The sequence below is a fragment of the Homo sapiens genome, chromosome 5, assembly GCF_000001405.40.
Source record: "Homo sapiens chromosome 5, GRCh38.p14 Primary Assembly".
Classification (NCBI taxonomy): Eukaryota; Metazoa; Chordata; class Mammalia; order Primates; family Hominidae; genus Homo; species Homo sapiens.
The window spans coordinates 174,782,024-174,854,112 of NC_000005.10; the positions used below are offsets into that span (position 1 = coordinate 174,782,024).

Genomic DNA, 72,089 nt, shown 5'->3' on the forward strand with positions numbered 1-72,089 from the left:
TCCTTGGTTAATTTATTTCTAAATATTTTATTCTTTTAGATGCTATTGTAAATAAAATTGCTTTCTTAATTTCATTTTCAAATTGTCATTACTAGTGTACAGAAATACAACTGATTATTGTGCATTGATCCTTTATCCTGCAACTTTGCTAAATTCTTTGCTTATGAGATATGAAAGTTTCTTTTTATGTGTATTCTTTGGTATTTTCTACATATAAGATTGTAGCTTTAGTAAATAGAGATAGTTTTACTTCTTTTTGTCCAACCTGGATGCCTTTTATTTCTTTTCATTGCTAATTGCCATGACTTGAATTTCCAGTACTATGTCGAAGAGAAGTGGCAAGTGTGGACATCTATGTCTTGTTTCTGATCTTACGGGGGAAACTTTCAGTCTTACCATAAAGTATAATGTTATCTGTGGGTTTTTCATAGATACCCTTTATCAGGTTGAGGAAATACTCTTCCATTCCTAGCTTATTGACTGTTTTCATTACGAAAGGGTGTTGGACGTTGTTAAATGGTTTTTAATCAACCGAGTTGATCCTGTGTAGTTGTTTTCCTTCATTCTACTAATATGGTGTATTTTAGTGATTGACTGTCCTATGTTGAACCACTCCTGAGATAAGTCCCTACCTTGTCATAGTGTATAATGTTTAGTATGCTGCTGGGATTCAGTTTGCTAGAATTTTGTTGAGTATTTTTGCATCTCTCTCTCTCTAGTAACTTCCCTGCTTTTGTTGCTGATTTTCATAATTTGAGTGCTCTTTTTTTTTCTGTCTAGCTGAAGGTTTGCAAATTTTGTTTTGTGGTCTTTTCAGAGTACCAACTTTTGGGTTCATTATTTTCCATTTTTATATTCTCTTTTATTTCTCTCTGCTGTAATCATTATTTTTCTTTTCTGCTTTATTTTTTTTTCTTTTTCTAGCTCTTTAACATGGAAAGTTAGGCTACTAATTTGAAATCTTTCGGCCAGGTGCAGTGGCTCACGCCTTTAATCTCAGCACTTTGGGAGGCCGAGGTGAGAGAATCACGAGGTCAGGAGTTCAAGACCTCCCTGGCCAACATGGTGAAACCCCATGTCTACTAAAAATACAAAAAATTAGCTGGGCGTAGTGGCAAGTGCCTGTAATCCCAGCTACTTGGGAGGCTGAGGCAGGAGAATTGCTTGAACCCAGGAGGCAGAGGTTGCAATGAGCTGAGATCACACCACTATACTCCAACCTGAGCAACATTGTGAGACTCTGTCTCAAAAAAAAAAAAAAAGAAATCTTTCCTCTTTTCAAGTGTAGGCATTTATAGCTATAAATATCTTTCTGTGCATTGTTTTCACTGCATCCCATAATATTTGAAGTGTTTTGTTTTCATTTTTATTATTCTTAAAGGAGTTCCTATTTTCCTTTGTGATTTACTTTTGGTCCGTTGGTTGTATAACAGTGTGTTGTTTAATTTCTACATATTTGTGAATTTACCATACAGATTTATTTCTGTTATTTATTTCTAATCTCATTTCATAGTGATCAGATAATATACTTCATATGACTGCAAAATTTTAAATTTATTGAGACTTCTTTTGTGGCCTAAAGTAATTTATTCTGAAGAATATTCCCTGTGTATTTTAGAAGAATGTCTACTTAGCAGTTGTTGGAGGAAGTATTTATATATGTCTGTGAGGTCTAGTTGGTTTACAGTGTTTTTCAAGTCTTTTATTTCCTTGTTTATTTTTTCTGTTGTTCCATTCATTATTAGAAGTGGGGGTGTTGAAGTGTCCAACTATTATTGTTGAACTGTCTATTTCTCCCATTCAATTCTGTCGTGTTTACTGGATATATTTTGGAGATTCTGTTTTTAAGTGTGTATATGTTTATAATTTTTATATATACTTGACAGATTGGCCTTTTTATTATTGTAATGTCCTTTTTGTCTCATAACGATTTTTGTCTCTGTCTGATACTAATATAGCCATTCTAGGTCTCTTTTACTTGTTTTCATAGAATACATTTTTCTGTCCTTTCACTTTAAACCTATTAGTGTCATTGGTATTAGAGTGTTTTATAGGAAGCAAATGTTGGATCATATTTTTTAAAAAGTCAATTCTTGCTAAGCTATGCAATCTATGCAGTCTCTAAGCTTGATTGGAAAATTTAATCCATTTACATTTAGAATAATTACTGATAGGAAGGTAGTTATTTTTTGCACTTTGCTATTTGCTTTCTACATGTCATATACTTTTTGTTTCTCAGTTACTCCACTGCTACCTTCATTTGTGTTAGATGGATATTTTCTAGTTTGTGATTTTGATTTCCTTCTTGTTTACTTCATGATGTATACTTTTAGTTATTATCTTAGTGGTTACCTTGGAAATTACAGTTAACATCTTAATTTACTACAATATAGTTTGAATTAATACCAAATTATTTTCAGTAATATGCAAAACTTTGATTCTATATAGCTCTGACCCCTCCACCTTATGTTTGTTATTGTCACAAATTGCATGTATGTACATTATGGTCCCATCAATATAGATTTATAATGAGTGTTTTATGAAGTTTTCTTCTAAATCTTATAGAAAAATGAGTTACAAATACAAATACATTAATATTAAATTTTATATTTATCTCCATAGTTACTTCTACCAACTTTATTTGTGTGTTTATGCCCTTTCATATCAACATGAAGGACTCTTTTTATCATTACTAGTAGAGCAGTTCTACTAGTGACAATCAGTTTTTGTTTATATGGGTTTATATGGAATTATCTTCACTTCTTTATTTTGATTTTTTTCTTTTACTTTCCTTTTTTTTTTTTTTTTTGAGACAGAATCTCACTCTGTCACCCAGCTGGAGTGCAGTGGTGTGATCTTGGCTCACTGCAACCTCTGCTTTTTGGGTTCAAGCAATTTTTATGCCTCAGCCTCCCAAGTAGCTGGGATTACAGGCATGCACCACCACACCCAGCTAATTTTGTTATATTTTTGGTAGAGACAGGGTTTCATCATATTGGCCAGGCTGATCTTGAACTCCTGACCTCATTTGATCCTTCTGTCTGGGCCTCTCAAAATGCTGGGATTACAGGCATGAACCTCCACAAATGCTGGTATTACAGGCGTGAGCCACCACGCTTGGCCTGCTTTCATTTTTAAAGAATAATTTTGCCAGTTATAAAATTTTTGTTTGACAAGACTTCTTTTGGGAGGGAGTTTGTTTGTTTGATTTTTCTTGAAACACTTTAAATATGTCATCCACTGTCTTCTGACTTCCACGGTTTCTGGTTAAAAACAAATCAGCTGCTAATCTTATCGAGGTTCCCTGTACATTATGATGAACCACTTCTCTTTTGCTGCATTCAGAATTTTCTGTTTGTTTTTGGCTTCAATAGTTTGGTTAGAATGTGTCTCAGTGATATCTTTGAGTTTATACTTCTTGGGAAGCTTCGAGCTTCCTGGATGTGTAGATTCATGTCTTTCATAAATTTTGGTGAAGTTTTGGCCATTATTTCTTTAACTGTTCTTTCTTTCCCTTTATCTTTCTTCTTTTGTTCTGGGATTCCTGTTGTACATACATTGCTATGCTTGTTCCACAGGCTTCCAAAACACTGTTCATTTTTCTTTTTTACTTTTTTCTCTTTGCTCCTCCAACTGGATAATCTCAATTAACCTATCTTAGGGTTTGCTGATTCTTTCTTCTGACTACTCAAATCTGCTATTGAATTCTTCAAAGTGAATTTATCATTTGAGTAAGTGTCCTTTTCAACTCAAGAATTTCTATTTGGTTCCTTTTATAATTTGTATATCATTATTAATATGATCTGTCTGATGAGACATCATTATCATGGTTTCCTGCAGTTCTTTGTACTTAATTTGAGCATATTTAAAAGAATTAACTTAAAGTCCTTGTCTAGGTAGCTCCACTATCTCTACTTCCACCAGGCAGTTTCTATTAATTTCCTTTTTTTTTCCTTTGCCTGGGCCATACTTTCTTGTTTCTTTGCATCTTTTATAACTTTTTGTTGAACACTTGACATTTTGAATACTTTAATATGGCAACTCTGGAAATCAGAGTATCCATTTTCCTGAGGGCTTCTTGTTTCTGCTTGTTGTTGCTGTCTGTTTGTTTAGCAAATTTTCTGATTTAATTTTGTAAAGTCTTTTTTGTGTGTGGCCACTGAAGTCTCTGTTCCATTAACTTAGTGGTCAGCTAATGATTCAACAGAGATTTCTTTAAATGTCCAGAACAAAAAATCCAGAATTCTCAGTATTCACTGATAGGGTGTGTGTGTGTGTGTGTGTTTTGGTGCATGCTTTTTTTAACACTTAGCAAGGCAGTTTGCAACTCTACCTTAGCTTTCATTTCTTGTTTGTGAAGAGTCTGAAAGCCAGTCAATGGTGAGAGCTCAGAGCCTTCTCTGGTCTTTTCTATGCATCCAGCTCTGGGCATACATATGACTGGGAAAAGAAGTTATCTGAGGAATAAGGACTTTGAAACACTCCTACGTATTGCTTGTAGGTCCCAACCAGGATATTGACATCAATTCAGTCAAGATATAGATCAGTTCCATCATTACAAGGATCCCTTGTGTTGCCCTTTTATAGCCATGCCTGTCTCCTCCAAAATCCTTCAGCCCAACCCTAGGTAACCACCAATCTGTTCTCTATGTCTGCAATTTTGTCATTCCAAGAGTGTTATAAAAATGGAATCATGTGGTGTGTGGCCACTTGGGATTGGCTGGCTTCACTTAGCATGATTTCCTGGAGATTCATCTAAGTTGTGTGTATCAACAATTTGTTCCTTTTTATTGATAAGGAGAATTTCAGCATATATAACTTTCATAGTTAAAACATGCAGGAAAACTTTATTTTCTTAAAACCACCTAAGTTCACCTTTATAATGTTTTAGAAGCTTGACCACTAGCTAAGGGTTATGGTAACACACAGTTAAGGGATAATGCCTGTCCTTAGGTTGCTTATGGACTAGAGGTAGAGACAGACACATGAAAAAATAGCTACAAGGCTACAAGGTGATAAGTCCCTTAGTTCTTAGATAAACAATGTTCTTTGGAGACCCAGAGGAAGAAGACATAGTTTACTGGGGTGAGGGAGGTAGACAAAGACCAAGGAATAGTAGTATTTTCCAAGTGGACAGTGATTTCCAAAATAAAAAAGACCATGTTTGCCAAGGCAGTTTGAAGTGATGACTGAAGGGCCAGTGCTGGGGTACCCTTAGGACATTTAAAAACCTTTGTTCCACTTTATATTATATTAATGTGTAATCTTGGGCAACTTACTAAACAATGTTAAGCCTCAATTCCTTCTGCATGTATAAAATGAGGATGATGGTTTTACATGCATCCCAGGATTAAACAAGATGGGAGGATTACATATATATGAGAGGCCTAGCACATAGTATGCACTTCATAAAAGTGATCTGCAATTATTATCATTATTACTTTTAGTTTATCATTGCCCCACCATCTACTATTCTGGCCTCTTGACTTCTTTCTTAGTTATTTTGGGCTGCTATAACAAAATACCGTAGACTGGGTGGCTTAAACAACGTAAACTTATTTCTCACAGTCTTACAGACTAGAAGTCCAAGATTTAAGGCACCAGCAGATCTGGTGTCTCATGACAGCCTTCTTCCTGGTTTGCAGATGGTCAACTTCTCTTTGTATTCTCACTTGGTGGAGAGCAGAGAAGGAGAGCAAGTTCTCACATCTCTCTCTTTTTTTTTGAGATGGAGTTTTGCTCTTGTTGCCCAGGCTGGAGTGCAATGGGGCGATCTCGGCTCACTGCAACCTCTGCCTCCTGGGTTCAAGTGTTTCTCTTGTCTCAGCCTCCTAAGCAGCTGGGATTACAGGCGTGTACCACCACACTTGGCTAATTTTTGTATTTTTTTGTAGAGATGGGGTTTCACCATGTTGGCCAGGCTGATCTTGAACTCCTGACCTCAGGTGATCTGCCCACCTCGGCCTCCCAAAGTGCTGAGATTACAGGCGTGAGCTACTGCACCTGGCCCCTCACATCTCTTCTTATAAGAGCACTGTCTTAGTTCATTTTGTCCTGCTATGGCAGATACCAGAGACTGGGTAATTTATAAGGAACTGAGATTTATTTCTAACAGTTCTGGAGGCTGGAAAGTCCAAGAGTAAGGGGCTGCCTCTGGTGGGTGATTTCTTGCGGTGTCATCCCATGACAGAAAGCAGAAGGGCCAGAGAGTACTCACACGTGAGAGAGCAGAAGGGGTCACATTCATCCTTTCTTTAGGAACTCACTCCTGAGATAACAGCATTAATACATTTATGAGGACAGAGCCCTCCTGATCTAATCACCTCTAAAAGGTTCCACCTCTTAAAGTTTCCAACACATAAACTTTGGGGGAAGTTTTAAACCATAGCAGGCGTGAATCCCATTTATGAGGATTTCGCCCTTATTAGGGTCCCCTTTCCTAATACTATCACATTGGGGGCTGGGATTTCAACATGTGAATTTGCAGGAAGGATGCAAACATGCAGTCCAAAACAACTTCCTTGTATCAGGAATCTTGAAGAGTTATCAAGACTTCTTGCCTGAAATTTCTCCAAGGTTCAATGTTTAAGGTCACATTTTTCTGCCATAACCATCCCACAGTGGAGTTTTGCTTGGTCTTACAATTCTTGTTTCTCTTGGTGAGTTGCACAAGTGGATTCAGGCATCAGAGGATGACCCTGAAGAAATAAATGCCTGTGATGGAGTGGCTCCTAATAAGGGATGCCATCTGTGGTTGACATGAGAGGGCTTGTCTCACAGCTTTGTGTTGTGTGTTGTCAGGAAGCCTGTCCAGCATCTACACACACTGGGTGTTTACCGGACCTCTCTGGATCTGCGCTACCTAACTGCTACACAACTACATTCATAACTCCCCATGACCTGTAATCATGGCTGCCCTCAAAAAAGGTCAAGGGTGGCCGGGCTCGGTGGCTCACGCCTGTGATCCTAGCACTTCGGGAGGCTGAGGCGGGTGGATTGCCTGAGCTCAGGAATTCGAGACCAGCCTGGGAAACACGGTGAAACCCCATCTCTACTAAAATACAAAAAATTAGCCGGGCATGGTGGCATGTGCCTGTAGTCCCAGCTCCTCGGGAGGCTGAGGCAGGAGAATTGCTAGAACCCAGGAGGCAGAGGCTGCAGTGAGCTGAGATTGCGCCACTGCACTCCAGCCTGGGTGACAGAGTGAGACTGTCTCACCCAAAAAAAAAAAGAAGTCAAGGGCAAAGCCAAGGCCACACCAACTGTCTGGTGCCGTGAAAACAGGAACCCGGATTTCTAGTGTCCACGGTCTTCCTGGCTCACAGTCATTTCTGTCTGAGCGCATTGGCTAAGAACAGGGCTGGGGAAACTACTGTCGTGGGGCTCACTGGACCTACCACCAGCTTTTGTATGGTCCGTAAAAGCCAAGAACGGGGTTTACATTTTTAAACTGTTGGAAAAAAAATCAAAACAAGAATAATTTTTCCTAATACCAAAAATTGATATGAAATTGTAATTTTAGTTTCCATATAAAGTTTTACTGCTGGGCTCACTCGTTTTCACAATACTGACAGCCACTTTTGTGCTATGACAGCAGAGACAGAGACTGGCATGCAAAGCCTAAAATATTTACTACTGGGCTCTTTGCAGAAAAAGTTTGTTAAGCTCTGGTTTACAGCATGGGCCCTGGAGCCAGACTGACCTAGGTTTGAGTGCTGTCTAGCTACACCTTGGGCGAGTGACTTACCTCACTGAGCCTCACCATCCTTGTGTGTATAGGAGGAATGAGAATGGCATGAGTCTCCTAGGGCTGTCGTGAGGATTAAGGAAGATAGTACAGTGCTGGAACCTAATCAGGACCTGGTAAGTTGTCATTACTAGTGTAATGACAATGACTTTTTTTTTTTTTTTTTTTGAGACAGAGTTTCGCTGTGTCGCCCAGGTTGGAATGCAGTGGTGCAATCTCAGCTCATTGCAACCTCCACCCCCGCCCCCCCGGTTCAAGCGATTCTCCTGCCTCAGCCTCCCGAGCAGCTGGGACTACAGGCACATGCCACCATGCCTGGCCAATTTTTATATTTTTAGTAGAGACGGGGTTTCACTATATTTGCCAGGCTGGTCTCAAACTCCTGACCTTATGGTCTGCCCACCTCAGCCTCCCAAAGTGCTGGGATTACAGGCATGAGCCACTGCGTCCAACTGACAATTATCATTGTTAACTGTGTGATAGGTACCACGGACACACACAAGAATGAAACGCCATCTGTACCCTTGAGTTGCCCACAGTCTTGGGAAGGAGGCAACAAAAATGTAAGACAGTTATAACACAGTCTGTTAAATGTCAACAGAGGAGGAAACCTGGCCCGGCATGGTGGCTCATGCCTGTAATCCCAGCACTTTGGGAGGCCAAGGCAGGTGGATCACTTGAGGTCAGGAATTCGAGACCAGCCTGGCCAACATGGTGAAACCCCATCTCTACTAAAAATACAAAAATTAGCTGGGCGTGGTGGTAGGCGCCTGTAATCTCAGCTACTCAGGAGGCTGAGGCAGGAGAATCGCTTGAACCCTGGAGGCAGAGGTTGCAGTGAGCCAAGATCACGACATTGCACTGTAGCCTGGGCGACAACAGTGAGACACCATCTGAAAAAAAAAAAAAAAGAGAGAGAGAAGAAGAAACCTAACTGCAGGAAGAGATGGATGGATGCATTAAAGATGACAAAGGGGCAGGAGGGAAGCCTGGAGTGATGAGTTCGGGTAAATATTGAATATTCTTGAAGAACAATTTCTATATTCTAGGCACTGGCTAAATGCTTTCCATGAATCTTTCTTATAATTTAGTCCTTATAATAATCCATTGATTCTCAGCCGGGGGGAGAAGAAAGGAGGTTTGATCCCCAGGGAATATTTGGCAATGTCTGGAAACATTTTTGGTTGTCATGCTGGGAGTGGGGCTGCTGCTGGCATCCAGTGGGTGGAGCCCAGTGATGCTGCTAACACCCCGCAATGCACAGGACAGCCCCCACCACAAACAGCTGTCCTGTCCAAAATGTCAATAGTTCTGGGGTTGAGAAGCTTAGTAATAACCCTGAGGAACGCTTCCTGTCTACGGTTTACTGAGATTTAGAGTCTAACTTGCTTCCCCCTAGGCCCCAGAGCTTAGCAGCCATGCCACAGACACTATTCTCACAGCTTCCTTTGGCCAGCCACGGAGGAGCTCTGAATGGCTTCAGTGGGGAAGTAACAGGGACAGATTTCTGCTTTACAAAAGATTATTTTGGCATCTCAAGTGGAGGAAGTACTAGAGGCCTGAGCTGGAGGGTGGGACCTGGAAGCAGGTTAGAGAGTAAGATGGGGTGGGGTGGGCCCGGGGGCGGGGGTCTATTGCCAAAGGGCAGCGTCTATTGCCACCCTCAGATTGAGAAGAGCAGGGATGCTTGTTAAAGTAGACACCCCTCCTTCTCCAGCCCTACAGAATCAGCATTTCTCAGGATGAAACAGCACTTGTGTTTTAGTGAGTGACCCACATTGATTTTTTAAAAAACTTTTATTTAAGGTTCAGGGGCACGTGTGCAGGTTTGTTATATAGGTAAGTTGCATGTCATGAGGGTTTGATGTACAGATTATTTTGTCATGCAGGTAATTAGCATAGTACCCAATAGGTGCCATCAGTTAAAACTGGTAGATACTGTAGTATCTACTGGGTAGATTGAGAGAGATCTATACATTTTGTTCTTTTTTTTTTTTTTTGAGACAGAGTCTCGCTCTGTCGCTAGACTGGAGTGCAGTGGCATGATCTTTGCTCACTGTAATCTCCACCTTTCAGGTTCAAGCAAGTCCCCTGCCTTAGCCTCCCGAGTAGCTGGGACTACAGGCGCGCGTCACTACGCCTGGCTAATTTTTTGTATTTTAGTAGAGACAGGGTTTCACCATGTTGGCCAGGATGGTCTCAATCTCTTGACCTTGTGATCCACCTGCCTCGGCCTCCCAAAGTGCTGGGATTACAGGGGTGAGCCACCGTGCCTGGCTGAGACCTTTTTAAAAATTTTAAATTAAAAAATTTTTTAAATTTTACATTTTAAAAATTATTTATTTATTTATTTAATTTTTATTTTAAGTTCAGGGGTACATGTGCAGATTTGTTATATAGGTAAGCTTGTGTCATGGGGGTTTGTTGTATAGATTATTTAGTCACGAGGTGTTAAGCCTAGTACCCATCAGTTGTTTTTCTTGATCCCCTCCCCACTCCTACCCTCCACACTCTGATAGGCCCCAGTGTCTGTTGGTCCCCTGCATGTGTCCATGTGTTCTCATCATTTAGCTCCTACTTATAAGTGAGAACATGTGGCATTTGGTTTTCTGTTCCTGCCTTAGTTTGCTAAGGATAATGACCTCCAGCTTCATACATGTTCCTGCAAAGGACATGATTTTGTTCTTTTTTTATGGCTGCATAGTATTCCATGATGTATATATACCACCTTTTCTTTATCCAGTCTACCATTGATAGGGATTTAGACTGGTTCCATATCTTTGCTCTTGTGATTAGTGCTGCAATGAACATACACATGTGTGTGTCTTGATAACAGAATAATTTATATTCCTTTAGATATATACCCAGTAATGGGATTCCTGGGTCGAGTGGTATTTCTGTTTTTAGGTCTTTGAGGAATTGCCACACTGTCTTCCACAATGGCTGAACTAATTTACACTCCCACCAACAGTGTATAAGTGTTCCTTTTTCTCCACAACCTCACCAGCAGAGAGATCTTAAGCTGAGCTCAGAGGGCTGAGACTGAGAGCAATTTACAGAGTTTTTCCAGGAGCTGGAGACATAGACACGAAATAACAGACAAGAACTAAGTAAAACATATAGTGTGTTAGGCAATGACAGATGCCTTGGAGAAAAATAAAGCAAGGAGGATGGATAGAAGTGACGGGGTTTTCATTTTAAATAGGGAGGTAGAAAAGGTCTGTGATATATTCATGTTCAGAAAAAGAGCATCTTCACGAGAGCTGCTTTAGAGCTGCATTAGAACGCTGCTCCATAGTCAAGGAGAAACTCTTTATGAACTATCAGCCATTCAGCTGACGAACCCTTTAAGGGACTGGCCATTCTGTGAACGGGCTTGCAGTGGAGAGTAAGGGAGGAGAAGCAGGTGAACACCAGAGAGAGGTTAGTTCAGCCTTGCACCTGCTGACTGGGTGGCGTCCCCAGAAGTGGGATGAGACCAGGGGAGCTTTCCCAGGTGTCTTTGCTGGGTGAAGGGAGATAGAAGCTCATGCCCGTTGTTCTGACCCAGTTATCCAAGGGTCCCTGTCTCACTCTCGAGTGTCTGAGTTGGGATGTCAGATTGGTGGTCACTCTCGAGATGCCACCTGGAGCATTAGGGCCTGTGAGCAGGGGCTTAGAAAGGGGAAATAACTCTCTGGAAGGAAATGGACAGGCCTGCAGAACAAACTCTTTTCCAAATGAAGACCAGCCCTTGGCGACTGGCCCGGTACCCAGGGACAGCAAAGGAAGACAGCCTGTGAACAGCCCAGTGTCTGGCCTGGAAAACACGTATTTCCACGCCATTTTAAACGGGCAGTTGCTGAATTCATCACTCTGTGTTTCAACAATAGGGACTTAGTTAATGAAGCGGTTATGGGCAATCCCTGATGGAATCATATTTGTCTTTGCAATGCAGGAAACATGCGATAATGTGTTGAAGTGGGGCGGCGGCTCCTCCTCGCAGAAACCCTCCGCAGTCCCCTACCCCAGAAAGGTTTCCCTTCCCTCCCCTTCCCGCAGGCCCGGGGCTGGTTTGGGGCTCCAGTCTGAGCGCCTCCTCCGCGACGCGCCACATGGCTGGCACCGGCGCGCCCCCGCGCGGCCGCCTGCGAGAAGCTCACTCTCCGCGGAGGCGAAATCTGGTTTTGATTCAATTAGATTAAGTTCAGGGGCAGGGAGGGAGGCTTAGTCCCGGGCCCTGCAGGGACTATAAAAGAGAAGTTTGAGGCTCGTGGGGTGGGGGACGGGGGCACGTGGAGGCAGATAAATACAAACATGGGGTTAAGAGTTAACGATTGGAGCCAGACTGTCTAAGTTACTCCCGTGGCCACTGCTAGGGACTTGGATGACTTTGGGCAAGTCATTAAACTGAACAACGGTAGTGTGGACCTCCCCGGGATGCTGACAGCCTCAGAGAGATAGTATTCAAAGTTGTCCCAACACAGGTTTGGGAGCATAGAACATGCTCAGAAAGTGTTCCTTATTAATTTTTATTATTATTACAATCACCAGTGGTCTTTGTATGACATTTAAAAGATTCCAGAACGCACTCTCCCTTCTGTTACTCCATCCCTAACTACTAATGTTAAACTTAATGTCTTTGTAAAAGTAGGAGGGAGAGAAGAAAAAGCATATTAACACATATGTCTGCAAATAAATTATCTTCAGCTGCTACCGCACTTGTTTCCCCTTTTACCTAACCCAGACCCAGGAGGAATTGAGGGCACATTATGCCATGTAATTCACATTTAAGTTCATCATATATAAAACAAATCAATATTAACTACGCTAATTTCCCTCTGTATTTTCCCGGTGGTGTGGATCGTAAAATAGGCTGGCTTCACGTCCATACCAGCGACTTCATTAAAGCATCTGGGGAAAATACAACTTGTTATTATAAAGCGGGGCACGGAAGTGTAAATAAGTAAACGGTAATTTGATTTGAGCATAAAGCTCATCCATATAGAGCAGGGTTTCTCCACCTTGGCATTATCGACATTTTGGACTAGATATTTCTCTGCTGTGGTGGGGGTTGTTCTGCTGGCCTCTACCCACCTGATACCAGTAGCGATGCCGCCCCCACCTCTCCCCCACACCCCACCCCCCCCCGTCCCCCCTGCCCCCCGCTGACCCCGCAGTTGTGATCATCCAAAATGTCTCCAGACATCGACAAATATCTCCTGGGGGGCAGCATTGCCCCGAGGGAGAACCTCTAATATAACGTGTGGTTTTTTGTGTGAGGCCATCTAGTTACAGCCAACAAAACGAAGCGTCCAGCTTGCATAATTCTAAGACAGCCGTTCTGGAATGGTATGTAGGCCCTTCCTGCCACAAAAACAGGCCCGGCTATGATGCGGGAAAGGTCCCTAGGACCCCTACTGAGTTGGAATTTGAAGCAAAGGAAGTGGGAATTGAAAACTGTTCCCCGGGACCCACAGTTCTGCTGCCTGTAGAAATCCCCTGACAGTCCTTGGAATCTTATTAGAACATGGTTAGTTTAGTAAAAGATGCCTATGTTATTCACTGTAAAGGGGTCATTATAATATTAAATGAAAATTTTGTTTAAGTACCACAAAATCTCATCATCCTTGCAAACAGTAGCTTTCATTTTAGGCAGATTTCTTGTGGGTCTTATATATCAGGGGTTGGCAAACTACAGCTCATGGCCGCCTGTCTTTATAAATAAAGCTTTATTGGCACACAACCACATCCACTCATTTACATTATCACTGTGGCTGCTTTCACTCCGCTGTTGCAGATTTGTGACAGAGACTAGAATATTTACTGTCTAGCCCTTTACTGAAAAAGTTTGCCCACTGCTATTATATACAAACATTGTCCACAAAACTTCAATTGTCTTATGCTCTTTTGATATGGCACACAATTAATTTTATATCATTTGGGCAATAGTTTACAGGCTTTCCTGATGACAAAATCCCTTCACAGCCATACCCTCACCTGATTATAGAAATGGCTGCAGAAGGGAAGTAGTAGTATTTTTCTCAAGGATCAGAAGAGATCACTAAGGCAAAGAAGGGTGGCATGACTGGCCCAAAGTCACGATCAGTAAAAATCAGAGCTGAGACTCATGATCTTATCCCTTGTTCCATCATCACACTTCATGGATTTCTACCTGTCCTGAGCTGTGAGTTTGTCATATGTATGCTGTGATATGCAGATTCTCTTACAGCTGTTTTTTGGTTCTAAACATTCAGCAACTTAGTAACCAGTGCAGATAAAAAACACACTTTTGGTTTGATTGTTTCTTTGTATTCCTAGGATGGTGGCCTCATTTAGAAATTTCCCCAAACCAAGGTGACAGCTTATTCTCTCCTAGTAAATCAAGACAGATATATAATTTGCCCATTGTTTCGTAAATATGAACACCAAGTAAGTCATGCCAACCCAGAAGGAATAAACCACACTAACAGCATCTGAAGGTTAGATGGGATATATAGGACTTCCACAGCAGATTTATTGGTGAAGTTATTTGGTTTTGCCCTGGGGCAAAATTAACTCAAGATGGGATATTAGATATTTAGGCCGGCATTAAAGTGTTGTATGGGGAAAAAAGAAAAAAAACTTGATTCTGTGGTTAAATGTGGGAAACACTGTTTTAATAAAAAATAAAAAGGTTTCAGCTGCAGAACTTTTCAGAGCCTTTAATACATTAATATGCTTGTAACTTTCCAAGGGGGCCAAGGTGTGCAGCACTTTGCAACTTCTCTTGATGGTGGGCCCCCTTCTTTCCAGAAATATCCATTAGGGTCATTCCATGGATATGTTTTAGGGTCCGCGCAATGCTCCCCGCACACTGCAGCCCTATCTACACGGGGCATCCCATGTACCCCTTATGGTAACTGTAAAGAAGGGGTCCTTATTATCCCCACTTCATAGATGGAGAGTCAGGCTCAGACTCCCCAGCAACCTGGGGTGGTTGCAGGATTCAGCTGCAGGGCATCTGCCCCAAGCCTGCATTCCCAGCTACTGTGTCACCCCATTGCTTGGGTATATCTCCCTTGTTAATCAAATTAATTAGCCCATTCGGCTTCATAAAGGAATCTGGAGGTAAAATGGTTTAATTTTCTCATTGAATTTCTCAGCATCTTGACGAAGAGACTGACCTCCTCTGTGGGCTTTGGTGTTCTAACACAGCTTGAATTGACTAGCATATAGCAGTTGTCTTTCTGGCCACGGCAATGCTCGATAATGACGTCAGCTCAGGCTGGTGGCCCTGGCTCTTAGTTCTAAACCTTGAGTTGACCCTGCATGGACTGTCAGGAACGGAGGTGCCACTGAAGCCTCTCTTATCCTATGCCACACCCAATCTTTCAGTGGACTGGATCTGGCCCCCAGGGGAACGCCTCATATATTTATTAATTAGGACTCTTGGTTGCAAGTGTTAGAAACTCAACTCAAACTCGGATGAAGCTGGAAATCATCATTCTCAGCAAACTAACAAAGGAACAGAAAACCAAACACCACATGCTCTCACTCATAAGTGGGAGTTGAACAATGAGAACACGTGAACACAGGGAGGGGGACATCACACACCCGGGACTGTCGGGGGGCAAGGGGAGGGAGAGCATTAGGACAAATACCTAATGCACACGGGGCTTAAAACCTAGATGACAGGTTGAAAGGTGCAGCAAACCATCATGGCACATGTATACCTATGTAAGAAACCTGCACATTCTGCACATGTATCCCAGAACTTAAAACGAAAGGAAAAAAAAAAAAAAGGAAAAAAAAGAAACTCACTCAAACTCTTAAGTAAAAAGAGAACTTTACTGGTACATAAATCCAAGGAAGGGGGTGAAGAACTGGGCCTCAGGAAGGATAGCCGCTCAGCTGGGCTCAAGAACAACCAGAACCAGGACACGGCATGTTCTGAAACACTGTTTCTTGGCTTTTCTCTATAAGCAATTTTATATTCTCTTACTGTAGGCTGCCTCTTCTGAGGTAGGAAACATGGTGACATGGTCTGAGATTTGTAATGCCACCTTTTCAGCCACCAGAGAGTAACTGACTTGCGTGTTGTTTGATCCCAAGACCAAGCCTCAGGGAAGGGACCCATTGGCACAGCTGGGTCGGGTGACCAACATGGGATCCACCAGCTATGACCAGAGTGGGGGAAAGTAGCCATGGGAGAAAGGAAGTTTCTAGAACGGCAGACAGTCCCACCTATTCATGGAAGCAAATGACAGCCAGGTGGGTCAGTCAATTAAATTCTAACCCTGGTGTTTACTTTACCTATGAAAGTTCACCATTTAGGTTAAAAAATTCCTGTTTTGCTGAAGTTAAAAGTTGCCTTTCTCATTAAATGGAACAGTAAAGGGAAGTGGTTAAGTGGGGTGTTTAAGTGTATAATAGTATCACCTCCGAGAACTCTTGTGAGGATTAAATGCCATAATACAGGAAAAGTGCCCAGGACACAGTAAGCACTCAATCCATGCTAACTGTTGTTATTATAAACAAAGAGAATCCTTCAGAAGGCATTCATGACAAGCCTTTCACATGTGTATCCTTTCTCCTTAGTTTCCTGGGGGTGGAAGTCTGCAGCGTGGCCAGCCTCAGTGATAGCTGGCAAGAGTTGGGTGTCTGGTCGGGGTACAGTCTTGTTACTGCGTGTGCTTCTCTGGGGAACGGACAACAAAAGTGAAGCCTCAGCGGTGTTCACGGCAGGATCGGATTCTCTGCCCATCCTCTAAAACCTCCACCCCATGCTGACATTAAAGTGAATTTGTTTCCTGAGACAACCTAATTTCCTCTGAAAAGATCTAATCTTCCAGGAAGTGGTTCATTTCATCCAAACCCAAAATGATTTCAGCTGTCTGACGGAATAGGTGTTCCTTGTTCTTCGCCCCGACGTCTACATCTCTGTCACTTCCTGGAAATGCAGACAGACAACTGCACAGAGCATTGCGATCCTGTCCCAGGATTTTCCAGACCATAAAGGAAATGTGGATATTAGACCGGCTGTGCCCTTGAGCAACACCCAGTACCTAAAATCATTGGGTTTCCAAGAGGGACTATGTTGAGGAGGCATATGGTTTTTATAACTGACAAGACATTCTGATTCATTAGAACCACTGAAATTGTGTGCGAGGGAAAGCTACACAAAAGAAGACCCCTTAGCTTATAGCTGTGACCAGGCTAGTGGGCTGGGGGCCTTCAATCACCTCACCTCTCGGGCTAGTTCTCTCATCTCTAAAATGGAGATGAAATGGGTTTTGAGGTGTAAATGAGACAAAGACTGGGAAATGGCACCCATCGCACATTGCCTGACACACAGGGAACACTCCCCCTCCTCTGGGAGCACAGGAGAAGCAGAGAGGGGATCACCCACCCTCTGCCAACGGATATCAGTCGGCAGTCAAATTGTTCTTTAAGCACCACTTTCCTTTAATCAGGCTATTCTTCACCGGGGCTGTTTTAATTAAGGATCTGCTGTCAACACAAAACATATGTTCTGAAGTCTTGCTTTGGTTACTAATGATGCCCGGGATGATTAAGTCTGGAAGGAATTTCCAGCTCCGGCTTGCTTGGCCTCTTCTCCCTCCCCCCAGTCCCTCAAGCCCCCATTTCGTTCACATCTCAGCTTTCACCCACTTACACTCAGTCCTTGGCACTGTTACCCTTTTGGAAACTGACCTAGAAAAGCAATCTGTTCCAATCGATGTGCATGGTGTAATATCCCAAAACACGCTTCTGACCATCTTTTATTCCTGCTGATAATCATTCCATTGAGATCCAGGCTAATAATTTGTTATTTTTTCAAACTACATTATTCAAAAAAAGTTACATACACACACACACCACATATACCATATATGTGTATATACACAAACACTGACATATACTCATATGTGTATACACACACCACATATACTTTATGTATGTATACACACACACTACATATACTATAAACGTTACACACACTACCCACACTGTATATGTATACACATACCACATATGCTATATGTGTAGATATACACACACCACATATACTATGTATACACACATGCCACATATACTATATATGCATACATGCACACCACATATACTATCTGTGTATACACACATCATATATACTCTGTATGTATACACACATATACATGTATACACACACCACATATGTAAGTATACATGCACACCACATGTACTATATATGTATACACATACTATATATGCACACATGCATACCACATATACTATATATGTGTATACACACATCATATATACTATATACGTATACATACACCACATATATACATGTATACACACAACATATGTATGTATACACACCCACCACATATGTATGTATACACACACACCACATATACTATATATGTATACACATACTATATATGCATACATGCACACCACAAATATTATGTATGCATATACACATACCACATATATATATGCATACACATACTATATATGCATACATGCACACCACATATACTACATATGTGTATACACACACACCACATATACTATATATGTATACACACACACCACATAAACTATATATGTATACATACACCACACATACTATACATGTCTGTACACACACATCACATATATATTTGTATACACACACACTACATATGCTATATATATGTATACACATGGTGAACTGGAGAAGGGGCAGAGTGGTTGCCTATTGGCTGAGCTCAGGTGCTTCTCAATTGTCCTGGGTTTGGCAGGCAGCCTCCTACACTGGTCCCCACCTATGGGTATTTATACTCTGTGATCCCCTTCCCTTGAGCATGGGCAGGACCCAGTGACTTGTTTCCAACCAATAGAATGCAGCAAAAATGGTGATGTCATTTCCAAGATTAGGTTATAAAAGACCCTGCCTTCTGTCTCACTAGGACTGTCTCCTGGCCTCTTGATTGTGTGCTCTGATAAAGCCAGGTGCCTTGTGGAGGGGCCTGCCTGGCCAAGCACTAAGAGGGGCTGCAGCCTAATAGCCACTTAAAAGCCTGAAAATAAGTCCACCCCAGTTAAGCCTTGAGACAACCCCAGCCCTAACTGACACCTTGATTGCAGCTAAGTAAGACACCCTGAGTTGGCAGACTGAGGAGCTGTGCCCAGATTCCTGATCCACAGAAACTGGGAGACAGTAAATGTGTGCTATGTTAGGCTGCTAAGTCTGAGGTCATTTGCTGTGCAGCAACACATAACCCTAAGCAATTCAGTCCGGTCCCAAATTTACAAACTCCTGAGATTATGTGCCTGGTAAAGTGGAATAAGTCAGACTCTTGTGAAGAGGAAGATAGTGCCTAGCTCAGAGCGCTGGTGTATGAGATGAAATAGCATTTGCCCAGTGACAGCCCAGGCTTGGCTTATAGCAGGTTTCACATAAGCATTAGCTATTATCACTGATTCCTCAAGGCCTCTTTGTCTATTTCCCTCTCTGGAGACCTTTCTCAGTCCCTTTGCCTCTCTCACTAGGGAGCGCTCATCACTCACTGTACCAGGAACTCACACTAACCTATTGGAACCTTGCCACTCTATGCTATAGTCTTCTTATTTTATGTGAACCCCCTTCTCTCCACTATACTGTGAAATTCATCATTGTGTCTATAGCACCTATAGACCTATAGTTAAATAGGTCTATAGCAGCTATAGCACCTATAGTCAAATTTTAAAAATCACCTTTTCTACCTTTCTATTCTAGGCAAATATGGTACCATGTTGAGACGCCTGGGGGTGCAAATGAAAGAGCTTTTCTGAAGACTTTGTTGCCTTCAAAGGCAGGGAGAACCATCTCAACCATCACGGATGATTTAAGCGCAAATAAAACTCACTATTGAGGGAAATAGCAGGAGTTCAGAAAAGTCATGTAGAAGAAATGGGGCTTTGATTGTGAAATTCTTTGGTCCTCAAAGGCCAAGAACATTAAATTTCCTCTTCATTTTGCTCACGAAGAGATGGGAGTAAGAGTCAGGAGCTCTTGGAGATAGTCTAGTGCTGGTAGGTAACCGTATGTCCATTTCACAGATGAGGAAATGGAGGCAATTAAAGAAAAAAACAGGTCAGCCACATAGCTAAGTATAGGTCCAAAAGTGACTTTATTTTAAATGCTCATTTGCCTGACTAACCCTGAGTCTGGGAATGCCTCCAAAATGTCTAGTTGATGTATTATTTTTTATGTGGGACACCTATTCATTGTAGGTTTCCTCCAAAACAACCCTTGGTGCTGCTGCAGAACTCATAGGCTGTGATGCCTGCAGCATTCTCTCAGCCACCTACACATTCCTTCCAGAGCACGTATACTTTTGCCCCAAGATATAAGCCTTGGGTGGGGGGGTGGCGGTGCAGAGAGCTACCTGTCCTTCAGCTGCCCAAGACCATACTTCTGCTTGTAAGTTTCCCTTACTAAATCACCCCAGGCCAACAAACTGGATTTGTCCACCTCATTCTTTGGTTTCTCGGCACCTTTGGAATTTGGGGGTCATTTTGGATACAAGGCGCTTTTACGGAAAGGCCAGTTAGTATGGGAAAGAGAGGGTAGATCTGGGACTCAACCTTAAGCCTGCTTGTTGCAGGAGGTCACGCTCCTAGAGTCACCATATCCTTAAAGGTACCCTGCAGTTCTGGGTGGATAAATCTGCAAACTAGAGGGCCACTTATTTAAGATAAATACCAGGTTTCCCTTCTCCTCCCCTGGGCCAAGGAGGAGGAAGAGCAGCATGTATGTCTCCTTAAGGCTTCTTCCTTGTTCCTCCCATCTAAAATTTTATTTGTTTATTTTATGGCTTTTTTTTAAATTGTAAAAGTCATGAATGCTCACAGAAACAACCCAGGCATGTTTTAAATTTTTATTTTATTTATTTTTTTAATGAAGCAGGGTCTCACTCTGTCACCCAGGCAGGAGTGCAGTGGTGCAAACACAGCATATTGTAGCTTCGATCTCCAAGGCTTAAGGGATCCTCCTACCTCATTTTTAATTTTTTTTTTTTGTAGAGACAAGGTCTTGCTATGTTGTCCAGGCTTGTCTCAAACTCTTGGGCTCAAGCAATCTTCCCACCTTGGCCTCCCAAAGTGCTGAGTTTACAGGCATGAGCCACCACATCCAGCCAACACATGCATTTTTTAGAAAACAAAACCACAAGAGTTTTACGTGTGCACAGAAAAAAAAGTCTGTTTTGTTGACCGATGTGTCCACAATGCTTAGTTTGGAAGGAATTAGGTAATTAATAAATATTTATTTAAGACACAAACAAGTTATTGCCAAGGGGCTAGATTATGGGAGGCATTAATTTTTATTTTATACACTTCCGTGTTGTGATTGGTAATTTTATGTGTCAATTTGAGTGGGCTAAGGATGTCCATCCAGCTGGTAAAACATTACTCTTGGGTGTGTCTGTGAAGGTGTTTCTGGAAGAAATTAGCACCTGAATCAGTAGACCAAGTAAAGAAGATCTGCCCTCACCAGTGTGGGGGGGCATTGCCCATTTCACTGAGGGCCCAAATAGAACAAAAAGGCAGAGGCAGGGCAAATTCAGTCTCTCTCCTTGAGCTGGGACATCCATCTTCTTCTGCCCTTGGACACTGGAGATGCTGGTTCTCAAGGCTTTGGACTCCAGGACTTACACCAGCCCTCCTACTCCCTTTCTGTGTTCTCAGGCTTTTGGCATTGGACTGGGAGTTACACCATTGGGTTTTCTGGTGCCCAGGACTTCGGAAATAGACTAAATTAACCACAAGTTTTCATGGTTCTCCAGCTTACAAATGGCATTTTGTGGGATGATATGGTTTGGCTCTATGTCCCCACCCAAATCTCACCTTGAATTGTAGTTCCCATAATCCCTGCATATCATGGGAGTGTCCTGGTAGGAGATAATTTAATCATGGGAGTGGTTCCCTCATGCCGTTCTTGTAATAGTGAGTGAGTTCTCATGAAATCTGATTTTTCTTTTTTTTTTTTTTTTGAGAAAACAGTCTCGCTCTGTCACCAGGCTGGAGTGCAGTGGCGCAATCTTGGCTCACTGCAACCTCTGCCTCCTGGTTCAAGCGATTTTTCTGCCTCAGCCTCCCAAGTAGCTGAGACTACAGGCATGTGCCAGCATGCCCCGCTAATTTTTGTATTTTTAGTAGAGACAGGGTTTCACCGTGTTGGCCAGGATGGTCTCCATCTCTTGACCTCATGATCTGCCTGCTTTGGCCTCCCAAAGTGCTGGGATTACAGGCATGAGCCACTGTGCCTGGCCGATCTGATGGTTTTATAAGGGGCTTTTCCCCCTTTGGCTCAGCACTTCTGTCTCCCGCAGTCATGAGAAGGACATGTTTGCTTCCCCTTCCACCATGACTGTAAGTTTCCTGAGGCCATCCAGCCATATGGCACTGTAAGTCAATTAAACCTCTTTCCTTTATAAATTACCCAGTCTTGGGCAGTTTTTTATAGCAGCGTGAGAACGGACTAATATATGGGACTTCTTGGCCTCTGTAATCACGAGCTAATTCCCATAATAAATCACCTAATATCTATCATCTATTTGTCGATCCATCCATCCTATTGATTTTGCTACTCTAGAAAGCCTTGGTTAAAATATGTACTATTCGAATTTTTAAATAATCATCTGTGTGTGTGTGTGTGTGTGTGTGTATATATATATATATATATTTGAGACGGAGTTTTGCTCTTGTTACCCAGACTGGAGTGCAATGGCATGATCTTGGCCCTCACCACAGCCTCTGCCTCCCGGGTTCAAGTGATTCTCCTGCTTCAGCCTCCCGAGTAGCTGGGATTACAGTCACCTGCCACCACACCTGGCTAATTTTTGTATTGGTAGTAGAGACAGGGTTTCTTCATGTTGGTCAAGCTGGTCTTGAACTCCCGACCTCAGGTGATATGCCTGCCTCGACCTCCCAAAGTGCTGGGATTACAGGCATGAGCCACTGTGCCCGGTCCCCTGTGTATATATTTTTAAACACAAATAACTCATTGTTATACTTTAGCTGTAAAAATGCAGAAGGTATGGAGTAAATAATTATTTAAAAAATTAGAAAACAAAGTTGGCATGTGTATTAGTTTCCTAAGGCAGTGTAACAAAGTACCACAAACTCAGCAGCTTAAACAACAGAAGCCAATTGTCTCAGAGTTCTGGAAGCCAGAGGTCTGAAATCAAGATGTTGGTATGGCCACACACATTCTGGAATCTGTAGGGTAATCTTTACTTGCCTCTTCTAGCTTCTGATGGTTTGTTGGCAATTTTTGGTGTTCTTTGGCCTGCAGTTACATAACTCCAATTTCTGCCCTCATGACATCTTCCCTCCTGCATCTGTGTCTTCACATGGCTGTGCTGTCTTCCTATAAAGACATCAATCATATTGGATTAGGGCCCATCCTAATGACCTCCTTTTAACTTGATTACCTGTGTAAAAACCCAGGCTCTGAAGCCCAGAGGCAAAAGGACTACACCCAGGTCCACAGTGAGCTTGGATTTAAGCCAGGAATTCCTTTCAACTTTCAGCACATGTCTAGTTGAGAAGAAATAACTGGAGATAGAGTAGTTCCCCTTTATCCGCAGTGGATACATTCCAAGACCCCTAATGGATGCTTGAAACCTTGGATGGTGTCTGCCTTTGTTCATTTTCTGTTACTAGAATACCACAGACTGGAGAATTTATAAAGAACAGAAGTTTATTTGGCGCATGGTTCTGGAGGCTGGGAAGTCCAAAAGCATGGTGCAGGCATCTGGCAAGGATCACCTCATAGCAGGAAGCATCATATGGCAAGTGAGTGCAGGAGACACAGACAAGGGGCTCAAGTCCTTGGGTAACTAACCTACTCCTGAGATAATGGCAATCTATTTATGAGGGATCCACTGTCATGATCTAATCACTTCTCGTTTTTTCCCTTTTTGTGGAGAACAGGGTCTTGCTACATTGCCCAGACAGGTCTCCAACTTTTGGGCTCAAGCTGTCCTCTCACCACTGCCTCCCTAAGTGTTGGGATTATAGGCATGAGCCACTACACCCAGCTTCTTTCCAACTGTTTTTTTTTTTTCTCTCTGAGATGGAGCCTTGCTCTCTAGCCAGGCTGGAGTGCAGTGGTGCAATCTCACATCACTGCAACTTCCACCTCCCGGGTTCAAGCGATTCTCCTGCCTCAACCTCCCAAGCAGCCAGGACTACAGGTGCGCATCACCACACCCAGCTAATTTTTGCATTTTTAGTAGAGATGGGGTTTCACCATGTTGGCCAGGATGGTCTCGATCTCTTGACCTTGTGATCTGCCCACCTTGGCCTCCCAAAGTGTTGGGTTTACAGGTGTGAGCCACCACACCCAACCCAATTGTTTATTTTTCTAATCATTTCTTTAAGATCCCTCCTCTTAATACTGTAATAATGGCAATTACATTTCTTTTTAAAATTATTTTATTTTATTTATTGTTTTCTAATTTAATTTTAATTTTAGTCTTCTTTAGAGACAGGGTCTTGCTCTTTTACCTGGGCTGGACTGCAGTGGTATGATCATAGCTCACTGCAGCCCCAAACTCCTGGGGCTCAAGTGAGCCTCCTGCCTCAGCCTCCTGAGCTACTAGGACTACAGGCATGTGGCACCATGCCTGGCTAATTTTTGCATTTTTTTTTTGTAGAGAGGGGGTCTTACTATATTGCCCAGGCTGGCCAGGAACTCCTGGCCTCAAGCAATCCTCCTGCCTCAGCCTCCTAAAGCACTGGGATTGGAGGTGTGAGCTACCATGCCCAGCCATGGTAATTACATTTTGACATAAATTTGGTGGACATATTCAAATCATAGCAGTAACAAACCCTATATATATAGTACTATATATAAATTTCTCTATATACTTCTATATACATAATATATATGTCTTATACATATGTACCTATGATAAAGTTTAATTTATAAATCAGGTACTGTAAGAGATTAACAATAACAATAATTATAACAATGTACTGTCATAAAAGTATGTGAATGTGGTCTCTTTCCTCTCAAACTAGCTCGTCATACTGTACTCATCTATTTTCAGACAGCGGTTGACCGCTGATAAATATCTGAAACTGCAGAGTACAAAACTACTGAAAGTAAAACCGTGGTTAAGGGGGGAAACTGCCCACTGCCATAGCGGGCTGAATGAATTTTCAGGTTGTGGGGCTAAATCCCATGCTCACTGCTGCTTAGCTATGTAACATTGGGCCACCCAGGCCTCCCCTATGAGTCTCTGTTTTCTTGTGTGTAAAATGGGGAGTAATAGCACCCATATTGCAAGGTTATTTTGCAGCTCAAGGCAGTTGTAATGTAGCTGGCACTGAATAAATGGTAACTATGATTATTGTCATTATTGTGGTTATATTTACGGTCTTAACAAAAGACAAAAATTTTTTTTTTTTTCTTGTGCAATGGCACGATCTCGGCTCACCGCAACCTCTGCCTCCCAGGTTCAAGCGATTCTCCTGCTTCAGCCGTCCTAGTAGTTGGGATTACAAGCATGTACCATCATGCCCAGCTAGTTTTGTGTTTTTAGTAGAGACAGGGTTTCTCCACATTGGTCAGGCTGGTCTCGAACTCCCGACCTCAGGTGATCCGCCCTCCTCGGCCTCCCAAAGTGCTGGGATTACAGGCATGAGCCACCGTGCCTGGTCACAAAAGACAAATTTAAATCAATGAAAGAATTTTACTCTAACACTCTTTTTTTTGGGAGTGGCTGAATTCATAATCCGGGACTATATGAAGCTAACTTTTCTTTACATTGTTGGAATAATCAAGCATTCCTATGAAAGCCAGGGGAGCCAGTTTCATTAACCCATATTAGGCAGGGATATCTGGCTGGTGACAGCCATTCTTGAGTAATGGGTGATAAATACCACTTCCTTCTAAAGAGCTCTCAGGCAGCTCCCAGGCCTCATGCATTTTGAGAAGCAGTGTCCTCTATGTAATCGGCTGCGAGAAACATATTCCAAAGAGAAACATATGCTCCAGTAGTTACAGGGAAATTTTGCAATGCTGTCTTCTAAGAACAAATAAAGAGACAGATCTGAACCTGAGGGCCAGGCCACTTTGTTTGATGTGTTCAGATTTCATGCGACAAGAGGGAATAACTTCTAACAAAGTTACTTCTAACAAAGCATAAGTAACATGACCAGGAAACCTCAAATCCCTCTCCTGAGGTGTCCCAGAGGACTCAGAAAAAGTTAAAAGCAAGTTGTGTTCTTCGTATGGAAACACTCCTTTAATTGCCTCTGCAATTAATTAGTTCATTTCTTGCCAAATTGCAGTCAGACAAATGCCCACATCAGACTCTCCCCTCCCTGGTCTTGTTAGGTGTTTGGAGGAGGGAGGTTGCCCTGACAGCAAATGCGCCCCTCATTGTTAGTTTCAGCCACCATGTGAGTGGTTTTTACAGGTTTGTTTTTTTCTGTTTTTAGGAATATGGATGAGGCTGTCAATTTAAAAAGAAAAAGTCAGGCTCTAGCCCTCTGATTGGCTGTTGCTGTTCAAGCTGGCTATTTAGTTTTAGAGCTGATTCTCTGCTTCCTTAGATGGTGCATTCACAGGAAGCTTAGTTACATAATATGTAAGTTTCTAAAACAGGAGTCATCCCATTTACCAAGTGATGGAGAGGCCCAGGTTGGCCTTAGGTGGAGTCTCACTAGGCAGTTGCTACTTGGGATGACTTAAGAGGACCAGGGCCTTTATCCACTCCTCTCACCCCACTCATACCACCCCAGCAAGAAAAGTCTTTTTTTTTTTTTTTTAAATTAACTTGATCAACATGTTAGCAAGGACCATGGTAGTAAGGACCTTTCTCTCTAGGTACAAAAGAACTAAGAAGAGATACCTCTGTTCCTGTCACCCTCAGACTGTTCACTTCTTTGCTTTTCCTCCTCAAGGTCTCCACACTTGTGGATCTGGTTTCCTGCTCTGCTGGCTTTCAGTCTGGTGCACTCTAAGGAACAGCCTGAGGAGGCCCAACTGGTCTTCTTGCTTCCTCGAGTTGGTCATCCAAGTTTCTGGCGATAACTCTCGCTTCCCTGGTTCCCAGGACTGGGTTTCAGCTCCAGGGTCTCCAGGTCTCCCCACACAGTTGGAGTTTTCAAACTAGTCTCTTTGTTTCAAACTACTCTTTAGCCATACAGAAGTATGGGCTACATTATGGCTATCAAAAGGTTTTCCTCAAACATCACCATCACTGTCTTCATCATTTCCATCACAATTAACATTCATCATTATTTTGTGCCAGGTACTATAACACTCGCATTACATAGACAGTTACATTCAATACTCATAGCAATCCTGTGCAAGAGGTGCTTTTTCTTTCCTCATTTTGAAGATGAGAAAACAGAGGCTCAGAGAGGTTGCATTACACGATCAAAATCACACAGCAAGTAGGTGGTGAAGCTGATGCGTAAAGCCACACTCTCTGACTTCAGAACCTTTACCACTCCAATGTACTTTTCATATATTTTTCCACCTTACTCCCCTATTCAAAGATCCCTGGTTGGGCCTGTCACCTCCAGGATAAAGGGGCAGCTCCCCAGTGTGGCTGTCAATGGCAGTCTGAGCTGATGCAAGCCGTATGTTCCACCCAGGACAGGGGTAGGCCTCATGGCCTCCCTTGCTTTTCACGTTCTGACCATGTCCAAGGCCCAGCGTGCTGGTCATTTCCTCGGAAACACTATTTTCTGAATCTCCCACAAGTCATTTACAACACCCTCTTCCTTCCTGTAACTCTTCCGACCTCAACCTTTATCCCACGCTAGATTTGCTAAAAGCCATGTTTATTAAACAGGACACACTGTAAAGATTCTAATGGGAGGCACCTCTAGATTTTTTTAAGTTAAATTTTAATATTTTTCCAAATAAATATATGCAACTATTATTGTCTTTTAAAAGAGAAATATTGCTAAAAGACAGTATTAATCAGCAGCCTTGCTCCACATGAATCTTTTTCTCAGAGGCAATTACTTTCATCTTTAAAGCTATTTCTTCTCATTTTGAAAACATTTTATAAAACATGTTTATCCAGCTACCTCTTGATTCTCCAATTTTAACCATTTTTTCTTGACTTTCTATTATGATATGTCAAGATTTTAGCTCTTATATACTCCCACTTCCTTCAACATCCTGAAATAGTTTTATCACAATGTTTGGTTAAATTCACTTTCAATGTTTATATTATTGTGACTATAGTATATATCACATACTGCTAAGACAAATTTGGAATAGAAGTCTATTCCTATCTTTATATACCTTTTTTAGAGTTATTACTTGCTTTATTATTGCTATTTTTATTTGCTTGATTTTCTTAGGGTCTCTACATCTTTCTGTATCTTTTAACAGCTCATATTTCCACATGGTCAAACATGTCTGTTGAACTACCAGTTCTGCATGACACTTCCCGGAGAAAACGCTGTGGACTCTGAGGTCTGCTCTTCAGGATGCGGCAGACCTGTCATTGTCATTATCTACAGAATTCCTTTCACGTCTCTCCTTTGCTATATTAGCCGTTTCCTGGATCTTATATCTTTGTCTTTTTTTAGTTAATTCCCTTGTGTGTTAGTTTGCTCGGGCTGTCAAACAGTCAAACACAAGCTGTTTGACTTAAACAATATACATTTATTTTTTTCACAATTCTAGAGGCTGGAAGCCCAAGATCAAGGTGCCAGCAGGATTGGCTTATGGTGAGACCTCTTTCTTTGGCTTGGAGATGACACCTTCTTTCTGTGTCCTCACATGGACTCTTCTCTGGGTGAGTGGAGAAAAATACAGAGCTCTGCTGTCTCTTCCTCTTTTTATAAGGACACCAGTCCTATTAGATTAGGAATCTACCCATATGACCTCATTTGGCCTTAATTACCTCCTATAAGGCCCTGTCTCCAAACACAGTCACATTAGGGGTTAAGCTTCAACATGAATTTTAGGAGGACATCAGTCAGTCTGTAATACAATTTTTATGGTGTTTACCTGCTAAAGGGTACAAGGAAAGATTGCTTTTTGAGATGTCGCTTTATCTTTATCCTATCTTTATATTCCATAGACAATCTGGCTGCATACGGAATCTCAAGTGAAAAATTACTTTTCTTAAAAAAAATAGTTTGGCATAGTGTAGCAAGATTAAAAAGAACATCTTCTTTTATCCAGCACTTCCACTCCTAAGCATAAACCCTACAGACAAATTCTTACATGTATGTGCGAACACCTGTATAAAAGTATGCATAACTTACTGTGTAAGCAAGGCAGTAAATATGACTCATAGAATGCAAGTATAAAGCACTTTTTATTTTGTCTAACATTGTCTCTTTAAAATTTATTGGCCCTGGATGAAAGCTTGGGCAAGCTCATGGCTTTTCTGGTTATTCTTAGAGGCTAGAGAATACTACTGTTACTTTAAATCAGAGAAGAGAGTCCTAGTGCAAAAATTACAATGTTTAGTCCAATACATAAGCAATTTTTCAACCTTCACCCAAACATAATACTTTTCCATCCTCCAGGCCAACCCTCCATTTGGTGGTGGTGGTCTGGGGGAGGGAAGGGATTGGGGGTAGGGGGTGCATTTGGTTCCTCCAGCTGCCATATCTTCCAAGTGTCTCCTTGGGCAAAATTCAAAATGACTGCAGACCACCTCTTTGTCTCAAGAGCCACCTTTGGTTCATGAGAACATGAGAAACATTCATACATCCTCTGCCCCTATGTAGAAGAGGCCAGGATGATCTAGTGCAGTAGTCACTCTCCTTAGTCATCTGTGCATCCATCCATCCATCCATCCATCCATCCATCCATGCATCCATCCATCCATCCACCCACCCATCCACCCACCCATCCATCCATCCATCCATCCATCCATCCACCCATCCACTCACCTACCCATGTATTTATTCACCTACCCATTCATCCACCACCAACCCACCCATCCAGCCAGCCAGTCGCCCACCCATCCCAGCAACCACCTAACATCCATCCATTCTTCTAGGCATCTGTCTTGTCTGCTCCAGCATTTCTTGAGCCAGAGGCAAACAGTAGCTCTAAACTGCAGAGATCACAAAGGACTCTTTTGAGATCTCTCATAAAGCTTGAGGTGAGAGACAGGCATCCTCCTTCTGCCACTTATGGGGATGGTGACACAGTCATCATCACAACATCACTCTTCAAACAAAATCTCCTCCAAAAAGCCTCTTTCTTCCTTCAACTTTTACAAGAAAATGTTTATGTTTTCACATTTAACACAAAGAGGCCACATTTAAATAAACACATTAAGTCTTCAGACCACTTTGATTGCAGTTTTGAACCTCAGATATGACAAATTCTCATATCAATGTATCCCTAATTTCTTTTATAATTTATTTTTTACAAATTATGCCATAATAAAACTTGATAAGTGATTACTCATGTAAAATATTTCCTTTAACACTTTATAAGTTAATCAAGTGGATAGCCCAATAGATTTTAGTTGTTGCTTAAATAGGGAGTTCTCATGATTTTAGTATTATACAAGTTTAGCTGAGACTACACTCAGAAATAAGTTTAGAAAATAGCACTATAAAAGATGGGGAGTGACGAGTAAAATAACCCATACAGGATGCTATGCTGTAGGAAATTGGATGTTTTCACTGCTTCTGCAGTATCAAAGTGAGTAAAGGGTTCAAGAATCATGAAGCTGATTCCTTCCATTGTAAAGTCTATGTATGGCATTTGCTTTGGTATCTGAAGGTTATCATTCCCTGGTGCCTCAACAGAAACATGCAAGTTGACACGCTATTTATATTTTTGATATCAAAAGATTGGAAACAAACTTTATATCCATAAGTAAGAGACTACATAAATAAGTGATGCTATATCCATGCAAACCAAACATCCAATTATGCTAAATCCGTGAAGCACCATGCAACAGTGATAATGAACCAGGGCAATACTTATGAACAGGGATGAGTCTTACAAACAAAATTCTAAGGGGACAATTCCATATATTATATGTATTATAATAATTTTATATACATTAATATGTGCATCATTCTTTCTATATTTTAAAGTGCAAAATAATATTGCTTAGGAATACGTGGATATGTAGCAAAGTATAAGGAAATTTGAGGCATCATATACAATTAATAATGACCAGGATGGCAATATTTGCTTCTAGGAGGTGGGGAGAAGGATAGGACATGGAAAATATATTCAGAGGGTTTCAACTGTCTTGGTAATGTTTTACTTTTTGAGTTGAAAGATACTCGGTTTTCCATTGTATTATTCTTTATACCTTGTGATATATCCTTTTTTTTTTTTTTTTTTTTTTTTTTCTGACATGGAGTCTCACTCTGTAGCCCAGGCTGGAGTGTAGTGGCGCGATCTCGGCTCACTGCAAGCTCCGCCTCCCGGGTTCACGCCATTCTCCTGCCTCAGCCTCCCGAGTAGCAGGGACTACAGGCGCCCGCCACCACGCCCGGCTAATTTTTTTTGTATTTTTAGTAGAGACGGGGTTTCACCGTGTTAGCCAGGATGGTCTCGAGCTCCTGACGTCGTGATCCGCCAGACTCAGCCTCCCAAAGTGCTGGGATTACAGGCGTGAGCCACCGGCACCTTGTGATATATCTTAACTACTTCAGATTATGTTTGAATGAAATTACTTTTTTTCCTTCAAAATTTGAAGACTCTCATCCATTCACCAGTTTCCAATGTTGGTGGTAAGTAAGCTAAGGCCGTTTTCAGATCTGATTATTTTAGTGAGATCTATTGCCTTCCCCCCGCTTCCCAACTCTGGGAGCTATTAGAAGCATTGCTTTTTGAAACATTCTTTTTTTAGACACTGCTGGGCCCTTTCAGTATGGAACATAGACTCTTATATATGTATATATATTGTTGAAGAGATCACTCAAATTTCCTTTAATCATGGGAAATTTGAGTGATCTCTTTAATAATATCCTCCCTCCATTTTCTCTGCTCCTGTTTTCTCTAATTACAGTTATTTGGATGTTGGACTTCCTAGACTAATTCTCTAATTTTTATTTACTTTATTTCCAATTTTTGACCTATTTGTCTTTTCATTCTAAGGGATTTCTTCAAATGTATCCTTCAATCCTCTAGTGAATTTTTAAAATTTCTTCTATTACATTTTTAATTTTAAAGGTTAATTTTTCTTATTTTTCTGTCTCTACATTGTCATCCCTTCTTATTCCATGGATACAGCATCTTTTCATATCTCTTAGAACATTAAATGTAACATTCATATTTCTAATGTCTTTTCTATTCCTTGCATTGTGTCTGTTACGAGTTTTTTCTTTGTCTCCTCCTTTTTTTCTTCTCTTTCTTCTTGCCCCTTTCCTCCCCTTCTTTTTTTCTTTTCTCCTCCTCCTTCTTTTCCTTCTAGTTTTTGTTTAATTTCCTTTACAGTATAGGTTTTCATCAAATGTCTGTACATGCTTGGCAGACCATTTCTATGGAAGAGAGTGTGCTAAGAAGCTGAATGAAGATTTGTGTTTATGAGTTGAATGGCAGGTTTCACTATAGGGCAGCTGTTCTCAAAGTGTGGTCTGTGAACCCCTGAGAGTCACTGGGATCCCTTCAGAGGTCCACGGTGTCAAAACTATCTTCATAATAATATTGAGATGTTAATTTCCCTTTGCACTGGGTTGAAAATTGTAGTGATTATGCAAAAGCAATGATGGATATGATGGATAATTTCATGTGTCAAATTGGCACAGGGTGCTCAGGTATTTGGTCAAAAATTATTGTGAATGTTTCTGTGAGGGTGCTTTAGATTAAGATTTAAATCTGTGGACTTGAAAAAATTGTAGTAAAATATACATAATATGAAATCTACTCTCAACAAATTTTTAAGTGTACATTATAATATTGCTAACGGTATGTACATTGCTGTATAGCAGATCTCTAGGACTTTTTCATCTCGAGTGACTGAAACTATGTCTATTAAATAGCAACTCCTATTTCCGCCTCCCCTAACCTCTGGCAACCACCATTTTACTCTCTGCTTCTATGAATTTGACTACATTTAATTACCTCATAAAAGTGGAATCAGGTAGCATTTATCTTACTGTGATGAATGTTTTCATTAAGCATAATCTCCTTAAGTTTCATTCATGTTGTAGCACGTGACAGAATTTCTTTCTTTCTTTCTTAAGGGTGAATCTTATCCCACACACACACGTACACACACACACATATTCTTTATCCATTTATCCATTAATGAACCTTTAGGTTACTTCCACCACTTGGCTATTGGAAATAATGCTACAAAGAACAGGGGAATACAAATATCTCTTTGAGGCCCTGTTTTCAGTTGTGTTGTATATATGCCCAGAAGTGGGACTGATGGATCATATGGTAGTTCTATTTTTCCCTTTCTGAGGGAACTCCATACTGTTTTCCATAGTGACTAATACCATTTTATATTCCCAACAGCAGTGCACAAGAATTCTAATTTCTCCATATTCTAACCAACATTTGTCATTTTCTCTTTTGTTTTTGTTTTTGATAATTGGCCATTCTAGCATGTTGCTGTCTAGTATCCTTGAATTTCAACTTCATGAATTTTCTTTACTGTTTCTTGTAAGGCAGGTATAATGGTAAGGCACTCTTTCAGCTTTTGTTTACCTGGAAAAGTGTTTCTCCTTATTTATTTATTTATTTATTTATTTTGAAACGGAGTTGTGCTCTGTCACCCAGGCTGGAGTGCAGTGGCACCATCTTGGCTCACTGCAAGCTCTGCCTCCCGGGTTCACACCATTCTCCTGCCTCAGCCTCCTGAATAGCTGGGACTACAGGTGCCCACCACCACACCTGGCTAATTTTTTTTTTTTTTTTGTATTTTTAGTAGAGATGGGGTTTCACCATGTTAGCCAGGATGGTCTCGATCTCCTGACGTCGTGATCCACCCACCTCGGCCTCCCAAAGTGCTGGGATTACAGGCGTGAGCCACCGCGTCCAGCCCTCCTTCATTTTTGAAGAAAAGTTTTGCTGGATACAATATTCAGGGTGGACAGGATATTTTTCCTTTTGGCACTTTCACTATATCATCCCATGCACTTCTGAATTACAAGGTTTCTGCTGAGAAATTTGCTGATAGTTTTACGCAGACTCTGTTTTATGAGGCATGTCACTTTTCTTTTGCTGCCTTCATAATTGTCTCTTTGTCTCTGACTTTTGAACATTTGGTTATAATGTGTTTGGGTGATAGACCTTTTTGGATTCATCATTTGGAATCCGTTGGGTTTCTTAAATCTGATGTTCAGTTACTTCCCCAGACTTAGGAAGTTTTCAGCCATTATTTCTTAGGATAAGCTTTCTGCCTCTTCCTTTCTCTCTCTATTCTTCTTGTTCTGGAACATTCATAATGTATTTTTTTTTAATGGTGTTCCATAATTCCCTTAGGCTTTCTTAATTCTTTTTTCTTTTTGTTCTTCTGACTGGATAATTTCAAATGACCTGTCTTTGAGTTTGCTTTTTTTTTTTTTTGCATGATCAATTCTGACATTGAATCCTCTAGTGAATTTTTTAGTTCAGTTATTTTATCATGTAGTTCCAAAATATGTAATTCTTTTTTATATTTTCTGTCTTTCTCGATTTTCTATTTTGTTCATGTATCATTTTCCTGAGCTCACTGAGTATCTTTATGATGGTTATTTTGAATTATTTTTCAGGTAATTCACATATCTCTTTCTTTTTTCTTTCTTTCTTTTTTTGAGATGGAGTCTCACTCTGTCACCCAGGCTGGAGTACAGTGGCATGATCTTGGCTCACTGCAACCCTCTTCCTCCTGGGTTCAAGCAATTCTCCTGTCCCAGCCTTCCAAGTAGCTGGGCTTACAGGCTCACGCCACCATGCCCGGCTAATTTTTGTATTTTTAGTAGAGACAGGGTTTCACCATGTTGGCAAGGCTGGTCTCAAACTCCTGACTTCAGGTGGTCTGCCCACCTTGGCCTCCCAAAGTGCTGGGATTATAGGCGTGAGCCACCACGCCTGGACACATATCTCTTTTCTTTAGGGTCAGTTTTTAAAGATTTACTTTTTTTTTCTCTTTTGGGCCATGCTTCTTTGTTTCTTTTTATACCTCATAACTTTGTGTTGGGAATTATGCATTTAAAAAAACAGACACACCTTCCAGTCTTTAGTAACTGGCTTTGTAAAGAGAAATGTCTTTACCAAGCAGCCTGGTGTGACATTCTGAAGTGTCTCAAACATTTTCTGTGGAGACATCTTCTCTGGACTTACACATGTTAATTACCAATTAGAGAGATTTGCTGTTTTCTTTTTTTTAGCACTCATAATATCTTGCTTTCCCTGGCGTCTGTTTGTGGTATTGCAGGTTCTCTGGATCTCTTTTTAGCCTCCTGGCTTATTTTCCCTCAGAACTTTCCAGGCTTCTAGAGCATGTCAGATCCTGTCAGTGCTTTGAGTTGTACAGGACAAAAGCTGTTTTTTTTCAGAAGCCTCGACCACCAGCCCCACCAAAACTGTACTAGTGGATGCATGCTCAATTATTCTCCCCTCCCTCCAACCCCCAAGGAAGAGGTCACCAAGGCTACGTCTGTTAAACCGCTGGTCCTCTGGCTATGTCTATTATATTGCTAGCTCTCTTTTGTTCTTATTTGCCCCCAGACACCTAGAGTATGCCAGGCTCTGTCAGCACTCCAAAACAGGTGAGAAATAGATCAGTCTCTTAGCCTCCCAAATGGACAGAATGTTGGACACACACTTCAACTGTTTCTCCAGGAAGAAGCCAGGAGCTGGGAGTTTCCCCCAGTCATGGCATGCTAAGCTGGAGAGAGGAGCTTAGGCAGGTGAGTGCTATGCATTTTTCTATAGTTCTGATGCAGCTGGTTTTGTGCTTGCTGGAGGTACAGGAACCTCTTCACTGTTTTTGAGATTTCTCACAAAGGGAATTGGTTTATGTATTTTTGTTGATTTGGTGTCTGTAAGGGAAACAAGGATTTTGGGCTTCCTATTCTGACATTTTGCTGGCCTAAATTAGTGGACTTTGAGTAGTGCAGATTGCTCTCCATAACGTGGGTGGGCCTCATCCAATCAGTTGAAGGACTGAATAGAACAAAAAGACTAACTTACCCTAAGCAAGAGAGATAATTTTTTGGCAGACTGCCTTTGGGCTTCAACTGCAACAGCAGCTCTTCTTGATTCTACAGCAGACTGCCTTCAGACTGGAGCTCAGCATTGGCTCTATTTTGGACTTGTTGGCTTCCATAGTAAGCCAACTTTTTATAATATGGTGTGTGTGTGTGTGTGTGTGTGTGTGTGTGTGTGTGTATGTCCCATTGGTTCTGTTTCTCTGGAGAACGTGGAGTAATACAATGGCTAAAACTACTGGTACAAATCAAGGCACTATGCTATACTAATATTTTTGAATTCTTTATTGCCACACATTGAAAATAAAAATAAAATGCCAGTTTCACTTGGGAATGTTCTTCATGAAGCAGAAAATATATTGGTTTTATTAAATCTTGAGTAAATATCTTTTTAATAGTCTGCAACAATGGAAAATACGTATAAAGCACTGTTGCTGCAGGTGAAATATGATGGTTGACTCAAGGAAAAACACTCTTGTACTGAATTGGCAAGTGGAACTAGCTACTTTTTTTCTTGGAATTCCATTTTTTTTTTGAAAGAATAACTGGAAGAATAACTATTCAGACCTGGGTATTTGGCAGACATTATCTTGAAAATGAGTGAAGTTAGCTTACCACTTGAAGAAAAATGACTGACAGTATTTTTCGCCCATGATAAAATTCAAGCTTTAAAACAGAAATTAAAATTTTGAAAATTGTGTTTGTCAGAGGGAGATTGTTATCTTATGAATACTTAAGCTTTTCTGATGAGATCAGCAGTAATAATAATGACTGACATTTGATATTGTAGAATCAAATGTGTTAACATGTTGGAAAATCTGCATGATTCTGTGAACCAGTACAAAATCACATATTGGTAAAAGACTTATTCAAAATACCAGAAGGGCCAATGGATTTTAACACAGCAGAAGACAAAAAGTTTAACAATAAGGTTTCAGATAACGCACAGCAACTAACCTTTAAGAAACTATTACTTGTGCACTTTTGATGTGGTATTAAAGAAATATATCTGCAATTGTTTGAAAACTATTGAAATATTCCTCTTCTCCAGCTACACAGCTCTGTAGTCTTCACATGCTTCAGCCCAACAGTACATCACAACCTATCGAATGCAGGAGCAAATAGGACAATTTAGGTTTATTATTAAGCCAAACCCTTAAGAGACTTGCAAATTTTAAAACAATGCCACTCTCTTCACTAATGTTTTTCTGTTTTGGATAAAAGTTATTTTTAATAAAAATGTTATTTATGCATATAATGGGTTTGTTATTGTTATTTTATAGTGAATTAATCAGTATTAAAAACATTTGGTTTTAGTTTCTAAATATTGGTGGATACAACTCACATAAACAAAATCTCTCTGCAGACTTCAATACATTTTAAAAATATTAAGGGGGAGGGGCCAGGCTCGGTAGCTCATGCCTGTAATTCCAGCACTTTGGGAGGCCGAGGTGGGTGGATCACTTGAGGTCAGGAGCTCAAGACCAGCCTGACCAACATGGTAAAACCTTGTCTCATACTAAAAATATACAAAAAATTAGCCGGGCGTGGTGGTGCATGCCTGTAATCCCGGCTACCTGGGAGGCTGAGGCAGGAGAATTACTTGAACCCAGGAGGCGGAAGTTACAGTGAGCCACGTTCACGCCACTGCACTCCAGCCTGAGCACCAAGAGTTAAACTCCACCTCAAAAAATAAATAAATATAATAAAAATAAAAAATGAAAATATTAAGGGGTCTTGAGGCCAGACGTTTTGCTGCAGGGTGATGTGACTGGGCTGTTTCACTAGAGGGGCTCAATTGCTGGTGTTCATGTGTCTTTTGTCTTGGGCTATGTGGATTACCGTGAATCTGGGAGAGGTGCCCTTCCCTGCCGCTTGGAGCTGTGCTTGGCCACGTGACTTGCTTTGGCTTTTGGAATGTAGAGCCAAGCCTTTCCATGTTTTTGTGGGTGTCCTTTAGTTTGCCCTTTTGTTCTTTGTTATCCAGCATAAGAATATGAGACAAGCAGCCACTGGCCCCTAATGAGGAGATTCATGAAGACCTTAACCCAGCCTTCAGTCTGGAGCCTCCTTGAGCCTAGATGGGCTAAGCTGAACCCCAGCCAACCTGCAGGCTCACAAGTATGAAAAATAAATGTTTGTGATGGTAAGCCAGTGAGAGTTGGGACTATTACCCAGCCTTATTGCAATGGAAGCCTTGTTCATACAGCGTTCCAGAGAGGACTTCTATAATCTCCTGCCTCAGGTGGGTGTGGGTGGGTGTGTAGGGATAACGCTGGCTGTGGGCTTTTCTCACAGCTGAGTGGGGGAAGAGGATTTAAAGGGGTCGGGGTGAGGGGGGGAGGTGGCATCATCATGGAGCATGTGGACTTTTCACCTAATCCTCTAGCGTTGAGTATGATCCTTCTACTCACACCTGTGCCCGGTGGCCCAGATTTTAAGTCCCTTTGATTGGACATCTAGAGAAAGTCAACCTCCAGGGCTGCCAGAAGTGCAGCTGATAAACTCTGCTTAGTTTGATGAAATGTGCTATTAAAAATCTGATGAAGGTGCAGGATCTGCAATGCCTTTTGGACCTGTGGACGCTCACAATCGATACTTCATTCCTTGTTATGGCTGGATGATAGTTTATTTTGTGGACATACCACTCACTGTTTATCTATTCAACAATTGATGGACAAAGTGACCTTTAAAAATAGTAAATCTGATCATGTCACCCCCTTTCACAAAATTCTCCAGTATACCAGTAACAAAATTCTCATGGCCAGCCAGGCCTTGCAAAACTGGCCTCTGTCCACCGTTCTTCCCTCCTTTATCACGTCTATCCCCTTGGCTCATTATATTACCAATCACACTGGTCTTTTGTTCGCTTCCTTGAAAATCCCAAGTTTAGTCTTACCTCAGGGCTTTTGTGCTTGAATTTTCTTCTGACCAGGGTGCTCTTCCTTCAAATAGCTGCTCCTTTCCTATCCTCCCTGTCATTGCCTCTGTGAGGCCTTTCTACATTCTCTACTCAAAGTATTCCACACATCCTTCAACATTTCCTTTCTAACCCTCATTACTGCCCACTATCACCTAGTATTTCTATTTGTTCTCTTGTTCATGGTCTTTCTCCTTCCTCTGCAATGTAAGCTTCAAGAGGGCAGGTGCTAGCTGACACCTTTACTGCTCTATCCCTGGACATGGGGTAGACCTGGCACAAAGTGAGTGCTAAGTCTGCGTTCAATGAATGGATGGATTTAAGGTTATTTTTATATATTCCAGTCCTGTAAAAAATTCTTGAATTACTACTTTTATCACTTCCTGCAATAAGCAGAATAATGCCTCCTTTCAAGATGTCTATGCCATAGTCCCCAGAACCTGTATGTTACTTTACATGGCACAGCGACTTTGCAGATGTGACAGAGATTACAGACACTGAAATTGGGAGATTATCCTGAATTATCTGGGAAGGCCAAATCTAATCATATGTGCCCTTAAAAGTAAAGATGCATTTCCAGCTGAGACTTGTTAGAGAGATTTGTTGCAACATAAGAAAGGTCAAAGAGATGTGATATTGCTGGCTTTGAAGATGAAGGAAGGGACCATAAACCAAGGAATGTGGGTGGCCTCTAGAAGCAGAAAAGTCAAGGGAACAGTTTCTCCCCTAGAGCTTCCAGACAAAATGCAGCTACCTGCCGCTGGATTTTAGCCCAGCGAGACTTAGGTTGTACTTCTGATGTCCAGGACCGTAAGTTAATAAACTGGGACTGTGTTAAGGAACAAGAGTGTGGAAATTTGTAATGGCAACAGTAAGAAACTAATATGTGACCTTGCCTCTGTTTTCTCTTTTCTTTCCTTCTTAGATATTTGAATGAATTTGAGTCAGAATTTACTTGAATTTTCCCAGTGGTGACTAGTTTAAGCTTTCAGTCAGAATTTTAAGAGAGAGCTCTAGTTCAATTCTAGAAAAGTAAACAAAATTCGATTTTGCCCACCTGACTTGTGGCCTGGCAAATACATATGCACCATGCATGGTTCTAGGATTCTTAGTATGTCATTGAAACTCTGCTTAGTTTATTGAATGTGCTATTAAGAATCTGATGAAGGTGCAGGGCCTGCAACACCTTTTGAACCTGTGAACTCTCAGAATTGATACCATCATTGATCCTTATTTAAAAATCCATGCGTGGGTTTGAGAAGCATGTAAACCACGTAAGCTTTCCCTGCCATCGTAGGCTTTTGTATCTCATTGCTACCCTCCTGGTCGCAGCCACCTTCCCTCAGATGAGTGCCCTCCCTGGCTTCTGATGCATTTGTAGTGCCATCAGCTACTTTAGACATCTGGGTTCCAACTTTGAGAGCTCTTCTCTGGTGGGTCCCAAAGTAGCAGGCACTTGGCCGCTTCCTCTGCCCCACTCTCTGTCCCAGCAGAACAGCGAGATGGCATTTCTATCTTTCCCTGCGCTATTCACCCGGTCACACATTCAACAGCTATTTAACAAGAGGCACAAGGTTCTAGGCATTGTTACTGGTATAGGAGGATCAGAAATGAAGAAGTCTGACCACAAACAAATACAGAAGTCAACATGTAGCATGTCAGCTGAGCAAAAGTGTGATGGAGAGAAGAAGAAAGCAGAGTAAGGAGAACATGGACGGGGCTCCTGGTTCAGATCGGTGGTTGGGGAAGGCCTCACTGAGGAGGTAACATTTGAGCGGAAGCATGAAGGAGGTGAGGGAGTGAGCCAGGAGGCTGTCTGGAGGAAGGGCATCCTAGGAAGAAGGAGCAAGTGCAAAGGCCTTGAGGCAGGATTCCACCAGGTGTGTTTGGGAACAGCAAAGGAAGACAGTCCCTAGAGGGATGAGTGAGGGGAAGTTAAGAGAAGGTAAAAGCACAGAGAGGTAAGAGGTGATCTCATGAGCACAGGCTTTGTGGGCTGCAGCAAGGACTTGACCGGCTTTTCCGCTGAGACTGGAGCCCCTGGAGGATTAGAGCAAAGGAGAGGCCTGAGTCTTTGGAAGTGTTGCTCCAGCACTGTGCTGAGCATAGGAACAGCGGGAAGAGTGGAAGCAGGGAGATCCGTTAGGGAAGGGTTGTAGACAGGATGAGCACCTGGATCAGGATCATGGTGGGAGGACATGCTGGGATACTGTAAACATTTTAAAAAACTATCATGGAAAATTTAAAACATAAAAGCAAAGAGAATAGTAAAATGAAACTGTGAGTAACCATCACTCGACTTCCACAATAATCAACTCAGGATCATCTTGTTTCCTTGCTACCCACCCTGTTTCTGTATTATTTTAAAGCAAATTCAAGACATCTGAGGATTCCATCTGTAAATATGTTAATAAGTGTCTCTAAAAGAGGTCATCTCATTACCTCCATACCATTATTGTACTAACAAGAAGCAACAAGAATTCCTCAAGATCTCCAAATATCTAGCCAATGTTTGAAAGTCAAGCCAATGGAACTTTCCGGTACATTGGATCTGGGATTGAGAGAAAGAGAGGGGTCCAGGATGTCAAAAATTTAGGGCCTGACAACCGTAAAATTGTCTTACATTTACTGAGATAAGAGAGACTGTAGGAAGAGCAGGTTTTGGGGCTAGGGGTGGATAGGAATTTGCGTTTAGGCATTTTGTGACTTGCAGTACAGGTCTGGCTGTGTAACAAGAACCACCAATGGATTAAATTAAAATTTTCTCCCCCTGTAATGTAACAATTCTGAGAATAAAGCTATGCAAGGATGGTTCAGTGGCTACGGTGCTAGGGACTCGATCTCCTATTTTGTTGCTCTTCTATCCTTAAAAGAGCTTCTATCATGGCCTCCAATGGAAGGTTGAGCTCCACCCTAACTTCTACGGGAAAGAGAGAAGGATAAATGAAGGGGATACGTCTTTTCTTTAAAGGCAAGACCTGAATGTCACAGGTGCCACTTCTTCTCATGTCCCATTGGCCAAAACTCACATGGCCACATGTAGCAAGGGAGTAAATACGGTCTTTAGCTAAGTAGCCATATTCTTAGCTAAAACTCAGAGGGTCTACACTAATGGAAGAAGGGGAGATTGGATGCTTGGAAGCAGCTACCAAAAGTTAAGTTTGAGAGGCTAATGGGCATTCACATAGAGCTGTTGAGTTCATCATGGGTCTGGAGGTGGGCTCCAGTTGGGGATGTTTATCAGAGAGTTACCAGCATAAAGATGGCATTTCAATCCCAGAGATGGCCTGCTGGGCCTGAGTCAGGCCAGAGCCCCTCAGGAGCCCCTCAGAGCCTGTGGGTGGAGGGGAGCGCTATTTTGCCTCTCCCTCTCCTGAAGCCTTGGCAGCCCAGGTGAGAAGATGAAAGGTGCTGTCAGGCTTGCTAAGTAAGGTTAGGGGGCCGCTGTGACCTCCAGTGCTGAAGGATAGGCCGGATCCATCAGCCCTGCTGGGCCAAGGCCCCACCTTTTTCTGTGTGTGTGGACCCCAGCACAGACACTTCTTGGTTTGTCAGTGGAGAGCACGCTCCTTCTCCCCTCTGCCCCTAGAAGCTGCAGGAGCTAAGAGCTCACTGCTGGGCAGCCCCACCTGGAGTGTCTTATCTTTCATCGCCTTGGAGTGGTTGTGTTGGCTACCCTCCTTTCTTGATCTGATTGAAATGAATGGGCCAAGTAGCAAAATATCCATGATTGCCCTCCCAGGATGAGGACCTGCGCTTTGGAAGGCCTCTTCTCATCCTAGGGGCAGCGACTGTGACACTGACTCTACCCACACTCACTGCTGCGTCATGGTCCTGGGAGTTTTTGCTGACTCTCTCACCCTGAGACGCATGGTATTCTGTAGGGTTTGCCTCATCTGTTCTCCACTGTCTTCCCTATTCTCACATCATAGCCCCGGCTAATACCTAACACCTCGAATTCTCTCTGTTTCCTGCCAACACTGACCTTTCTCACTGCCTGGAAACACCCCCACCTGCGTGCTCCATGGGTGTCTTGAACTCTGTATGTTCAAAACTAACTTTTCTGTCTTCACCCCAAAGCCAGTGTGCCTCCTCATGTTCCCAAGCTAAGACAGTTAGTGTCCCAAACTGAAAACTGTCCCCATTTGAAACTCCTTTTTGTCCCTCACCCCTCCCTCTCATATCTAATCAATTGCAAAGTCTAGCCATTTCTACTCCAACAATAACCTTAAATCCACTTTATGTTACCCATCGCTGCCATTCCTGCCTTGGTTAAGGCACTATCACATTTGTCTCTAACCACCTCCTTGCTGGTCTCCCTGCCGCCCTTAGACTCCCACAGACCCTTCCAGAGTGATTTTTCTAAGCACCAGAGCTGTTATGCCCCTGCCTAATGCCCTTGTCCCTTTTTCCCCACCAGCCTGACTCCCCCTCACTGTGCCCTGGGTTGCAGTCACACAAGGCTGCCACAGTTCCCTGAGCAGCCAAAACCTTCATGCTTCTTCCTCCATGTCCTTTCCCATTCTCTAGACTCAGCCAGACACCGCCTTTCTTGAGAAGTCATCTGAGTTCCCTGAAGAACACTCTTTCCTTCCTCTTCCTTCCCACACCCCCCCTTTTCTCTTTTACCTTGGTACTCATGGTGCCACGCTGAGATTGTTAACAAGCCTGACTGCCGCTGGATTGCAGGACACCTCAGGGGCACGGCCCCTTGTCACATTTAGTTTTGCTCCCTACCAAGTACCTGGTCCTTAGTAAATGTTCCTACCATATGGAAAGAAAGACAAAAAGAAGGGCTCAGTGGAGATTTTCTACTCAACCTGGTTGTGCTGGATTTTTAATGTCTGCCTCCTCAGCAGGCATCCCCACTTCATGTAACTATGGCTCCTGGTATCTAGGGGGGTACCCTCTCCTCCTGTCTGGGAACGCAATGCTCTGGGGGCAGCTCACGTTCAGGCTTAAACAGAGCCAATCAGCACAGCACATTCCTGTGGCTTTGGTGAATCACTCCCTCCCCCGTGCTTCACTTTTCATCTTTTAAGAAGGTTCTCTTTCCTGCTGGACTTGAACCAGGGGAGATGTAAGTCTGGGGCTGCTCTCACCTTCTTGCCGCTGTGTGGAGCCTGCAAATGACAGTGATTCCTGGAGGGGAGCAGAGCTGAGCACATAGGTATGGAGAAGGTGAGGCCTGGTTCCTGAGTGGTTTACCCCTGGACTTTTCAGAAAACAGAAATATAGTAGGTTGAAGACTGACCTCTTTCAAAAAATTCATGTTCACCTGGAGCCTCAGAATGTTATCTTATTTGGAAATAGTTTTTGCTTTTTTTTTTTTCCAGACATAATTAAGGTAAGGATCAAGACGAGATCACACTGGAAAAGGTGGGCCCTAAATCCAGTGAGAGGATAGGAAGGCCAGCACTCTTATTCTGTCCTAATAAGAGACAGAGACGGGCACACAGAGACACAGAAGAAGGCCATGTGTTGATGGAGGCAGAGACTGGAGTGATGCCGTCCCAAGCCAGGGAGTGCCTGGCTCCGCCAGGCACTGGAAGAGGCACTGAATGGATGCTTCTCGAGAGCCTTTGGAGGGAGCATGACCCTGCTGACACCTTGATTTTGCACTTCTGGCTTCTGGAACTATGAGAGGGTAAATTTTTATGGCAGCCCTAGAAGACGAGTCCCAGAGCCAATAAAGATCCCTCTTCCCCTGATTTTGTAAAAATTTTAAGCCATTTTGAGTTTTTTTTCCCCTTTTGCAGGAGTCCTCTGTGGTAAACTGGTGGAGTCCAAAGCAATTGTGTTTGACAAATAAAACCGAATGATCTGGGTGATGAAAACGTAATAGCAAAAGACCAATCCTGAAGAATCCTCAGGGCCCGGGTGAGGAGGGAGGTGAAGCTCCAGCTCTGCTGTACCTAAAGTCTGACAAATAAAAGTCCTGAGAATGGAGGAGGTCTGGATGTAAATGTCTTGTCTCCAGGTCTAATATAAACTACTTTTGAATGAACTTGGGAAGAGTTGACATCTCAACCCTCCATGAGGTGTGAGAGGCAGAGTGAGGTCCTGCGTTGTCACCTTTAATATCTGAGTTTCCACATAAAAAGAAATGCATGAGTTTGGCTCCCCTGCATGCCATCCTGAGCACACATGGTATTTCTTATTGAAGTGCTGGGATGGGGAGCTTAGTTGTCCCTGTCTCCTAGACCACTATCATGCAACAGGAGCATAACATGAACCACATAGATCATTTCCAGCTTTTTGGCAATCTCATTAAAAGTTAAAATGAGGCCGGGTGCGGTGGCTCATGCCTGTCATCCCTGCACTTTGGGAGGCTGAGGCAGGTGGATCACCTGAGGTCAGGAGTTCATGACCAGTCTGGCCAACATGGTGAAACCCTATCTCTACTAAAAATACAAAAAATTCGCCGGGTGTGGTGGTGGGCACCTGTAATCCCAGCTACTCAGGAGGCTGAGGCAGGAGAATCGCTTGAACCTGAGAGGCGGAGGTTGCAGTGAGCCGAGGTGGTGCCACTGCACTCCAGCCTGGGTGACAAGAGTGAAACTTCGTCTCAAAAAAATAAAAATAAAAATAAAAAAAAAAGGTAAAATGAAACAGGTAAAATTAATTTTAGTAATATATTTTATTTAACCTAATATATCCAGCAGGCTATCATTTCAATGTGTGATCAATATAAAAGTTATTAATGGAATATTTATCATTGTTTTATGGACAGGGGTCTCTACCAGCTGAGCATGCCCATGTTCTGTGTGCCTTAGCACCAGCCTGTGGTTATCAGCGGAGGGATTTACGAATTTTACTCGAGGCTCTCACACCCTCCACTCCAGTTCCTGCATCCAGTTTCCATGAGGCCTCTTTCATTTTGGATCTGCCTGTCATCCACATTTCTCCATCAAGCCTCAACACCCCACCCTTTAAAAATAACATTTCAAATCGTTCTTTCGTGCAGCATGAGATTTTTGAGCTATGATTCACTTCAAATTTCAGCAGGGCTTAAGCGCTTTAATTTCCTTTAAAATATTGTTGGGAGAAAAGTCAAATAGCCCAGTGGAAAAATGTGCAAAGGCTATTAACAAGCAATTTACATACAAGGAGACACATTTGAGCATCATAAAAAATGCTCAGACTCCCTAGCAGCTGGGAAAGTCTAAATCAAGGCAACACTTTTTCCTACAAATGGGAGTTTGATACTGTTCAGTGTTGGTGAGGGTGTGGAGAAGTGGGTAAACCATGGGTGGGAGTGTTGTTTCCAACAAATTTCTAGAGAACAAATTTGGCAGCATCTAGAAAGCTAAAAATGTCCACACCCTATGGCCAGCAGTTCTCCTTCCCATCTTCCTCAGAGAAGTTGTCTCACGTGCACACCAGGAAGCAAATGGGAGAATTTTTAAAACAGTACTGGGGGTAATAGAAGAAATTTGGAATTACCTAAATGTCCTTCAATAGAGGAACATATAAATACATCATGATAGACTCACATGAATAACTATGACATACCAATTAAAAAGAACGAGATAGATCTACATGTACTTATACAGAAAGAACTCTAAAGTTACACGGCTGAGGGTGAAAAAACAACTTGCAAAATAATACAAAGAATATGGTACTATTTATATAAATAGGTTACACTAAACAATACTAATATACTTTTATGGGTAATCACGCATATGTTTGTAATGATAGAGGGAAGCTTTGGGAAGGAGACACACTAAATTGATGACAGTGAATTCTCATGGGGAGACACAAAGAAAAGTGGGGCCGGGCGCAGCGGCTCATGCCTGTAATCCGAGCACTTTGGGAGGCCGAAGTGGGCAGATCACGAGATCAGGAGATCAAGACCATCCTGGCTAACACGGTGAAATCCCATCTCTACTAAATATAAAAAAAAAATTAGCTGAGCGTGGTGGCACATGCCTGTAATCCCAGCTACTCAGGAGGCTGAGGCAGGAGAATCGCTTGAACCCAGGAGGTGGAGGTTGCAGTGAGCTGAGATCACACCACTGCACTCCAGCCTGGGCGACAGTGTGAGACTCTGTCTCAGAAATAAAAGAAAAGTGGGTTTAAGTGTGGTGGCCAGAGGAGACATCAGCTTCATGTGCAGTGTAAAAATAGTTAGGGGAATATTCACGTATTACTTGTCAACTTTAAAATTAATGGAAAACACGGGTGTGAGAGCACCTCCTCCCCATTCCTGGCAATGAGAAGCAGAGGCAAATTTTTCTATTAATACTTTCTGGGCCATCTGATCTCATTTTATTTTCCCCTGAGTTTCTCAGCCTGTGAAGCGTTCTGGTGCTTCCTCAACTCATGGTATGACATTGGAAATTTGCTTCCCTTTTCTAGGCATCAGTTTCATCAGTAAAATAAGACATTTGTGCCAGATGATACCTTATATTTTGCGACTGCAAAGTTTTGAGTCCAAATGACTAAATGAGATTGCTGTTTCTAGAGGAAAGCTCATCTAACGAAGACTCCAAATCAGACGTGAATCACTGATTCCAGTGGCTCTTTTTTTTTTTTTTTTCAAAATGAGCTTGGCTGAATTTTATACAGCTGTTGTTTCACCATTAAAGTGTGTCACGGATAATGACACTCAAAATAAGATAAGATGTAAGAGGCTCAATGCTTCATGAAAACGCTATCCGGTATCAAATGTCACATTGTTGATTCATGACTGGGTACAAAAGTCCTGACTTTCCCAAGAGTATTGAGATGGCTTCTAGAACGATAGAGCATGAATCTAAATAGGAACAGTTGGAGAAAATTGAAAGCCAAGTCCATTTGTGTGCACTGCAAATTTATTGTGTAATAAATAATTTGTCTGGTTTCTGTCACCAGTTCCTGGGAGGTGGCCTCTGAAACACTGGAATTTCCCAAGTGATAGAAGTGTCTTTGTTTTTTGCGGTGGATTCCTCAGACCACACCTGAACTTATGTTAATGAGATGACGTAGAATGGAGACTGAGCCACGTGATTAGAGAATGAGGGCCTTGAGCCACACGATATCAGCCCAACCTCTAGCCCAGCCTGTAAAAAGGCATCTAGAGTTTGAGTCTTATGGCCAATGATTTAATCGATCATGCTTACATAATGAAACTCCAATAAATCTCTGGACATGGCAGCTTGGGTGAGTTTCCTTGGCTGGTAATACTCTGTGTATTGTCACACACTGATGTTCTAAAGAGTCCTGACTTCACAGGGAGAAGACATGGAAGCTTCATGTTTGGGACCCTCCCAGAGCTCACTCTATGTCTCTCTCCCTATGGCTGATTCTGATTTGTATGCTTTATAATACAATTGTAATCACAAAGACAGTGCTTTCCTGAGTTCTGTCAATTATTTTAGTGAATTGTCAAACCTGAGGGAATAATAAAAACCTCTTTCAATGTTTTGGAATTGGTTTGTGTCGGCCCAATCTTGTGCAACAAGGTATTCATCCAGCAACTACTGAGTGCTTACAGATCAGGTAAGAGCTCTGCTCCCATGAAGCTTAAAGTCCACTAGTGGAGGCTTTCCAAAGAGCAACAAAATGGCTAACACTTGCTGAGTGATTACATGTGATTCTAGGCGCTGTCCTAAGTGCTTCAGTGACTTATTTCACTGGGTCCTATTAACAATAACAGGAGGTATAATTGTTAACACAATCTGCAGATGAGGAAATTAAATAAAGCCCAGAGGGATACACCGACTTCCCTAAGATGACATATCTGGTTGGGACTGAATATGGAATTTTCTCCACATGGTTTGATGCCAAAGTCTACACTCTCAAGTAAATAAACAAATGAGTATAGAATAGAAAATTGTGTAAGTGACATCTCCTCTTGGATGTCTGAGAGGCATCTCAAACTCAACCATCTAAGCTAAACATCATACCTTTTCTCCTTCACTTCTAGCCCCCAAATGCTTCTCACACAAGCTACCCTACCTTAGCTGATAATAGCAACTTCATCCTCCAAGTTTCTTAATCCCAAATCTTGGAGTCATTCTTCATTCCTCTCTTTCTGTCACATCCTAAATTCATCAGTTAATCTTGCTAGTTCTGCTATGAACATTATTATTATCAATAATTATTATTATTACAATCTGACCACTTCCAGGGTTCCCAGTCTTGCTCAAGCCACCATCATTCACCATTATTTCTGGTTTGATGGCTTTAGTGGCTTTCTACAGGGTTCCTTGACTCTACTCTTGCCCACACAAGACTATACTCAGTGCAGCAGCCAGAGTGATTCTTTTACAATATAAATTAGGTCATGCCACTCTCCTCTGCTTAAAACCAAGCAATAGCTTTCCGGCTCTGCATCTCATTAAGAGTAAAAGCCAAAGTCCATGATCTTCATTCCACTAGCTAGAATATAAGCTCTATGAAACCAGAGATCATTGTTTTATTCATGGATGATACACAGAGGGTGTTCAGTAATATGGCTGAATAAATTAATGAATAAGCTCATTTTAACTACTCTGCTAGACATCCCAGATCAAGCATGAAGACGAGTATCTTGCTGGGAAGAAGTTTAGTAGAATGGTTAAGAGCATGGGTTTTGGTTGGTTGGGCTCAGTTCTGGCTCCCTTACTTCCTAGATGCATAATCTTGGCCAGGATTCCTAACTTTGAGAACTGTTTCTTTGTCTGTAACATGTGGATGATAATACTTAGCACTTCCCTCATAGCTTTGAATCTAGGATGAAGTGAGAAACTGCATGTGAGGTGCTTAGCCCAAAGAAAGAACTCATCAATATTAGTGCCTATCCTTGGAACACAATAACTTTTAAGAACTTCTGGCACAGATACCCAGAGTTGAGCCAAACCTCACAAGTTAAGGCTCAGTTCTTCACAAAACTGTTCTCACTTTAGACATCAGTCACAACTTCAGGGATCCCAAGGCCACCAGAACTTCTGACCAACTGGTTGCAAATTTGGGGGTTCTTTCTACTCTGTCAATTCACTAGAATGATTGACAGCATGCAGGAAAGCGGTCTCTTTGTGATTACAGTTTTATTATAAAGCAAACAAATCAGAATCAGCCATAAGGAGAAAGACATAGGGTGAGTTCTGGGAGGGTCCCAAACATGAAGCTTTTGTTTTTTCTCACTGTGGAGTCAGGACGCTTTAGTATATCAATGTGTGACAATACACAGAGTATTGCCAGCCAAGGAAACTCACCCAAGCTGCAATGTCCAGAGATTTTATTGGAGCATCATTATGTAAGCATGATTGATTGAATCATTGCCCATGAGACTCAAACTCTAAGCACTCTCTATTAGGCTGGGCTAGAGGTTGGGCTGATATCATGTGGCTCAAGGCTCCTGTTCCCTAACAACATGGCTGGTTCTTCTGACATGCTCAGTCTCCGTTCTAAGTCACCTCATTAGCATATCAGGTGTGGTCTGAGAGATCCACCGCAAAACAAAAACACTCTTATCACTTGGGAAATTCCGAAGATTTAGAGGCCACCTCCCAGGAACTGGTGACAGAAGCCAGCCAAATTCTTTATTACACAATAAAGAGGAAGGAGCATGTTGAGAGTCATTGCCATTTTCATCTCAAATCTCCTCCCTGCTTTTATGAAGCTGACCCTTCTCAGCTCATTATGTCTTGTTATCCCCAGCTCCTCACATGAAAGACTGACAACCCTTCTCAGCACTGCTATTTGACTGTCCCCACTGGAGAAAGCACAGGTTTGAATTTTCAGTGCCCAGGCCCCATACATGAGTTTGTTTTCCCTCTGCAGTCTGTCTTTTTCAATATGACCCCTTAACTGATGGTGTTCCCCAGGGCTCTTCATCAGGGACCCATCTTCTCACATTGTCTTGTTCATACCCAAAGCTCTGATGCCCATCTTTCAGCCAACCGCTCCCTTGTCTCTCTCTCCAGCCTGAACCTTTCACCTGTGCTGCAGATTCCCATAAGCAACCTCCCACAGGGCACCTGCTGCTGGCTCTCCACAAGCTCCTGTTGGTCAGCATGTCCCTGAAGAAGCTCATTCCCCCACCTGTCAAACCAATTTCTTCTCCATGATTCCTCTCTTAGTACTGTCCTAGTCTGGTTTTTTGTTGCTATAACGGAATATCACAGACTGGACATTTCATAAAAGAAGAGTTTTGTTTGCCTCATGTTTCTGGAGGCTGAGAAGACCAAGGTCCTGAGGCTGCATCTTGTAAGGACCTTCTTGATGTGTCATAACATGACAGAAGGCATCATGTGGAGAGAGGGCAAGAGCATGCATGTGTGATCAGGTTTCTCTTCCTGTTTTTTTGTAAAGACAACAGTCTCATCGTGCAGCCCCAATCCTGATGACCTTACCTAATTCTAATTATCTCCCAAAGGTCCCATCTCCAATCAACATATAAATTTGGAGACTGAGTTTCTAACACATGAAATATGAGGGACACATTTAAACCAGAGCACTAATGGAATCTAACTGCCTAAGGCTGAAACCTGAGCTTCACATTCATCCCCATAGCCCACCAGGACTTCAAGTCCTATAGCTTCTGTTGTCTAAATATGTCTCTATATGTGTCCTCTTCCTTTAACGCTTAGTCCGGGTGTCAAGTTCTCTGTATCCCAAAGCCCTTCATCTTAACTCAACAAAGCTTCTTATACTGTATTATGACCTCCTACCTTCTTGACTGTCTCTCCTCCTTGGCAGACTTCTCTAGCACCTGTTATAATGTCCAGAACATACGACTTGCTCATCCTGTGTGTGTTAAATGAATGAATGAATGCATGAATGAATGATTGTGGGGAGAAAAGATAAGATTGGTCAAGGAGTTGAGGATTCAATTCTAGAGGCAGTAGCCTTTGGACCAGACTTGCTGGACGGGGTAGTTAGTGAAGGTGTTAGATTGGTGGGGGAGATGACATGATTTAAGGAATACATTCCAAAGACCAGACAACAAGGGAACACAAAGTAAGATTACAGACACTTTCAGTAACCTTTCAAGGCTCAACAGAGGCATTGCTGGTTATTTGGTAACAGTTTCCTTCAGTTGGTTTAAGGGCCCCATGGTCTGATTCCAGGGCATTACTAGAATGTGTGAGAAGAAACACTGCAAAGACCTGTCAGGTATGGAGAGAGGGGATCAAGCAGGATTATCATGGCAAATAAACCTCTCCCTGGAGCCTGAGATGATGAGCTCAACAATGGCATGAGTGCCTTTTGAAAACTCCTCAAAAATAGCTGCGATCTTTGGGGTTTAGCTTTCTCAACAACAATGAAAAAAATATGTCATAATTGCCCATTTTAAAAAGCTTCATCCTTCTTTCAACAGGATAAAATGATCCTAGTAATTTGGAGCTCAGAGAAGAAGGCTCATTATGTCTTGTTATCCCCAGCTCCCCAGCTTCCCACATGAAAGACTGACAACACACTTCCCCGCCTCCTGTTTTCAGGCCCTTCTCTCCCTGTTAAATCTTGTAGCAATTAGCAGGCATTTCACGGCCCATTTCTGTCAAATAATTTGACTTGGCAAAAACCGGTGCCCTTGTAACCATCTGAGGACTGCAAATCATTTTCTGTGTTCCAGATGAAGAGAGATTTTGAAATTCTTGGTGGGCGAGTTGCTGGAAACCAAATACAACCTCCCTGAATCCTGATTTCCTCTTAGGCTTAGACTTGGGGTTAGAGAATAGCATGGACACATCTGTCCCCAAGTGTCCTGACACTCCGAGTCATCTGCTCCTCAGTCCCTCCTTGTGGAAACTCTATTTTCTTGGTTCTACAGTACCTTACATTTTGGCTGGCTGTTCCTTGGTGTCCTGTGTAAGTGCCTGCTCCCTTGTTGATCTGCTCTGTCCTGCCCAGCTCTCATCTTGGTTTTCTTGGAGTCATCTTACCCACAATCTTAGCTTGTATTTATGTTCTGACAACTCCCAAGTCTATATGACCAACCTCATCTCTTTTCTGCATTCTGGACCACACATCTAGTGACTTGCCTGATCTACACACTTGAGCGTCTCATTAGTTTCTCCAACTCAGCACCTGATGGTGTGGCCCCTTCTGCTGTTCTTTTGACTGATAGTTGGACTGGAAACAACATGGATGATTCTTTCAGATAGCCTCTCCAATGCATCTTCATAAAATCAAGTCTGATAGCATTCCCTTATTCCAAATCCTTCAATGACTTTGCAAAGATATTCATATTAAGGTTAAATTTCTTACAAAACTCAAGGTTCCCCTGACCACCTCCCTCTACCACCCTTCTTGGCTCTGTCCATAGCCCAGAGGTTAAAACCCTGGCTCTGCAGCAAGTGAGAATTTAATTCAAATGTTGGCTTCGCCACAAAAAAAGCCCTATGTCCCTGGGAAGGTTATTTAACCCCAACAATCTTGAAGCTTCTAGCTTATGAAATGAGAGATCATAACTGTACCCTCTTATAGTAGGGGAGGTTATATCCACAATAGCACCCACAATAGGAGGGTTGTGAGGATTAAATAGCCCAATCCGCATGGTATCCTGCCTGGCAAATATACTCAAGAAGGACTACTTCTAAGTAATGTCAGCTTACCGACTGCCTTAGGGTATTACTTACCTTGTTCCCTCCTCCCTGCCTCACCAGTTCTGATTTAGAAGCCCTACATCTATTGTGCAGTGATCAGGGTCTCATCCCAAGGCAGCACCTCACATCTATGTGAGTTTACAGTTTGTCTGTCTCTTGCCTGGTACTATTACAGCCTTGAGACCAGAAACTAGGTTTTTACCAAAGCTTGTTTCTCACGGCATATGATATTGTTTGGCTCTGTGTCCCCACCCAAATATCACTTTGAATTACAATAATCCCCATGTATCAAGGGCAGGACAAGGTGGAGGTAATTTAATCATGGGGGTGGTTTCCACCATGTTGTTCTTGTAATAGTGAGTTAGTTCTCATTAGATCTGATGGTTTTCTAAGGAGCTTCCCTCTTCACTCAGTGCTCATTCTCTCTTCTTCTGCCCTGTGAAGAGATGCCTTCCACCATGACTGTAAGTTTCACGCGGCCTCCCCAGCCATGCAGAACTGTGAGTCAATTAAACCTCTTTTCTTTTATTTGAGATGGAGTTTTGCTCTTGTTTTCCAGGCTGCAATGCACGATCTCAGCTCACTGCAACCTCCTCCTCCCGTGTTCAAGTGATTCTCCTTCCTCAGCCTCCTGAGTAGCTGGGATTACAGGTGCCCGCCACCACACCTGGCTAATTTTCTTTTTTTTTTTTTTTTTGGTATTTTTAGTAGAGATGAGGTTTTGCCATATTGGCCAGGCTGGTCTCGAATGCCTGGTCTCAGGTGATCCACCCATCTTGGCCTCCCAAAGTGCTGGGATTACAGGTGTGAGCCACCATGCCCAGCCTAAACCTCTTTTCTTTATAAATTACCCAGTCTTGGGTATTTCTTCAAAGCAGTATAAGAATGAAATAATATAGTAAATTGGTACCGCAAAGAGTAGGGTACTATTATAAAGATACCCAAAAATGTGGGAATGACTTTGGAACTGGGTAACAGGCAGAGGTTGGAACAGTTTGGAGGGCTCAGAAGAAGACAGGAAGATGTGGGAGAAAACTCATTTTCTGAGGAGAAAGTCAAGCTGGCTACAGAAATTTGCATAAGTAAAAGGAGCCAAATATTAATTGCCAAGAGAATGGGGAAAATGTCATGTCAGAAGTCTTCATGGCAGCTCCTCTCATCACAAGCCTGGAGGCCTAGGAGGAAAAAACAGCTTTGTGGGCAGGGCCCAGGGCCTTGCTTCTTTGTGGTCTCAGGACCTGGTGCCCTTCATCCCAACCATGGCTAAAAAGGCCAAACATAGAGCTCAGGCTGTTGCTTCAGAGGGGACAAGCCTCAAGTCTTGGCAGCTTACACATGATGTTGGGCCTGTGGGTGCACAGAAGTCAAAAATTAAGGTTTGGGAACCTTCTCCTAGATTTCAGAGGATGTATGGAAACACCTGGATGTCCAGGCAAAAGCTTGCTGCAGGGGTTGAGCTCTCATGGAGAACCTGGGCTAGGGCAATGCAGAAGGGAAATGTGAGGTCAGAGCCCCCATGCAGTCTCCACTGGGGCACTGCCTAGTGGAGCTGTGAGAAGAGGGCCACAGTCCTCCAGACTCCAGAATGGCAGATCCACTGAAAGCTTGCACCATGCGCCTGCAAAAACCACAGACACTCAATGCTGGACCATGAAAACAGCCGGGAGGGGTCTGTGCCCTGCAAAGCCACAGGGGTGGAGCTGCCAAAGGCCACAGGAACCTACCTTTTGCATCAGTGTGACCTGGATGTGAGATATGGAGTCAAAGGAGATCATTTTGGAACTTGAAGGTTTAGTGATGGTCCTGCTGGATTTCAGACTTGCATGGGGTCTGTACTTCCTTTGTTTTGGCCAATTTCTACCATTTGGAATGGTGTATTTACCCAATGCCTGTACTTCCATTGTATCTAGGAAGTAACTAACTTGTTTTTGATTTTATAGGCTCATAGGCAGAAGGGATTTGCCTTGTCTCAGGTGAAACTTTAAACTTGGACTTCTGGGTTAATGTTGGAGTGAGTTAAGACTTTGGGGGACTATTGGAAGGGCACGATTGTGTTTTGAAATGTGAGGACATGAGATTTGGGAGAGGCTAGGGGTAGAATCATATGGTTTGGCTCTGTGTCCCCACCCAAATCTCACCTTGAATTGTAATAATCCCCATGTGTCAAGGGCAGGACCAGGTGGAGGTAATTGAATCATGGGGGCTGGTTTCCACCATGCCTTTCTCATGATAGTGAATTACTTCTCACAAGATCTGATGGTTTTATAAGAGGTTTTCCCCTTTGCTTGGCACTCATTCTCTCTCCTTCTGCCTTGTGAAGAGGTGCCTCCAACCATGATTATAAGTTTCCTGAGGCCTCCTCAGCCATGTGGAACTGTGAGTCAATTAAACCTCTCTTTTTTATAAATTACCCAGTCTCAGGTATTTCTTCAAAGCAGCGTGAAAAAGAACTGATACAGCATACCTAGTGCCTAACACAATCCTTGGAATTTTGCAAATGTAAAACAGATATGTATTGAAAAAGTGAATGGATGGATGGATAAATGGGAGGATGGATGATAGCTACATAAGTGGGTGGTTGTGAGGAATTAATGGAACAAGTACTGTATGTGGAATTGTCTATACCAGTGCTGTGCCTGTCCAGACTCAGCATATGTTGTTTCCCTTCCCTTTCCCTTAACAATCATCCTGGAATGCTTGGGAAGAACAATCTAGGAAGGCAGCTGGGGTTGAGTAATTTTGCCATCATTTTTCTCATTGTGCAACCTTGAGAGGGTTGTTTAACCTCCTTGCCCCTCTGTTTTCTTGGGGATGAGTCAACCACCTATATAAAGAGCTGACAAATCCCTGGCATATGGTGGCCCTTAAATAAGGTTAACAGAAGGGCCTCATGCCACTGGAGAATGCTGGGGGTGGGGTCTTTAGCACCATAACCATCTGACAGAAGTGTGGAGCAACATTTGGGGAATGACAACTTGGTGAAAATCACTGGCACCATCCAAAGAAGACATCCCCACAGGGTCTGGTTGAGAAATCATTAACTGTAAAGGCAGTGAGACAGTGTCATCATTTTATGAGACGTGCCAGGAGCCAGCTGCAAAATAGGAAGGGAGGAAAGACTTCTGAACTCCAGCCAATTTTGAGTAATCAGAGATTGGTGTGGCCGATTGGCCACTAGAGAGCACCACTAGCACCAAAATGTTGCGGGAAGAGTGGTGTAGGATGGGCGAAAACCCCTTAGAGGAAGGAAGAATGTTTGCCGGCAAATTTTCTCGCAGGAATTTAGCATTCTATGAGGCCATCTGTAAGATTTGACAGAGCAGAAACAGCATCCAAATCTGCTTGTGGAAATGAATTGAAGTGAATCAGAACAAAATTCACACGTATCTTTCTGATAGCTTCCTTGCACCATGTTCCTATGGGTTCCAGTGTGTTCCTATGCATTCTAAATGTAGAACGTTACACAAAAGTTTTAGTATATTTTCATAGTTTACATTTAACAAATTGAAATTTTTAATACACATACATACTGAGGCTCTATGTGTAAACTCCTCAGGTGGTAATTGCAAAAGTCTAAATTTGAGATCTCAACTTGGGCCAAATAGCACATCTGCCTTTCCCACTGGTGGGCTCTGAATATTGGGGACGCATGTATGCTTTCATCCAAATACATTATTTCATTGCAAAAAAAAAAAAATAGGAAAGGAGATAAAAGACATGAGGGAAGAAAGGAAGAGGAAAAGAAAGAAGAGAAGACGAAGAAACCAAGGAAGAAAGGAAGACAAGCTTAAAAAATCCCTTGTCTAGATTGCTTTTTGATAATTTGAAATTCTCAAACTCGTGGTTTCTTTGGAAAGGAAACAGGCAGGATTTGGTTTGGTTTTGCCAGTATCACTCTTAACAGGAGGCAGCTCTTTGAAAAATCAAACTGTCATTAATTTCTTGAATCTTGCTCTAAAACTCTATTTTTCAAGCATAGTCATTTAATCATTTTAGCTTCTCTGCAGAAGAACCCTGAAATCTCAGTGTCTTGGCACAATCAAAGTTTATTCTTCAATCACATAAAGCTTAATTGTTGTTGGGGTAGAAAGGGAGAGTCTCTGGTCACATGCTCACTCAGACTCAGGCAAACAAATGTGCTGCTATTTTCCAAAGGGTCCCCAGGGCTGCTCTGGGTGTAGCCATTTGATGAGATCCTGGGGGTCAAATGGGGGTATTCATGAGTCCCATGGACCAAATGTTGGTGTCCCCCATAATTCGTATGTTGGAACCCAATACCCAATGGGACAGTATTCAGAGTTGGTGTCTTTGGGAAGCAGTTAAGCCATGGGGGCTCCACCCTCATGAATGGGATTAGTGCCTATATAAGCCAAGCAACCTTGCCACTTCCGCCATGTGAGGATGCAGCAACAAGGTGCCAGCTATGAAGCCCTCGCCAGACACTAAATCTGCCAGTGCCTTGATCTTGGGCCGCCCAGCCTCCAGAACTGTGACAATACATTTCTGCATTTATAAATTACCTAGTCTCTAGTATTTTGTTACAGCAGCTTGAAGGAACTAAGAGAATGGGCCAGGTTAGGAAGTGATGTATGTCACCTGTGTCCTTATTCTATGCTCATAGCTCCTTCTGTCTGCAAAGAGGTGGGGAAATGTAGTCCCTGCCTGGGAAGTTGCCTCCCAGCAACAATTCTATATTAGAAGAAGTGAGAACAAATTGTTGGTCAGCTAGCCATCTCCATCATATCACTTCTCAGTTCTTACCATGTCTGGGAACCATCTGGACCATTATGTACTTAAAATATTTCTTTAAATTGGCTCATGTTTTTTGTTTTTTGTTTTTTTTCTTTAAAAATGTATTTTAAGGGCCAGGCCTAGTGGCTCATGTCTGTAATCCCAGCACTTTGGGAGGCCAAGATGGGTGGATCACCTGAGGCCAAGAGTTCAAGACCAGCCTGGCCAACATGGCTAAACCCCATCTCTACTAAAAATACCAAAATTAGCTAGGTGTAGTGGCAGGCGCCTGTAATCCCAGGTACTCGGGAGACTGAGGCAGGAGTATCACTTGAACCCGGGAAGCAGAGGTTGCAGTGAGTCAAGATCACACCACTGCACTCCACCCTAGGCAACGAGAGTGAAACTCCATCTCAGAAAAAATGTATTTTAAAATATTTATTTCCTTCTCTAAATAGAAAGCTGTCTCACCGGCCACAAATTAAAAGTAGCAGGGAAAAACAACAGTATAAAAACAAAGCAAGATGATTAAATTCAAGGCGGACACTGTTAACCAAAACAAGTGCTGAGCTTGAGGCCTGCTCTGTGTTAAAAAGGGAGGCAAGGCATGGGGCCAAACTGGCTTCTAACCCTGATGGCATCATCACGACCAGGAGAAGGGCAAATGTCAAAATTTCCCTCCTGAACCAAGTCAGTGTCCCTAAAAAGACTACCTCTGTCCACTGTCGTCGTGTGCCACTTGCTCCCCCCACACTTTTGGAAGCTTCTCTGCAGGAAGAAGAGGGGATACTCCTTGTAAGAGCAAAACAGCAGTGGCTTTGGGTTCTAATGTGTACCTTTCTTATATCAATGCTTGTAAATTACTTTCTCTCTCTCTCTCTCAGTCTCAGCAAGGAGGGAATACTAAGTTGTTGAAGGAAGCAAACATTGGCATAGTGCTTTGCAAACCACTTGGTTAGGAGCGTACTGTTAGCTAAAAGTGTTTGCATAAAATGCCCCAAGACTATACTTCAAACCCAAGACTCTAAAGAATTGTTCATTGCAAATGCTAGGGACTGAATATCTGTGTCCCTCAAAATCTATATGTTGAAACCTAACCCCCAATGTGATGGGATAGGAGGTGGGGCCTTTGGGAAGTGATCAGGTCATGAGGGAGGGGCCCTCATGACTGGGATTACAACCCTTATCAAAGAGGCCCCAGAGAGCTTCAGTTTCTTCCACCATGTGAGGAAACAGTGACAAGACACTATGAAGCAGAAAGCAGGCCTTCACCAGACACTGAATCTGCCTGCACTTTGATTTTGGAATTCCCAGCCACTAGGACTGGGAGAAATAAATTTCTGTTGTTTGAAAGTACCGAGTTTATGGTATTTTGGTATCACAGCCCAAATGGACTAAAACAATGAGGGAGGCCAGAGCAAGGAAACTTATATTAACTAGGAAGACTTCACAGCAAGGTCCTCAAGAATAGCTAGGTATTCCCCAGGGGAGGGAATCCCAGGCAAGGTGGCAGTCATGCAGAGATCCAGAGCTGGAAGAAGGGTGGAGAGGTTGAAGCGTGGAGCTAGGGCAAGATGGGAAGAGAGATGAAGTCAAACAAATGAACAGGACTCAGATCCCGCAGAGCCTTCAATGCTGCTCCAAGCAGCTTGGACTCTATGCACAGGCAATGGGAGATGCAGAAGCATGACAAGATGAGATCTACATTTTGGACAGATTTGGTCACTTTGACAAAAGTCTGGAAGAGGGGATGCAAAGGTGACATGGCACTAAAGGGAGGACCAGCTGAGGATGGATAAGCCTGGAGAACCAGGCAAAGTGCCATGTGGCAGACTGAGGAGCAGTCAGGCCTGGGAGGATGGGAGGTAAGGAAGTGTAGCAGCCACTTCTCAGTGGCCTGAGACTGCCAATGGCAGTGGGGTTGGAAACTGGAGGATGCTCTGGGTGTATTGGACAGGACTTCGGGAACTTGGGTGAATCTTGCACCCTTGACCTTGACAACATCAGAATTAATTCATCTCCAAAATATCTATTGGCACTAGGAGGATGGCCCTGGGAATACGGCTGAGAGGCAAGTGGGGCACCTGAGACACAAAATTTTGGGAGGCACTCCCTCTCTGGGCTGTGTGATAGAGAATCTGTGGTTGAGAGTGAGTACCTCCTTAAATGTTGTGCTCAAAGCACCTTGCTTGCTTCATTCTAACAAAGCAACAGGCTACTCTCATGGAGTTTATGATCTAATGGAATTTACAGACGACATGCAAATAACTCATGAACGTGATTTTACATCATGGTAAGAAACACGAGGAAGACACCAAGGTGTGGCAAATGTTTGTGGGGCAGTGGCCAGGTGGGGCAGGCCCCAGACCTTGCTAGGGGCCTGGGATGCATCCTCATCGCGATGGGAGCTGCCAGAGGGCAGGGACCCTGAAACTGTCCTCACAGGGCTCACAAGAATTATATGCCAGGCTCTGGTCAGAAATATGTTTATAATTAAGTGTTAATCAGGCTGCCATTTGGCCTACTTCCTTGTAACCAAAAGTCACACAGCACCAGGTACTGACCATTTGCACTCCCATTGTTCCTGTAGATAGGATTTCTGATGTTAGAATCATAAGGCTTTTTCTTTAAGAATTGCTTAAGATGCTCTTCAGACTCTGAATTCCAGTGGAAGAGCTAATGCCAATCAATTTAAAGACCCCTGCAGAGGAACCAAATCGGTGTGAGAATGCAGTTTCTTTAGCTCCCTGTTGCATGAATTCACCTGGCACTCTTCAACTAATCAAAGGTCCCCACACCTCAGCCCACTCCAAACCCCTTAAAATTCCTACCCCCAAACCCCTCGGGAGAGAGATTTGAGGTTTCCTCCTATCTCCTTGTTTGGCTGCTCTATGATTTTTAAACTCTTTCTCTGATGCAACCTCTGTGTCTCATTATATTGACTTGCTGTGCATTGGGCAAAAACCCATTATGGTTACAATACAACACAATTTGGTCCCCATATCTGTACAGCACTTGGCTACATGAGGAGAATGGACAGAAGGGGGCAAATTGGGAAGCCCAGAGGCCACAAGGAGGCCATGGCCATCGTCCATGCAAGAGAGGGTGATGGCTTGGACTGGGTGGGGGCCATGGGAATGGGAGGAAGAGGATAAATTTGGAGACCGTTTCTGAGACAGAGCAGCTGGGACTTGCTATTGGAGTGGAGACATGGAGAAAAAAAGGACAAGAGAAGGACAAGAGAGAATGCAAAGGCACCTGAAAGAACAATTTTCAGTGTCTCCAACTCAGAACTCGCATTTAACAACATACATTTCTAATGTTTTCTGGTTCTGTCCCTGTTTGCCATCTGCCTTCTGGTTGATGAAGCTGGTGTGAGGTCTTCAATTGCTGTCCACAGTGGTTTCTCCTGTCAGAGCCATCTTGGGTCAGGATGGCCAGGGGAGTCAAGGATGAGGAGATGCAGAGCATTCCTGAAGCTTCATGGGGATGAGAACATCATTTTAAGGCCTTCATTAATGAGAAATGTCCTCCCGTGGTGTGGGGGGAGAGAGCTTTGTGTTTGTGTGAAAGCCCATTAAACTTCATTATTTAGTTGAGAATATCCCGCTGGGAGCTGGGGAGGGGAAGAGAATCCATTTTCCCTGAGGGCTGGGGCCCTCCGAAGGTTGAAAGAAAAAAGTCCAAGTAAAAGAAAGGAAATAATCTCCTTCAAACAGTAGGTAGACCCGGCAGGAAGTCTTAGCCCTGAGTGGAAGAGCTAGAGGTTCTAGTAAGAAGGGGGCATTGTGTAGCTATAAGAGACCCAGCTTCCAGCAAGTTTCCACCCTTGCTTCCTCACTTGAGGGCAGCTCCTTGCATCCGTGGGTCTGACTTTTCTGCGGCAGCCTGGCCAAGGATTCTTGGGACTGGGGCTGGGTGGGGGTGGGAGCCTTGCCTCCCCGACCTCTGCGAGGATAAGTAAACAAGCAGGCAAGGACAAAGGCCAAGGGCATTAAATCCCAATTATTCACTAGTCCTAAATACTTCCTGTGAGAACAATTTGTCATTGACATACTTAATTAGACTCTTGACCAATAGTTTCCAGATGTGGGGATTTTTGCTAAAAAAAAAAAAAAAAAAAAAACCCAAGCACAGATGTTTTCCATATTTAATAAGACAGCTGAGGCAAACCCTTGGGGAAGAAAAAGAATAGAAGAGCTACAGGTTCTGTAATCATAACTTAGTGGATCAGGAAAGAGGATCCATTGGCCTTGGGGTCTTTCAAAACAAATAAATGTTGGCAAAGACAGAGGTCACCAGGGGCTGTCTGCTGTAGCCACGGCCCTGGGCTTCCACATCCTCTGAACTTGGAGCAGCCCTAACACTGGAAAACTCTGGGTCCATTTTACATATGTGGGCAACTGAGGAGGAAAACTCTGAGAGACCATGAGTTTGAGAGTCAGAATTTGAACCCAAGTCCCTAAGTCCTTGAGTGAAAGAAGCAAGTCAGTCATGTTGAGCAGGATACCCTGGAAGATCCTCATCTTTGGAAAACAGGGCTTCAACAGTTACGGAGTTCTTCTGCACCGCTAATCCAGGGCCAGTCCTGGGATGAGGCAAGCAAGAGACCCCTGAAAGCAACACTTAAGTGGGTGCTTGGTTTCAGGTACCCAACCCGTACTTGTGTGTCTCTGAGAGCCAGCACTTCCTTAAATTTTGCATCCTGGGTTCCTCATTTGTCTCATCCTAGTCCTGTCCCTGAATTTCCATCATTGTCACAATCTTGTCTTCCCTGACTTCTCACTTAGATTTACCCAGTTGCCTCCTAACTGGTTTCCCTGCCCTGTCTTTCCTCCTCATCTATCTGCCCTCCACTGTGACAGAGAGATCTTCCCACAGCCTGAGTTCCATCCCCGCACTCCCATGTATGAAACCCTCCCAGAACTCCCTATGGCCCTTGGGACTAGGTCACACTTCTCAGCTGGACATTCAAGGCCTTCCATCCTCAGCCGTGCTGGGCTACCCGTCAGCCTCCTGCCTTCTCTGCCTCCACCCCACAGTCTTACTCACACCCTGCAACTAGCCACAGGACTGTTTGTGCTTTCCCTGATACATTTGGCTGCTATCCTGGCCTCTGTCTCTGTAACCCAGGTGATCCCTTGGCTGAGAACTCCCTGCCTCCTCTCTTCCCACTCTGCCCCCACTGCAGCTCCTTAACAAGGAGAGCCTCTCTCTCTTCAAGACACTGCCTGTTCTGGCCGGCCCTGCTCCCTGTAGACTCTCTCCTCTTGCTTTATGTCTGCACTGTGCTCCACTCATGAGCCTCTTGTGGCAGCCAGAATGGCTGGCTTGTTCACTAGGCTGTCGCCATGGGGCAGTCCATCCCATGAGGCGAGGACTGCCACATCCCCCTTCTTATTCCTCCCCGCTCCTCTGTGGAACAGACTGAGCCAGGCAGTGGCCACTCATTTGCTGACTGAATTAATGAGGCAGTTGGGGTGGACACTCACCACACTCTACAGATGAGGAAATAGGCCGGTCTAGCAGAGATCGCAAACTCAAATGCCCCCTGGGAACAGGTGGGAGCTGTACCTGAGCGAGGCACTGGGATTGCTTACCATGCATGGGGGCTGCCAGTCCTCTGCTGGGGCCCACGGTTGTCCTGTGCAAAGTGTCACTTGTGGCTGGATCCATCATCTGGGTGAGTTATAAAAGGCAAGACAGGAAGATTATATTTGACAACTAGTTGAAATGATTTAAAACACTCTGCATGCAGCCCAAAGCAAATCCACCCGTGTGCGAGTCAGTTTCCACCTGGGGGCTGCTGGTGTGCGACCTCTGAGAGGTTGGGTGATTGTCTCGTGCACCCCAAAGTCAGGCCTTCCTCTGACTCTCTGCCCAGCACTCTCTGCACCTTCCTCTCATCACAGCTCCCATGGCAGGAACAAAGAGGTGGCATTTGAGCAAGGGGCAACAGTCAGGGACCTCCATCCCTCCGGCCTTCCCAGGTGCTCATGCCTCTTCCCTTCCCTTGGTCATGGGGCTGCTGCCTCCTTTACATTGTGACTCGCGTGGCATTTGGAGATTCAACTTGACGAAGCTCAGAAGGGAACTGGGATGCAAAGAGAAGAAGGTAATCAGGGGGTCACATTTTCTTGTGCTTGTGAAATGACCTGCTTTGGCGATAGGATAGTTTCTATCTGTTTTATACCTTCTATTCCTTTAAAATTCTCGAATTGTCAAAATCCTACCTTGGACGTGTGGCTAAAAGGGATAACCTTGCCCAACAGAGAAAGCTGGTGAACAATCACTTGTCCTCTTTTTTTTTTGGCAGAACTCCACCAGAAAGAGAAAGAAAGAGAAAGAGAAAGAGAGAGAGAGAGAGAGGGAGAGAGAGTGTGTGTGTGTTTAAAGAACAATCTTCATTTGATTATTTGATTTGTTGAAAAGAACAAGGAAGCACCAGGCCTGGGATCAGGAAACCTGGGTTCTAATCACAACAGGAGTACCTTCCATGCTCTGAGATCTTGAACTAGTCTCCTCGTTAGTAAAATGAGTGTGGGATAGAGTTTTACAGGTGATTCTGAGGGTAGCAGAGTCCTGTGTGGAAAAGCACATAATACACTGGCTGCGATATGGAGTAGGTTCTCAGTTAAGGACTCGTTGAATATGAATTAAGGAAGAGCAAAACTGGAAGGAATACTAGATATCGACTACAACAGTGGTCGATAATCTATAACCGATGGGCCAAATCTGGCTTCATACTTGTTTTTGTAAATGACGTTTTATGGCTACGCTTGTGCCACCACAGCAGAGTGGAGTAGTTGTGACAAAGACTGCATGGCCTGCAAACGCTGAAATATTTACTGTACAGAAAAAAGTTCACCAACCTCTGATCTAAATTCCATTCAGAGTGTGTCCATGGAGCAGCGGTGTCAGCCTCATCAGAGAGCTCATTAGATATGCAGAACCTCAGGCCCCCATCCAGACCCACAAAATCAAAATCTGTATTTTAATTAGATCACCATCTGAGTCATATGCACGTCAAAGTTTGAGAAGCACAGTTCTGGGTCTAGAGATGCATTCATTTTCTACATACTGTTGCCCAGCAAGATGAAGTGATTTGCCCAGGACAGAACCAAGACTAAGAACTGGTCTTCTAATTTTCATCTTTTTCCTACATCTGCTGTGCCAAGTCTTGTCTCTTCTTTTCCTCTCCTGAGCCTCCTGTTCTCCGTCTCCTTCTCGACCATCTGTGGGGTACCCAATGTGTAAAGCATGCTTGGTCAGCATCCATTGTTGTACTTGCTGATGAGAGCAGCTCAGGTTCTTTGAGAGGAGACCATGTGCTTTCAGCTGCACTACAGTTTTCCCAGATAAGGAGATTGAGGCACATAGAAGTTGTGGCACTTACTCAAGGTCACGGGGTCGGGATTTGAGCACAGCCGTCTGACCCAGGAGCCTGGAGGCCCCGTCTACAAGCTTGTTCTCCCTCTAGCATGGTGAGCCCCCAGCTTATCCCTGCACTTCCACATGGTGAAAACACTTTAGGAACTAACTTGGTTACCCCATTCTTTCATCTCCCCCTAATCCAGGGGTTTTCAAGCCAGATTTTTATAAAAGGAGGGAACTTCTTTCTTGAAGAAATGGTCGAGACCAGATGAGAATGGAACATCTTGCTGAGCCAGAGGAAAAGGAGGTCCTATCAGGTAAGCAGGATCATGTCAGAAGGACATGGCAGCTGGTTTGAAGGAGCTCCCACTTGATTTGATTAACAAGGTGAATGATGAAGGTAACATATTTTAACATATTAATTTAAAAATATCCATGGCTCCATAGCAGCATCTATATAATCTCCAAAGAGACCATCTGAGCAACCTGTAGATCAAGTAAAGCAATATTTATAAGACCCACTGCAGTAAAGGACACCACCTTGATAGCATCTCAGAAGGGGAAATACAGGGAAGAATACTTGTAGAGTTTTAGGGCCTGGGATAGGTGATTTTGAGGTTGCATGTAGGGTGATCAGCTGTCTCAATTTGCCAAGGGCGTTGATGGTTTTAGCCTTTAAAGTCCTGCATCCTCGGAAAGCCCTCGGATTACTGTCTTTGTTTTTTTGTTTGTTTGTTTTGTTTTGTTTTGTTTTGTTTTTTTGCTTTTTTTTTTGTTTTTTTTTCACACAGAGTTTTGCTCTTGTCATCCAGACTGAAGTGCAATGGCATGATTTCAGCTCACTGCAAACTCCGCCTCCCAGGTTCAAGCAATTCTCCTGCCTCAGCCTCCCGAGTAGCTAGAATTACAGGCATGTGCCACCACGCCCAGCTAATTTTGTATTTTTAGTAGAAATGAGGTTTCACCAGGTTGGCTAGGCTGGTCTTGAACTCCTGATCTCAGGCAATCTGCCCACCTCGGCCTCCCAAAGTGCTGGGATTTCAGACATGACCCACTGGGCCTGGCCCTCAGATTACTTATTAATTGCGAAGAAGAAAATGTGTCTTTATAATAGAGAGAGATGAAGTAACAATTAGAACCAAGTGGTCAAGTCTTAGAACTGCCCATAATGAGCTGGCATTGTTTGCCTCCTGATAGGACACAGTGGGAGGTGTACAAGCCACGTGTGCAGTGGTCTCATTGGAAATGTTTGGCCTGAATGTTTGAATTGAATAATGGGGAGATAGTCAGATGAATGCAGAAAGTAGATCTGGTCTGGAATCATTACAATATTTAATGAGGGGGGATAAAAAAATAAAAAAGTTAAATGTAATCCATGTACCTTTACTGAATTCTGGAGAAAGGAGGAAGAAACAAAAAGAAGGAAGGAAAGATGGAAGGAAGGAAGAAGACAGTTTTAGAGAACATTTGGGGACAATCAAAATATACTGAACATTGCATATTTGATGCTGTTATTGAATTAATTCTGCTTTTCTGATGTGAGGTTTTTTCCTGCTAGTGCCTTGATCTTGGACTTCCCAGTCCCCAGAATGGTAAGAAATAAATGTCTGTTGTTTAAGTCACCCAGTCTATAATATTTTGTTAGAGCAACCTGAACAGGCTAAGATAACCCCCAAATTTACAGCCCATTCTCTAAAAACTGACTGTTGCTCTGGCAAATGGCTCACTTGAGTTAGGATTTTTAATTTATTTGGGCAAAAGTATATCAATATCATTTAGAAAACACCATAGATGTCCGTCATACTGCTCCAGAATGAAACGCCGTTACAGTGAGTTGCAGAAAAGCCACACTTGTGAGAACAGGGCAGTCAATCAGTGCACCCTCTTTGCTTTTTGAATGAGAGCACTGAAGGTCAGAGAGGTTGACGGTTTTCACTCAGGTCACACAGCTAAGTGCAAACAGAACTGGGGCTGGAATCAAAAACTGCATTCTGGTGCCAAGCTTCTCACCCTTCATGTACTGACTTTTGCTTTTTAACCCTGTCCGTTTCTCTGCTAGACTCAGCAGAAAAGCAAAGTAGCATAAGATACCTATAAATCAGAGAGACAAGGCATGTGTCCCCGAAGTTAAATAATCACAACAGGGAAGCAGACTACAGGTAGCAGCTGCTGTGGCATTCCCACAATTCCTCTCCATCAAATCCTCCGTGTCCATGCTGCAGCTGCTGGGCTGCAGAGGCTCAGAGCTCACCTGTCACCGGAAATGGTCCTTGAGTGAGGAGCATTGCCCTTTTTAGGGAAGCGCATGGCCCATGACTGGCTGATGTGTGACGACAGAAGCTGGCCCCACTTGCCTCAGTTTAGCATGACTCTGCAGGGTCAGAGCAGGCCCTGATCTCCCCAAGAAGCGATCAACATTGGACTCAGTTGCAACCACATTGTAGCTCAGCTTCTCCCCGGCACAAAGCCACTTGCGAATCTTCCTTCTTCTCCTGACCCCACGGGGCTTCCCTGGGTTTTGGGGTGCCCTGCTAGAGATACTCTCTCTCTCTCTCTCTCTCTCTCTCTCTCTCTCTCTCTATATATATATATATATATATATATACACATATATTTACATATACACACACACGCACAAAACTGCAAATATTCACGTTCTAAAAGTATAAATGATGGAACACAATACAGTGTTGTTGTTTTTTAATAAACAACGTACTTTGGAGATCATTCCATTTCATACATATAGATCTACCTCAATTCAAAAAATATATGGTTATATAGTATTCCAAAGTGTGGATGAATTGATTTTATACAACCAGCTCCTACTGTCCAACAATTAGCTTCAGACTTCTAATATTTCAATTAGGGCTACAATAAATATTTGCATACCTGTGTGATTGTTTCCATGTGTGAGAATACATCTAAAATAAATTCCTAAAAGTAGAATAGCTAGAGTCAAAATGTATGTGCATTTCAATTTTGTTACAGTTTGGAAATTTCCTGTCAAAGAAATGATACTAATTTGTACTCTCATGAAACAAAGTGTCTGTTTCCCCATAGAATATACACCAGATGAACATGTCTGCCATCTCCCCAGAGAGGACAAACAGTTGCTTGGTTTGCTGTCAGAATGCAACGCAAAGGGTGAAGCCACGCACCTCCTCATTCAACAGCATGCAAGGTGATGGAGAAAACCTGCAACTGGGACCCCCCAGTCTTCTCTTCCTTGAACAGCCTACATCTCCTTGGGTGTTACTGCTCATCCTGTCAAAACCAAAACTTTGCTCTCCTCTGACGGAGCTGAGTTTCCATACAGACAGAGCAATCAGGTCCCCATGGAAACCCCAGGCTTGCTGACCCCCAGAGGAAAACGCTATTACTCACAGTGCTGGAGGCAGATTAATGTAGAATAACCATAATGAAAGGCGTTATCCTCAAAATTGTAGGGCCTTGGGGTTTAAATTCCTTTTTTTTTCCTGCTTAAACTCCCATAATTTGCACATTTGCATCTTTTGAATGGTGCCTTCACTGGAGATGCTGATTACCACAGCATAAAAGAATCTTGTTGCCCTTTCTGGCATCAGATAGGTGTGCACTGCAGAGACGATCACCACCCCTAAATGTAAAGTCTGGATGAATATTTATCTCTTATTCTCATGAGAGCCAAGTGGTGCCTTCTCACTCAACACTTGGTCAATTATGTGGCAATCAAACAAAACCATCTTTAAAAGCACTGATTCCTAGCCCCAGTCTCATTTGGTCCTATTCAACACCAAACACCTGTGACAAGCATCATCGTTACCTCATCAGAAACATTGAGAGGCCTCTGAATCGTCAACCCTTCATAAATGTTAGAAAAACTTTTAGCCTAACAGAATGATTCTAGACATGGGTATTTAATCATAGCAATCCTTACCATACAGATATTTTATTTATAAAGACAAAGATATCTGACATTCTCAATTATTGCTTTTTCTCCAAATATAAAATCTCCCAGGAATTTATGGATATTAAAAAATATCTAGACGGGGTGTGGTGGCTCATGCCTGTAATCCCAGCACTTTGGGAGGCCGAGGCGGGTGGATAATGAGGTCAGGAGTTCAAGACCATCCGGGCCAAGATGGTGAAACCCCATCTCTACTAAAAATACAAAAATTAGCTGGGCATGGTGGCTGGTGCCTCTAATCCCAGCTACTCAAGAGGCTGAGGCAGAGAATTGCTTGAAGCCAGGAGGCGGAGGTTGCAGTGAGCCGAGATCGTGCCACTGTACTCCAGCCTGGGTGACAGAGCGAGACTCCATCTCTCTCTCTCTCTCTCTCTCTCTATATATATATATATATATATAGAGAGAGAGAGAGAGAGAGAGAGAGAGTCAGAGCAAGTTAAATATATATATATATATATATATAGAGAGAGAGAGAGAGAGAGAGAGAGAGAGAGAGAGAGAGAGATTTAACTTGCTCTGACTAAGCCTGTGTTTTAACAAATACCCTAAATAGCCTGTCTTGGGATTTCCTATTGGTATGTGCTTATCTTCTTTTTTAACTCAATTTTGCAGAGGAAAATATGCGCTTACTTTCAAAATGTATATATGGTCATATCTTTCATGAGAATGGTGGCTCTGGACAAGGCTGATGGTCAGATGGGATAGAGAGGCAGTGTAATATGTAATATGTTCCAGCAAGCATGCTCAAATCCCATTAGCTTTATGACTTTGCATGACCTGCCTAACCTTAGCTTCCTAATCCCTCTGCATTCTCTAAACCGAAACAATTCTATAGCAGTAGACTCCAGAAAGGTTGCTTGCATTGCAAATGCTTGCATTGCAAACATAGTAGCTTAAAACAATCACCTTACAGAATATCTGTGCTTTTGTAGATCGGGAATTTGGGAACAGTTCAGCTGGGTGGATCTGGCTTGGAGCCTCACATGAGGTTGCTCTCACATGATGACTAGAGCCGTGGTCATCTCAGATGCGTTTTCTCTCACACATCTGAAGCCTGGGCTGGGAAGACTCAGCAGCTGGGGGCTGGGAGAGCTGGGGATCCTCAACCTCTCTGTCTCCCTGGGTTCTTTCCAAGTGGTCTCACCAGCACGATGGCTTCAGAGTAGCTGCACTCTTCATACAGTGGCTCCTGGCTCCAGGGCAACATGTCTAGAAAGACCAGGAGCTGAGTGGAAGCCATACCCTTTTCCATGACCCAGCCTCGAGCACAGGCCACGTCACATCTGCCTCTGCCACTCATTAGAATTGAGTCCCTAAGGATGGCTTATATAAAATGAGAAAAGAATTAGTCTCTTTCTTTGATGGGAGGCATATTAAAGAATTTGTGGGCATATTTTAATACTACCACTCTATAGAACACAGTATTGCAGCCCTTGAAATGAAGAAGAGTATTTGGGCTGTGACAAAGAGAGGAAACTGGGAGGGTCCTAAATGTGTTTTTGTGTACCCACGAGTGTGGTGAGTGTGAGGAGGAGAGATAGGGGCTATGGCAGAGTCTCTAGCATCCCAAAGGACAGTGGAGGGGGATGGCAGTGGGGCCTGTGCCGCCTAAATCCCAGCGGGGCCTCAGAGGACTCAGAGGGTTTCCCCATGAGCAATGGGCAGGACTGGACATTGCAGTGGCTCCACCCTCATGACCTAATTACCTCTCAAAGGCCACACCTCCTAACACATTACATTGCGGGTTAGGATTCAACATATGAATTTGAGGAGAGGGGTGGTGGGGACACATTTAGTCCACAGTGAGGTCCATTAAGCACACTGCAAATTTCGTATTGTAGCTCACAGGGCCAGGAGTGACTCTAAAGTTTGCTTGGTGGGTCAACTGAAATATGGACCCAGAGGTACGTTAGACTAAATAAAAGTGAAAATGGCGGAATTCCTTTGCCATACTATGGAGGAAGGCGCCCAAAACTTAGGGAGATTGGAATGCTGCAGTAAATTCATCATTTCTGACCTGTTCACATTCCCTGGGAGGGCCCAGAGGACATGCTCCTCATCACGGTTGTGAGAAATAAACTAGTGAGGAAAATCTGGCAACCTTGAAGCTTTCCATGGTGGCTGTCAGAAATTAGCTTGCGAACTTCTGCCACTGAACTGAGACTCTAACACAGTGGCGATAATGGGATTTAAGGTGGGAAGGCCCAAGAGGTGGCATTTAATCACAAGACAAGGTGGACATGGTTAGGTAATGGACAGAGGAGCCAAGTCAGTCATCAGAGCAACCTGAGTTACAGAGATTTTTGGCATCTGTTGGTTGGTTGTGGCATCCCTAAAACTGAAAGAGATGGTCAACATACTGAAGTCTTACTTGATCTGTATAAACAGACAAGCTCTAGATCTAATGATCAGAGTTCTGGCTTGAAGGATCAAAGCAGAGAATTACGACCCCTCAATTAATTCTCAGACTTGAGTTAATTTACAGACCCCACACCCCTTGAATGAAGAGGAGGCTGCATCCCCTTGAAGAATGGCCCTGCTATATTGCAGAGAATATATACTGTTAATCTTCCTCCCCAGGCTTCCACAATGGAATCTGTGGCTATTTACACTGGGGAAGGGAAAATAAAAAGACTCAACCAGGATCACTGGACAATGGCTGTGAATTGACACTAATGCCTAATGATCCAAAACATTACTGTGGTCCACTGGGTCGGGTAGGGGCTTATGGAGGTCAGGTGATCAACGGAGTTTTGACTC

General features: G+C 43.0%; 1 long non-coding RNA gene across 1 annotated transcript, besides 1 other annotated feature; it reads left to right on the plus strand.

The window, feature by feature from the left end:
* The first annotated feature begins 22,946 nt into the window (after nt 1-22,946).
* LOC105377742 (uncharacterized) lies at nt 22,947-44,711 on the plus strand. The gene is made up of 5 exons (XR_941265.3): nt 22,947-23,524; nt 28,392-28,503; nt 37,830-38,087; nt 44,099-44,409; nt 44,522-44,711. It is a non-coding gene; the product is annotated as an uncharacterized LOC105377742 (long non-coding RNA).
* Nucleotides 61,413-61,974: an enhancer, noted in NCBI's record as "OCT4-NANOG-H3K27ac hESC enhancer chr5:174270439-174271000 (GRCh37/hg19 assembly coordinates)". NCBI's record gives its function as "activates a minimal SCP1, AML or CMV promoter by ChIP-STARR-seq in primed H9 embryonic stem cells {active_cell/tissue: H9 hESC(primed)}" and the evidence as "EXISTENCE:reporter gene assay evidence [ECO:0000049][PMID:30033119]".